The sequence below is a fragment of the Mesoplodon densirostris genome, chromosome 9, assembly GCF_025265405.1.
Source record: "Mesoplodon densirostris isolate mMesDen1 chromosome 9, mMesDen1 primary haplotype, whole genome shotgun sequence".
Classification (NCBI taxonomy): domain Eukaryota; kingdom Metazoa; phylum Chordata; class Mammalia; order Artiodactyla; family Ziphiidae; genus Mesoplodon; species Mesoplodon densirostris.
This window is the reverse complement of record NC_082669.1, coordinates 96,618,887-96,690,975: the sequence shown is the minus strand read 5'-3', so window position 1 is coordinate 96,690,975 and position 72,089 is coordinate 96,618,887. Positions and strand designations below refer to the sequence as shown.

The 72,089-nt window shown below is 44.2% G+C and overlaps 1 protein-coding gene across 1 annotated transcript; it reads left to right on the top strand.

Moving 5' to 3' along the window:
• Positions 1–57,492: 57,492 nt before the first annotated feature.
• FAM180A (family with sequence similarity 180 member A) lies at positions 57,493–71,227 on the top strand. Its single transcript, XM_060108547.1, has 4 exons — positions 57,493–57,595; positions 57,700–57,775; positions 68,499–68,599; positions 70,144–71,227. The coding sequence occupies exons 2-4, from the start codon at positions 57,700–57,702 to the stop codon at positions 70,486–70,488; spliced, it is 522 nt and encodes a 173-aa protein (XP_059964530.1). The 5' UTR covers positions 57,493–57,595; the 3' UTR covers positions 70,489–71,227.
• The last annotated feature ends 862 nt before the right edge of the window (positions 71,228–72,089 follow it).

Sequence of the window (72,089 nt, the reverse complement as noted above, 5' to 3'; positions counted from 1 at the left end):
TCGTGTCCTGGAGCAAGCATTGACACAGCATTTGACCTTCGTTAGCCAAGAAGCCACTTCAGGACATATACTCAGAGACCCTTCTCCCCACCTCACCAGCTGGATGTCACCCTGCCCCATTCCTGTGGAGAAGGTCAGGTGCGAGAGGGAGAGAAAGGCAGGCTCCTCTCTGGTCCTTCAGAAAGTGTGGAAGAGCTCAGGGGGAAACATGGGGTGGACAGTTGAGAGAGATTGTCCCCCGCTCTAAAAGGAAGCCTGGCAGGGTATGTTTGCCCTTAATCAAATGACTTCTACATATGCAGAGGGCTAGAGGGCTGTTTATTTTACCATTTGCAAATAATTGGACATTTTCTTTATTTAAATTTTGAAGGCTCGGGAATTGAGAATGTATCCCCATGCTATTGGAAATCTGACGATTTTGGCAATGTCCACATGTAAGTACTTTAAGACACCCCTCTGCCTAAGGCTAATAAAATCATTGTGGTATAACTAACACTGGATCCATTCATTCGGAAATGCAACTCCAACCAGTTGGCTGTGTGCAAGGATAGCACATGGTTGGCACACACCAAATATTTGTGGAAAGAAGGAGGGAGTCCCCGTGAGCTGAGGTAGACAGCAATCATGAACTTGGAACCGTGAAAGAAAAGTCAAGGGTTTTGAATGCAGAGGTCACTGTACCCTAGGAGATGGAAGATGACACTTGAACAGAGAGCATCTCTACTTTGCTGAAACTGCCAAAGCAGGACTAAAGGGCTCAGACCCAAGCCTTCCTAGGCAACCCAGATCTTCCCAGCCCGCACAATGGGTTTCTTTGGATCCCTTGTTTGCTTCCTTTTGATTCTGCTCTTCAAAGGAAATAGGATGTGTTGATGTTTTGGATAAAGAGTGTGCCTTCTGGGTGATCTAATTCATCTTGCAGAAGAATGAAAAGGAAACAAAAGGGCAGAAGGAAGCAAGACTCAAGGAATATCTCAATAGAATGAAAACATTGTACTGAGATGAATGAATTTTTTATATACTGTGAACACAGAACAGTTTATGTTCTGTGAACAGAGACAGGTCATGCTGCTGTGCTGTGTTCTCCATCTTTTACCCCTAAACCATGGACAACAAGATACAACTGGTGTGAAGACTAACTTTTACATGGGGTCGGGATGAGTGGTGGGCGCATGGGGAACTAACGTGCTTGACACAGAAAAGAACTATCTACACACCCTATCTCATTTAATCCTCACAACAGCCCAAAGGTAACTGGTATATAAGCAAATAAAAACAAAACATACCAAAACAGGCTCATGAAGAAAAGTCACACAACTGGGAAGTGTTAGGCTCAAGACTTGGGGATCAATTCGGTCTAATGCCAAAGTCCCTTCTCTTTCCACCGCCTCCCAAAGACAAGGAGGACTCTGAAAATTACAAAGAGCACTGCTGCGTGTGGAAGCCCTTTGTCTATTCCAAAAGTACTTACTCCTGGAAATCACCAGCGCAATAGGGGTCTCAGTTTTTTAGAAGATGCGGTATGGATGAGATATTTTCAGCTAGCTACTTCTATCAATCTATCAGGCTATATTCTTTCCAGTTTAGTGATGGACGGGGTGAGTCACGGGATTTTGTTTTTAAGAAGTTAAATTTCCACATCTAAGTAGCTGTGGTATGTCGGGATAAGGGAATTATTTTACCCTCTTAACGCCAGAGCTGAGAAAGCCGGTTACCGAGGCTGTGCAAGTCAGGACATGCCCCTGAGTCCAGAAGCTGGAAGCAGTGGCCAGAGAAGTGCGCCCGACAAGCAGGTGTTGGACTCTGCCCCGTTCCCCACCCACCCCATTCTCATTTCATTCAACCTGGATTGGTCTTTAGTCAGAGTCTGCATTGATACAAGAAATAAAGAGGGTCTGTACTCTACCAAGCCTAAAACAGCTTGAAGAAGTCAGCCAGTCCACTTTCTATCTGCAGATGCCTGTGGTCTCTGTATTTGCTGAGTTTTTCATCTTCGTCTAACTGTCTGCACCTCTGTATGTTTAATGCACACAGGTGCTAGGGTTCCCTTAGGGCCAAACATTTGGATCGTAAACCACTGAGGGCATACACACAGTTGGCTTTTCATTCAGATATTTGGCATCGTGGAAAGACAGTTAAGCGTGTTCCAGTCTTCTTAGTGTAAGAAGGGAACTGCTCCACTCAAAAGTGCTAGAAGTTTCCTCAAAAAGCTAAACATAGAATTACCATGTCACCCAGCAATTCCATACCTACGTATATACCCAAAAGAATTGAAAACTGGTATACAAACAAATACTTGTACACAAACGTCCATAGCAGCACTATTCACAACAGCCAAGTAGCCACTAGCAAAGGAATGCATAAAGAAAATATGGTGTCTCCACACAATGGAATATGATTCAGCCATAAAAAGGAATGAAGTGCTGATACGTGCTACAACATAGATGAGCTTTGAAAACAGGCTAAGTGACAGAAGCCAGACACAAAAGGCCATGTATTGTATGATCTGATTTATATGAGATGTCCAAAATAGGCAAATCTATAGAGACAGAAAGCAGATCAGTGGCTGCCAGGGACTGGGGGGCCAGGGAAAGGGAAGTGATTGCTTAATAAATACAGGGTGTCTTTTGGGGGTGATGAAAATGTTCTGGGACTAAATAGAGGTGATGGTTGCACAACACTGTGAATATACCAAGTGCCACTGAATTGTACACATTAAAATGGTTATCTATTTATTTTTGGCTGAGTCGGGTCTTAGTTGCTGCACGTGGGATCTTTCATTGTGGCGCACACGCTCCAGAGAGCGTGGGCTTTGTAGTTGCAGCACTCAGTCTCTCTAGTTGTGGCGTGCAGGCTTAGTAGTTGCAGCGCATGGGTTTAGTTGCCCCGTGGCATGTGGGATCTTAGTTCCCCGACCAGGGGCCAAACCTGCGTCGCCTGCATTGGAAGGCGGATTCTTAACCACTAGACCACCAGTGGTGGTGGTGACGGGAAGTCCCGTCAAAATGGTTAATTTTATGTTATGTGCATTTTGCCTCAATTTTTCTTCTAAGTGCTGGGAGCATGGAGTAGGGAATAAAGAATAAATGGGCAGAAGGCATCTGAGGAAGCAGCACAGTGGTGAGAGGAGCAAGAGACCAAGATACAGAGGATGTAACTCTGCTACGAGCTGTGTGACAGCAGGTGAATCACCCACCCTCTCAGGGCCTCCATTCTCTCCTCTGTGAGATGGAAGAGACTCAGAACAGCCAGCTCTGAGTACATATTGTGTCGATGTCAGCTGTGGTTGCAAATGTATTGTTGTTAATTTTATAGATACATACGTTCTTCTCTAACGACCTTCTGGATGCATCCTGGTTTTTAAATCAGTTCACTAGTTCAATCTTCGCCAACTTCCAAGAGAAAACTCAGTATTCAGGAAGCCAGAAGAGCCTGCTGTTCTGATAAATAGTCTGTGTTGAACAAGGGGAAGTGAAAGGCAGAGCAGAACCTGCAAGTAGCGAGTTAAGGGAGCGGATGACATCAGTGCTTCTGGCCAAGGCTGTCAAAGAAATATGCGTTTTCACTTCACCACCCTGCAAAGCTAATAAACAACCCACTGTGTGTGATTTAATATGACACTGTATGTAAACTCGGAGGCTGTCTATGCCAAGGGAAGATCTGACTTGTAACCAGGGGAGCATCACGGCTGAGCACATTGGCCGTCCGGTGCCCCACCCTTACTGGGTGCACCCAAGGTGACGGCCACGCTGGCCAGAAGGCTGTGGGGCTGTTTTCTCCATGGCTGCTGTCCAGACAAGAAGGGCTGCAGGCAGTGGGGGGCCCCACAGGACGCAGCCCCAGACACATCTGCAAGGCTGTAATCTCCAGGGCATCTAGAGCGGTGGCGTCACACCCTGCTCCACCTTCCAGAGAACAAAGCACCAGTCTCCCCTCCTGCTTCTCTGGACCACCCAGCAAGGAAGGACTCCAGCTGCCCTGAGCAACGCTGGAGTCAGCAATCCTTCAGGGTAGGGCAGACCATCACTGAATGCGAGGCTCCCCTGCAATGACGGATTCTGCTCCAGGGTTTCACCCTCTCTTGCCTGCCAACAGCTGACTAGCTCTGGGACCTCTGTGCACAGGGAAGAGAAATGCACAGATTCATCTAGGTGTATTCTCCTAGACGCGCTGCATTCTGATGCTGCCTACACAGGCTTTGCCTTGACCACAAAACTCTCCTATAAGGAAAAAAACTCAAGCATTGTCGCCTGGGGTCCACAATTCATTCAGCCTTCTCAATATGCCAACTCCTATACTAACAAAAATGATCCACACGTGTCTATTTCACACTCAAACACTTATTAGTATCAACTGTGTTAGCACACTTCTGCTTGGCACAGTGAGAGGTTCATAGTAAACAGAAGGCCTGTTCTCTGCCTTAGGGACTTAATTTGTTCATTCCTTGATTCATTCTGTTTTTGAGCCATCTATCATGTGCCAGACACTGATGCCAGCAGTTCAAAGTCAACAGGGAGGAAAAGTCCTCACACCTAAAACAGCTAGAGAATAATCTGAAACAGACATAGTATGGAGGAAAACCATGACAACTGCTGACACTATAAGTTTAGCCATTTGAATTTATCGTTATATATGTATTCAGGCACTTACGAGCTAGAAGGAGCCCAAGTCATCCCTGAGTCCAATGGAATGGTGCCTACCCAGGGACTGACTACAACAGGACCTCCTGGACAGCTTCTTAAGCATACAGAGTGTCACACCCATCAGGATTGGCAAGGATGTGGAGAATCTGGGACCCTAAGGCACTGTTGGTGGGAATGTAAAACACTGCAGCTGCTGGAGAAAACCGTATGATGGTTCCTCAGAAAATTAAAATAAATTACATATGATCCAGCAGTTTCACTTCTGAGTGTATGTCCAAAAGAATTGAAAGTAGGGTCTCAGAGATATGTGTACACCCATCTTCATAGCAGCACTATTCACAATAACCAAAAGGTAGAAGCAACCCAAGTACCCACCAACAGATGAATGAATAAACAAAATGTGTTCTATACACATAGAGGAATATTACTGAGCCTTAAAAAGGAAGGAAATTCTGATACCTGCTACAACATGGAAAAACCTTGAAGACATTATGCCAAGTGAAATAAGCCCATCACAAAATGACAAATACTGTATGATTCCAGTTATTATGAGAGTAGTCAAATTCACAGAGACAGGAAGCAGAATGGTGGTTGTCAGGCGCTGGGGAGGAAAGAATGGGGAACTGTTGTTTAACAGATACAGAGTTTCAGTTTTGCAAGATGAAAAAGTTCTGGGGATTGGTTGCACAACAATATGAATATACTTAACATGACTGAACTGAGCTATTAAAAATAGTCAAGATGGTAAAATGTGTTGTGTGTATTTTACCACAATTTTTTTTAACCTCTCTATTGGAGTATAATTGCTTTACAATGGTGTGTTAGTTTCTGCTGTATAACAAAGTGAATCAGCTATACATATACATATATCCCCATATCTCCTCCCTCTTGCGTCTCCCTCCTACCCTCCCTATCCCACCCCTCCAGGCGGTCACAAAGCACCGAGCTGATCTCCCTGTGCTATGTGGCTGCTTCCCACTAGCTATCTATTTGACATTTGGTAGTGTATATATGTCCATGACACTCTCTCACTTCATCCCAGCTTACCCTTCCTCCTCCCCATGTCCTCAAGTTCATTCTCTATGTCTACGTCTTTATCCCTGTCCTGCCCTTAGGTTCTTCAGCACGATTTTTTTTTAGATTCCATGTATAAGTGTTAGCATACAGTCCTTGTTTTTCTCTTTCTGACTTACTTCACTCTGTATGACAGATTCTAGGTCCATCCACCTCACTACAAATAACTCAGTTTCATTCCTTTTTATGGCTGAGTAACGTTCCATTGTGTATATGTGCCACATCTTCTTTATCCATTCATCTGTTGATGGACACTTAGGTGGCTTCCATGTCCTGGCTATTGTAAATAGAGCTGCAATGGACATTATGGTACATGACTCTTTTTGAATTATGGTTTTCTCAGGGTATATGCCCAGTAGTGGCATTGCTGGGTCGTATTGTAGTTCTACTTTTAGTTTTTTAAGGAACCTCCATACTGTTCTCCATAGTGGCTGTATCCATTTACATTCCCACCAACAGGGCTAGAGGGTTCCCTTTTCTCCACACCTTCTCCAGCATTTATTGTTTGTAGATTTTTTGATGATGGCCATCCTGACTGCTATGAGGTGATGATACCTCATTGTAGTTTTGATTTGCATTTCCCTAATGATTAGTGATGTTGAGCATTCTTTCATATGTTTGTTGGCAATCTGTGTAACTTCTTTGGAGAGATGTCTGTTTAGATCTTCTGCCCATTTTTGGATTGGGTTGTTTGTTTTTTTGATATTGAGCTGCATGAGCTGCTTGTAAATTTTGGAAATTAATCCTTTGTCAGTTTCTTCATTTGTAAATATTTTCTCCCATTTTGAGGGTTGTCTTTTTGTCTTGTTTATGTTTTCCTTTGCTGTGCAAAAGCTTTTAAGTTTCAGTAGGTCCTACTTGTTTATTTTTGTTTTTATTTCCATTTCTCTAGGAGGTGGTTTAACACAATTTTTTAAAATACAGGTTCCTGGGCCCTGGTCCCAAAGATTCAGACTCAGTAGGTCTGGTGCAGGACTCTGGAATCTGTGTTTCTAAAGCTTCCTGGGAGTTGCTGATTTGCAGCCAGTTTGGACACTTCCAATCCAAGTACTTAGTTTAGAGAGAAGGAAACTAAAGTCCAGGGAAGTAAAGTGATTTGTCAAAGGTCACTCAGCTCCCTAGTGACTGCATTTGGACAAGCCTAGACTGGTGGTTTCTAACCCTGGCTGGACATCCGAGTCACTCACTGGGCCCTAACCCAGACCCACTGAATGAGGATTTCTGGGAGAAGAGGCCTGAGCAACTTGAATTTGTAAACACTCCTTGAACTCTTAGAAGTCTGATGTGTGGCCAGAATTGAAGACTCCTAACCAAGTCTTCTGGTTCTTTTCACTCTTAAATGCTGGATACCAGATTTTGGCTGGGAAGTTGGGATCATGTGTCTGCTGTTTGAGTGGGCTGTTACCAGCAGAGCTTCCAGCCAAATTTGGTGGTTTAGCAACAGTAGTTCCTTACTACTGCATATTTTGCATATTTCAGGGTCTAGTACACTGCCTCTGTTTCCTCAGTGCAAAGGAGAAAACAGCCCTCGGAGAAATGCACATTGAAGAAAGGGCACAATGTAACCACTATGCTCCACTTCACTAGCCAGGGATGCAAAAGAAAATCACATTTCTTTTTTTTTTTTTTTTTTAAGGAAACAGTAAAATTGTATTTATTCTCAGAGAGTATAGAAATGGAGCCAGGCAGTACATACTTTTTTTTTTTAATAGATCCTTACTGGAGTATAATTGCTTCACAATACTGTGTTAGTTTCTGTTGAACAACAAAGCGAATCAGCTATATGCATACATATGTCCCCATATCCCCTCCCTCTTGAGCTTCCCTCTCATCCTCCCTATCCCACCCCTCTAGGTCATTGCAAAGCACTGAGCCGATCTCCCTGTGCTATGCTGCTGCTTCCCACCATCCAACTATTTTACATTCGGTGGTGTATATATGTCCATGCCACTCTCACTTTGCCCCAGCTTCCCCCTCCCACCCCGTGTCCTCAAGTCCATTCTCTATGTCTACTTCTTTATTCCTGCCCTGCAACTAGGTTCATCAGTACCATTTAAAATTGTTTTTAGATTCCATTAGATTAATTTTTAAAATTAAAAAAATAATTTTAAAAAAAATAATTTTTAAAATTAAAAAAAATTAAAAATTTTTTTAGATTCCATGCATTAGCATATGGTATTTGTTTTTCTCTTTCTGACTTACTTCACTCTGTATGACAGGCTCTAGGTCCATCCACCTCACTACAAATAACTCAATTTCATTTCATTTTATGGCTGGGTAATATTCCACTGGGTATATGCACCACATCTTCTTTATCCATTCATCTGTCGATAGACATTTAGGTTGCTTCCATGTCCTGGCTATTGTAAATAGAGCTGCAATTGAACACTGTGGTATATGTCTCTTTTTGAATTATGGCTTTTCTCAGGTACATGCCCAGTAGTGTGATTGCTGGGTCATATGGTAGTTCTATTTTTAGTTTTTTAAGGAAACTCCATACTGTTCTCCATAGTGGTTGTATCAATTTACATTCTCACCAACAGTACAGGAGGGTTCCCTTTTCACTACACCCTTTTCAGCATTTATTGTTTCTAGGTTTTTTGATAATGGCCATTCTGACCAGTGTGAGGTGATAATTCATTGTAGTTTTGATTTGCATTTCTCTAATAATTAGTGATGTTGAGCATTTTTTCATGTGCCTCTTTGCCATTTGTATGTCTTCCTTGGTGAAATGTCTATTTAGATCTCCACCCATTTTTTAACTGGATTGTTTATTTTTTTGATATTGAGCTGCATGAGCTGTTTGTATATTTTGGAGATTAATCCTTTGTCTGTTGTTTCATTTGCAAATATTTTCTCCCATTCTGAGGGTTGTCTTTTTGTCTTTTTAATGATTTCCTTTGCTCTGCAAAAGCTTTTAAGTTTAATTAAGTCCCATTTGTTTATTTTTGTTTTTATTTTCGTTACTCTAGGAGGTGGGTCAAAAAAGATCTTGCTGTGGTTTATGTCAAAGAGTGTTTTTGCTATGTTTTCCTCTAAGAGTTTTATAGTGTCTGGTCTTACATTTAAATCTTTCATCCATTTTGAGTTTATTTTTGTGTATGGTGTTACGTAGTGTTCTAATTTCATTCTTTTACATGTAGTTGTCCAGTTTTCCCAGCACCACTTATTTAAGAGGCTGTCTTTTCTCTATTGTATTTTCTTGCCTCCTTTGTTGTAAATTAGGTGCCCATATGTGTGTGGGTTTATCTCTGGGCATTCTATCTTGTACCATTGATCTATATTTCTGTTTTTGTGCCAGTACCATACTGTCTTGATTACTGTAGCTTTGTGGTATAGTTTGAAGTCAGGGAGCCTGATTCCTCCAACTCCGTTTTTCTTTCTCAAGATTGTTTTGGCTATTCGGGGTCTTCTGTGTTCCCATATGAATTGTATAATTTGGGGTTCTAATTCTGTGAAGAATGCCATTGGTAGTTTGATAGGGATTGCACTGAATCTGTAGATTGCTTTGGGTAGTATAGTCATTTTCACAATATTCATTCTTCCAATCTAAGAACATGGTATATTTCTCCATCTGTTTATGTCATCTTTGATTTCTTTCATCAGTGTTTTATAGTATTCTGAGTACAAGTCTTTCACCTCCTTAGGCAGGTTTATTCCTAGGCATTTTATTCTTTTTGTTGCAATGGTAAATGGGAGTGTTTCCTTAATTTCTCTTTGTGATTTTTTGTTGCTGGTGTATAGGAATGCCAGATATTTCTGTGCGTTAATTTTGTATCCTGCAACCTTACCAAATTCATTGATTAGTTCTAGTAGTTTTCTGGTGGTGTCTTTAGGATTTTCTATGTATAGTATCATGTCATCTGCAACCAGTGACAGTTTTACTTCTTCTTTTCCAATTTGTATTCCTTTTATTTCTTTTTCTTCTCTGATTGCCATGGCTAGGACTTCCAAAACTATGTTGATAAGAGTGGTGAGAGTGGGCATCCTTGTCTTGTTCCTGATCTTAGTGGAAATGCTTTCAGATTTTCACCATTCAGTATGATGCTTTCTGTGGTTTTGTCATATATGACCTTTATTACATTGAGGTAGGTTCCCTCTTTGACCATTTTCTGGAGAGTTTTTATCATAAATGGGTGTTGAATTTTGTCAAAAGATTTTTCTGCATCTATTGAGATGATCATATGGTTTTATTCCTTAATTTGTTAATGTGGTGTATCACATTGATTGATTTGCATATATTGAAGAATTCTTCCATCCCTGGGATAAACCCCACTTGATCATGCTATATGATCCTTTTAATGTGCTGTTGGATTCCATTTGCTAGTATTTTGTTCAGGATTTTTGCATCTATGTTCATCAGTGATATCGGTCTATAATTTTCTTTGTGATATCTTTTTCTGGTTTTGGTATCAGGGTGATGGTGGCTTCATAGAATGAATTTGGGGGTGTTTCTCCCTCTGTAATTTTTTGGAAGAGTTTGAGAAGGATCAGTGTTAGCTCTTCTCTAAATGTTTGATAGAATTCACCTGTGAAGCCAGCTGGTCTTGGACTTTCGTTTGTTGGAAGATTTTTTATTACGGTTTCAATTTCATTATTTGTGATATGTCTGTTTATATTTTCTAATTCTTCATAGTTCAGTCTTGGAAAATTGTACCTTTCCAAGAATTTGTCCATTTCTTCATGGTTGTCCATGTTATTGGCATATAGTTGTTTGTAATAGTCTCTTATAACCCTTTGTATTTCTGCAGTATCTGTTGTGATTTCTCCTTTTTCATTTCTAATTTTATTGATTTGCGTCTTCTCGCTTTTTTTCTTGATGAGTCTGGCTAAGGGTTTATCAATTTTGTTTATCTTCTCAAAGAGCCAGCTTTTAGTTTTATTGATCTTTGCTATTGTTTTCTTCATTTCTATTTCATTTATTTCTGCTCTGATCTTTATGATTTCTTTCCTTCTACTGACTTTGGGTTTTCTTTGTTCTTCTTTCTCTAGTTGTTTTAAGTGTAGGGTTAGATTTTTCATTTGAGATTTTTCTTGTTTCTTGAGGTAGGATTGTATTGCTATAAACTTCCCTCTTAGAACTGCTTTTGCTGCGTCTCATAAGTTTTGGATCATTGTTTTCATTGTCATTTGTTTTATGTATTTTTTAATTTCTTCTTTGAGTTCTTCAGTGATCTCTTGGTTATTTAGTAGCATACTGTTTAGCCTCCATGTATTTGTGTGTTTACAGTTTTTTCCTGTAATTGATTTCCAATCTCATAGCGTTGGGGTCAGAAAAGATGTTTGATACGATTTCAATTTTCTTAAATTTTCCAAGCCTTGATTTGTGACCCAAAATGTGATCTATCCTGGAAAATGTTCCATGTGCACTTGAGAAGAAAGCGTATTCTGCCACTTTTGGGTGGAATGTTCTATAAATATCAATTAGATCTATCTGGTCTATTTTGTTATTTAAAGCTTGTGTTTCCTTATTTATTTTCTGTTTGGATGATCTGTCCATTGGTGTAAGTGGGGTGTTAAAGTCCCTTATTATTATTGTGTTACTGTCAATTTCTCCTTTCATGGTTGTTAGCATTTGCCTTATGTTTTGAGTTGCTCCTATATTGGGTGCATAGACATTTATAATTGTTATATCTTCTTCTTGGATTGATCCTTTGATCATTATGTAGTATCCCACCTTATCTCTTGTAACAGCCTTTATTTTAAAGTCTATTTTATCTGATACGAGTATTGCTACTCCAGCTTTCTTTTGATTTCCATTTGCATGGAATATCTTTTTCCATGCCTTCACTTTCAGTCTGTACATGTCCCTAGGTCTGAAGTGGGTCTCTTATAGACAGCATATATATGGGTCTTGTTTTTGTATCCATTCAGCCAGTCTGTGTCTTTTGGTTGGGGCATTTAATCCATTTACATTCAAGTTATTATCGATATATATGTTCCTATTACCGTTTTCTTAATTGTTTTGGGTTTGTTTTTGTGGGTCTTTTTCTTCTCTTGTGTTTCCCACTTAGAGAAGTTTCCTTGGCATTTGTTGTAAAGCTGGTTTGGTGGTGCTGAATTCTCTTAGCCTTTGCTTCCCTGAAAAGCTTTTGACTTCTCCGTTGAATCTGAATGAGATCCTTGCTGGGTAGAGTAATCTTGGTTGTAGGTTTTTCTCTTTCATCACTTTAAGTATAACCTGCCACTCCCTTCTGGCCTGCATTTTCTGCTGAAAAATCAGCTAATAAACTTATGGGGATTTCTTTGTATGTTATTTTTTTCCCTTGCTGCTTTTAATATATTTTCTTTGAATATAATTTTTGTTAGTTTGATTAATATGTGTCTTGGTGTGTTCTTCCTAGGGTTTATCCTGTATGGGACTCTCTGTGCTTCCTGGACTTGGGTGGCTATTTCCTTTCCCATGTTAGGGAAGTTTTCAACTATAATATCTTCAAATATTTTCTCAGACCCTTTCTTTTTCTCTCCTTCTTCTGGGACCCCTATAATTCGAATGTTGGTGCATTTAGTGTTGTCCCAGAGGTCTCTGAGATTGTCTTCAATTCTTTTCATTCTTTTTTCTTAATTCTGCTCCTCGGCAGTTATTTTCACCATTTTGTCTTCCAGCTCACTTACTCATTCTTCTGCCTCAGTTATTCTCTTATTGATTCCTTCCAGTGTATTTTTCATTTCAGTTATTGTGTTGTTCATCTCTGTTTGTTTGTTCTTTGGTTCTTCTAGATCTTTGTTAAACATTTCTTGTATTTTCTCAATCCGTGCCTCCGTTCTAGTTCCGAGATTCTGGATCATCTTTAGTATCATTACTCTGAATTGTTTTTCAGGTAGATTGCCTACTTCCTCTTCATTTATTTGGTCTTGTAGGTTTTTACCTTGCTCCTTCATCTGTGACATATTTTTCTGCCATCTCATTTTTTTCTTTTTTTTTTTTTTAATGAATGGGATTGTGTTCCTGTCTTACTGGTTGTTTGGCCTGAGGCTTCTAACACTGGGGTTTGTAGGTTATTGGGTAGAGTTGGGTCTTGGTGCTGAGATAAGGAACTCCATGATACCTCACTCTGATGAATATTCCCTGGGGTCTGCCTGGGCTCGTGAACCAAGATCCTGTAAGCCACCTGGAGTGGCAAAAACAAAACAAAATACAACAATAACAAAGTAAAAAATAAAATTAGACTAGGAAACTAACAGATATGTTAGGAAGAATATAAAAATAAAAATATAGATGAATCAACAACCAGAAGGTACATCAGTATCACAATAGTAAAAAGAGGGGGAGGGAAAAGAAAAAACAAAGGGTGGGAAAAGGCCTTGGCTGTGGAGGGTGGGGCCTAAGCAAGGTTTGGGTGGTGGGTGGGGCCAATGCTTGGGACCCACAGGGCTGGAAAAGGCCCTGGGGGCTGTCGGGGGTGGAGCTTAGGCTCAAGGAACAGAAGGGGCCCAGGCGTCCCCCCCACCCCTGGTCTCAGAGGGCAGGGGACCTCACCTGGGAGCCCAGCAGCCTTCCTGGACTCAAGTGGGTGGGGCAAATACCCTCCTGTCCTCTCCTGCTCCTCCAGTCTGGGAGGGCCCCTCCCAGGAGGACCCCTCCCGCCCCTCTCTCCTGATCTCCCAGCTTCCCTCCTATGCCCCCAAGGACCCATGTGGCCTGGAGGGGGCTTTGGAGGGCAGGGGACTGGCCTGGGAGCTCAGCAGGCTCCCCAGGCCCGAGTGGGCAAGGCAATCGCCCTCCACTCCTCTCCCGCTCCTCCTGGAGAGTCCCTCCCACCTGCCTCTCCTGATCTCCCCAGCCTCAGGGCCACTGATCCTGTCTGACCTCCACTTTTCCTGCCCCCTCAGCCCCCACTATGTCCTACTGGTTCACTTTGGGGTTCCTTCCGTCTCCTTGGGCATCAGAGTCCTCCACCAGCTGCTGGCAGATGCCCTAGTTGTGGGGAGATGCTAACTCTACACGGCCATCTTGACCCCCAACTCCCACATTTCTTATAAAGCCTCTAAGCCCCTAGCTGCCTAATTTAGTAAGAAATCAAGACATACTTCCAGAACTTCCTTCCAAAAACCATTCCAAAACATCCCAGGCTTGCCTATGCACACCAAAGGGCAGTCCCCCCTACTCTCAGCACATAGCAGCTAAGGACACAGCTTTCCTACTTAAAGCAGATCTGGTTCCAAAGGGTTATTAGTCTAAAGTTAAGAAGCCACCTCTGGATTCACTGCCATCAATAGGACTGTGATTCAACCACGTGAAGCTTTCACACCACTTGTGGATGTTATGTGTCCTTTGGGGCAGTCTTCTCTAGAAGAAGCCAATGTGGTCATCATCAAAAAGACAAGAGGTAACAAGTGTTGGGGAGACTGTGGAGAAAAGGGAACCCTCGTGCACCTCTGGTAGGAATGTAAATGGTGCAGCCACCATGGAAAACAGTATGGAGTTTCCTCAAAAAATTAAAAATAGAACTACCATACAATCCAGCAATCTCACTTCTGGGTATATATCTAAAGGGAGTGAAAATAGGATCTCAAAGAGATCTGTACTCCTATGTTCACTACAGCATTATGTACAATAACCAATACATGAAATCAACCTAAATGTCCATCAGCAGATGAATAGATAAAGAAGATGTGGTACATATACATAATGGAATATTGTTAGGCCATGGAAACAAAGAAATCCTGCTGTATGCTACAACTTGGATGAAACTTGAGGGCATTATGCTAAGTGAAATAAGTCAGGCAGAGAAAGACAAATACTATATGATCTCACTTATCTGTAGAATCTAAAAAAGTTGAACTTAGAGAAACAGAAAGAGGAATGGTGGTTACCAGAGGTTGGGGTATTTGGGGGAAATGGGAAGGTATTGGTCAAAGAGCACAAACTTCCAGTTATATAAGTAACAAATTCTAGGGATCTAATGCACAGCATGGTGATTATACTAATAATACTGTAACATATATTGAATATTGCTGAGAGAGTAGATTTAACTTCTTCTTATTATTATTATTGGCTGCATTGGGTCTTCATTGCTGCATGAGGGCTTTCTCTAGTTGTGGCGAGCAGGGGCTACTCTTCGTTGCGGTGCACAGGCTTCTCATTGCAGTGGCTTCTCTTGTTGCAGAACACAGGCTCTAGGTGCGTGGGGTTCAGTAGTTGTGGCATGCGGGTTCAGTAGTTGTGGCTCACGGGCTCTAGAGCACAGGCTCAGTAGTTGTGGTGCACGGGCTTAGTTGCTCTGCAGCATGTGGGATCTTCCCAGACCAGGGCTTGAACCTGTGTCCCCTGCATTGGCAGGCAGATTCTTAACCACTGCGCCACCAGGTAAGCCCAAGAGTAGATTTAAATGTTCTCATCACTAAAAAGAAATATTAATTTTGTGGGATGGAAGTGTTAGGTAATACTATCATGGTAATGATTTTGCAATATCTATGTATACCAAATGAATACGGTGTGCATTTTATTTTTTTAAACTTTGAAAGAAACAAAGTTTATCACTTACAGGTCCTGGAAATTACACGGCACACAGAGGGGCCACACAGCAAGGTTGCAGGTAGAGAGAGAAAGAGCCGTTGTGCGTGTTAAACTTACACAATGTTATATGTCAATTACATCTCAATAAATCTAGAAAATAAATAAATAAATAGGCCAATATCACCTACACTGAACACCTGTTGCGGCAGGTAATCCCTTCCCCACCCCCCGCCCCCGGATGATCTCTGCAAGTATCCTAAGAAAGTCCTTAGTATCTGTGATCTCCAGGCCAGTGTGTCTGCAGTCAGCCCCTCAAATTCACTCTTTGACGTGGAGCAGATTTGAACAGACCTTGAACCTTTGGGCCACGTGTGGCTTGTGATGGTTCAGGAGAAGCATTTTACCACCTATTGGCTTTAAGGTTCTGAACAAACTCCTAGCTCTCATCTGAACCAACATTAAGCCAAGACTTCCGACAATGGTGTTCGGCCTCTCATCACAGAGGCAAATGTCTCTGATCTCATCAGTTGCTCTTCTTGCTCTCCTGTGACTTGACAAATACCTCACGTGTTGCTTGATCTACGCTTTGCTCTTCTAACCATGCCTACTGTCTCGTAATAATTCACTATACATATGCAAAACACACTAAACTAAAAAACAGTATGGCTGCTATGAAAGGACATGGTGTGACCTCCCCTCCTGCCATCTGTTGGGGGCAGGCGGAGCTGGTGCACTTCAGCTCTAAAGCAGGGTTCTGCAGGTGGAGATTTGAAGGTGGAGAAGCTTCCGTGCTCTACTCAGTACCCCCAGAGTTCCATTCTCCATCCTTGATGCTTCTGCTCCTAAAACCTGATATCATCTCCAATACAAGAGGCCCAACAGCCCAGGACCAGCCCATTCACCTAAGGAGTCATGAGGGCAACGTAGCCGAGCCTGCAATCCACAGGGATAAAGCCGCCCCAAGGCACAGTGCTCCCTGCAACTGCAACCATGCAAGGGCTCCTCATCCCCCAGCATTGCACCCAGCATCCCATGGTGCCTCCTATGAAAGGGGGTGGGAACCTGGACTTCAAATGTTACAGGTCCAATAACCCACTCTTCCCATCTGTCCATGCAGGAAGACACACACATACACACACACACACACACACACACACACACACACACACACACACACACAGAGTTATTTTTTCCCTAAAATCATATTCATGGTTCCAAGATAGTTAGATCTAGAGTAGTTCCTGAAAAGGCCAAATACTGTGGCCAAAATTAGCCCTCTCCGAGTCCTAGGCCAGACTCCCCAGCCCTCTGGTGAGCTTTCTCTCAGAGCCTTCTGTTATCCTTTCTTGCCATCTAACCTGTTGAGCAATTCAATTTACAACTTGTTATAACAACATTAAATTTCCTAAAGAGGGAATAAGGGTCTCAAACGATTCCCTCTCTGGAGACACCTGTGCTCCATATGTAACTATGCCCAAACTCTCTCCATTACAGTGAACTTGCTCTGCACATGTATTACTGAAGAACAATTCCATTAACTTTCCTAGCACAAGACAAAAGAAAGTAGTTAGAGATATTAAAAAAATTGGAAAGGAAGAAGTAAAACATCACTATTTACAGATTCTATGATGATACACTAGACAACCCAAAAAAATTGACAGAAAAACTATCTCAAACAATAAGAATATTTAGTAAGGTAGCAGGCTCCAGAACCAATAAACAAACAATAACCCTCTGAAGAAATAATGGGGAAAACAGGTGCCATTTACAAGAGGAACTAGAGAGAAAAAAGAAAAAATTAACCAAAAAAGTTCAAGGCCTATAGGAAAAAAGTTTGAAAACGGTTCTGAAAAGAAACAAAAAAGGATTTGAAGAAACAGAAAGGCATACTATGTCATGATATGTCAATATTTTATAAAGGAATTAATACATTTAATATATCAATATAAATACCAACAAAGTTTTTTTTCCTGGAGCTAGACAAGATGATGCTAAAATCCTCAGAGAAAAATAAAGTAGGAAAATTCTGAAAAGAACAATGAGAAGTATTCACATTAGTATTATTAATGATCACAGTAGTATTACCAAAATTTTAATTTAGTATTACTAGTGTATAAATAAGCAGACAGACTAATGTAACAGTAGAAAATCCAGAAATAGTCTCAAATACATGAAGGAATTTGGTATATAATAAATCTGGAAAATCTGTGGGGAAAACAAGGACTTTTCAATAAACGGTAGTATTACAACTAGTTAGGCCATCTGGAAATAGTTTGTAAGCCATACCTTATGCCATAAACGAAGAAAATTTTCAAATGGATCAAGAATTTAAATCTAATGATAAAAAAATCAGAAAACAGAGAATTCTTTTAAGGTTATAACCTTAGAATGGTTAAGACATTTCTAAAATGATTCAAAATCCAGATGTCATGAAAGAAAAGATTAAAATTTTTTACTTTATAAAAATTGAAACTTCTGCATGAATAAAAACAAATAGCCAAATGAACTATTAAAAGCAAAGTCCAATGACAAACAGAAAAATATTTGCAACTCACATTCCATAAATACAAAAGGCTCTCACAAAATGACAAGTAAAAAGATCAATGGCTTCAAGTCACATGGGTGAAGGATAACCCATAAAAAGGAAATACAAATGCTCTACCACACTCATAGTAAAAGATGTACATTAAAGCCACTGAGATACCATTTTCTTAATTAACAAATTGGCAAGAATCCAAATGTTTAATAAGGCAGAAGCCTGCAGAGGAAACAGGTCCGCTCACTTATGGCTGGTGGGAGTATAAATGGATACAATCCGTTTGGAAGCAATTTGGCAATATCTATTAAATCACAAAGGTATGTTCCCTTTGACCCAACAATTCCACCTTCAGGGATTCATCCCACAGTCGTTCTTTTACACATGCAAAATGACCTGTGTACAAAGTTACTCACTGAGGCATTGTATGCAATAGCAAAAGATTAGAATCAACTTAGATGTACATCAATAAGAACCTGATTAAATAAATTATGGCACAGCTTAGATAGGCTGGGACCTGGGACCCTTTACTGGAATGCTTGCACTTGTGCCTGTCTCCATGGGCAACAGAATACAAAGAAACTATAGGAACTAAAAATACACACATGCGCAGTTGGGGCAATCATGAACAATAAGAGACAAAAAGGCCACAAACCAATTGCCATTTCAGAGGTGCTGGGAGCAAAAGTAGGGTACTGCCCAAGATCCCTGCACACAGCACCACCAAGGCAGTGGGCAGACCACCTAAGCCGCCCCTCCAGCCTGACCCACCCCTACCCTCACCACATTTAAGGAACGAGGCTGCCCTCCTCCTCAGAGAGTGAGCAAGGGCACCTGTTACTTGTTTTAGCTCTTTTGTGCTAGAGCATGAGTCCCAATAAAGCTTTGCCTGAATTTCTCACTTTGCCTCTTATCAATTTCTACTAATTAAAGAGTCCAAGGACCCAAGTCAGTAACACAGCCACAAAATGGAATATTATGCAACTCTAACAAGGAATAGGAAAACTCTTAAGGAACTGATATGGAAAAGTCTCCAAGATAAGATGGTAAGAGGAAAAAGTAAGGTACAAAATGTAGGGAACACTGTTAGTTGATTTTTAAAAGTTGGGAGAGGAAAGGCTGTATATTCATATTTGTTTGTACCTGCTTTAATAATACCTCTTAAAGGATGCCCCAAGAAACAAATAATATGAGATAGCTGCTGGAGGAAGAGAAGCTGGCAGGACAAGGGAGAGAATTGCAAAGGAGCCATTTTACCATATCTGTTTATAGTTTTCATTTTTGAACTATGCAAATGTACCACCTATTTAAAAAAAGAAAATGGTAATTTTTTAAAGAATATGCTGAACAAGGGGGATTAAATGGTATTTCCTTTGATTAACACAGGTTGTTAAAGCCACTCTCACAAACATAAAATTAGGCTACTCTCTACATATTGCCTAGGGGGCCACTGTGCTGGCATTCCACTCCCAGCCCGTGGGTCTCAGCCCCCAAGGTGGGGACAATGAACTGTCAGCTCACATTCCCTGTTTTGGAGCCAAACCCTAACCATCCCTGGATTAGTGGGGGGGGAAATGCAAAAATAGATAGCCTGGCCCAAGAAAGTCTTTCTTTGAGAAACTAAAGCTTATTTCCCAAACCATACAGTAAATTTTTAATGAGTTTATGCAAACTCAATACTCATTATGGAGCTACAACTAAATAATCTGCAATTATATTTTAAGATAGAAATTGCTTTTAGGCAAGAACACAAAAGAATAAAAAGCCTAAATGCACCTGATACTTCCCACTGGTTCTCCATAATTGTACTTTTTTTGTGTGTGTGGTACGCGGGCCTCTCACTGTTGTGGCCTCTCCTGTTGCGGAGCACAGGCTCCGGACGCGCAGGCTCAGCGGCCATGGCTCACGGGCCCAGCCACTCCGCAGCATGTGGGATCTTCCCGGACTGGGGCACAAACCCGTGTCCCCTGCATCGGCAGGCAGACTCTCAACCACTGCGCCACCAGGGAAGCCCTATAATTGTACTTTTATACATGACGGTGGTGGTCTACAATTCTCTCAGAAGCAACATTTCATGCTCCACTTGTGCACTTACTATTTGATGTGTTACGGTCAGTTCTTTTTTTTTTCTTTTTAAAATTAATTAATTAATTAATTAATTTTTGGCTGCATTGGGTCTTCGTTGCTGCGTGCACGCTTTCTCTAGTTGTGGCGAGCGGGGGCTACTCTTTGTGGTGCGCGGGCTTCTCGTTGCAATGGCTTCTCTTGTTACTGCTCTTGTTGCAACAAGAGAAGAGTAGCGCAGGCTTCTCATTGCTTCTCTTGTTGCGGAGCACAGGCTCTAGGCGCGTGGGCTTCAGTAGTTGTGGCACGCAGGCTCAGTAGTTGTGGCACACAGGCTTAGTTACTCCATGGCACGTGGGATCTTCCTGGACCAGGGCTCGAACCCATGTCCCCTGCATTGGTAAGCGGATTCTTAACCACTGTGCCATCAGGGAAGTCTCAAAGGTCAGTTCTTATCTCTTAGATACCACAACATAGGCAGATTTTTGAATTATTTTCTTTCCATTAGAACTGTGGCTATTTAAGCAACAATGTCACTCTCTGAGTTAAAATGGGGGAAGTGGAGGCCCTTCATGACAGCCCACTGTTGACATATCTATTCCCTTGACTTGTGCGCAAAGCAAGAACATGTTTGGAAGTTCTCTGGGGCCAGAAGCTGTGCCTTCTTCTTCTGAATCCTCAAAGACTGAAATGTATCACCTGGCACACAGTAGTGCTCAGCAAAGGTTTGATAAATGAATGATGAGATCAGAGAGAGGAAACTGACCTACCAATGGTTAGGAAACAGCAGAGTCTGATTTTTCTTCTACCATCAGACAGCAAATACAGGAGGATTATTTAGGAAGCCTGAGAACTGCCCAGGGACATGGGTGGTCCATACAATTCAATCTCTGGTGGCAAATCTTTAAGTGGATCATTAGCTTTCCATGGACAGTGGACATGACCAGTAGGAGAACAATGGCACCAGCATGTTTCCCCATAGAGCTCCTGAGTCATAGAAGCTGTACCCACAGGGGTTGAAGAAGCTCAGAAGACTGGGGAGGAAGGTGTTACTAATAGCAAAGGCCCCGATGGGAAGCTGAGTCTCAAAGAAAGGAAGTTCAAGACCTGGATTGTTGGAGAAGACGGGGAAAGGGTGGACAGAGGCAAACGGCAGGGTGGGTAGGACGGCCAGTCACAGAGGTGGACATGAGCCTCTCTTTCCCTGCCACCTTCCTTCTCTTTCCCCTACTCCTCCCTTGAAAAGCTGGGCTATGACCTAGAGGGGGAACCTAAAGTTGAAGAATAAAGCCCACACAATGGGTAACCACAAAAAAATTAATTTGAACAGGTAGAGCAAGAGCCAACCAAAGAAGAGCAGGTGGAGGTGGTAATCGGGAGCTTTTGTGAGTTCTTGGGTAAGGAGATGCAAAAGCAATGTGTTGATAAGATCAATCTGTCAGAGATGTGCAAGACCTATTGGGGAGTTGCTAGACCGATCAAGGGCGCTCGGTGAAGTGCTGTTAGAATGATGGGAGTTGGAGTGAGAGTCAAGGCAACTATTTCATTTCTAAGGAAGAAAATAATTGCTGCCTGGAGGACCGATTAAGGACCAGGTGTGAAGCGCAGGGAAGTTATCATAGAAGATTCTGAGAAACAGACAATGAGTTCCCCTGGTAGGAACTGGGTAATTGGGAAAGGAAGCTGGGATTTGGGATGCGAGGACGATTAATGAGGGTAACTAACGAGATGAGTAAGATTGTGGGCAGTAGCCCATTGAGGTGATGGCAGAATCGTCTGTACTAAATACCCTCATGTGGATCTTCATCTGGAGGAAAGACCCCGGCCTGTCCTTATGCTCCATGGTACTGGACTTTCCCACATCAGAACGTGTTTTCATATTTCAACTCAGGGACAACTATGATATATGATTTTTAAGTCCATTGCCTATAAGCTCAGAAAAGGCATAAAGGTTGTCATTTGGGGGCTCACTCTTTTTGCACTCAGTGTCATCAAGTTCAATGAACATCAGATTTACAAGTCCTGAATGGGCTGCTCTCAGGCGGCTCTGCTCACCAATCTGCTGATGGGCCCATTTTACATTTTGGCTTTCCCGTAATTACGTGTGTGTGTTTGCCTGGCTCACTTCACACCACTGACGGGACCCTAGCCTTTGATTGAGTTTGTGAGCTCAAACTTGGTAGAACTCACAAATCTTTTCCTACTGAATGTCTCATTGAAGATAAGTGTTTTCAGGGTGCCTTACTTGGAAGGAAAAAGCAGCTCAGAATAGAAATCTCCTTCTTGCAGAGAAATCTACTGCCCCCCCCCCCAAACGAAGTCAATATGGAGACGGAGTCCCTGGAAAGAGTAGGGCCCAGAGTGGGAGTGCGTGAGGCGGAGGCTATTTTTAGGCCCTGATGTCGCCGCCTGATGGCCACTGGCGTCAGTGGACAAAGGAGGTCCGGCCTATTGGACTGTGTTCCTTGGCCGACATTCCAGGAGCTGCTGGCTGAGGAAGGTTATTTTCTGCAAGGAAAAACACACTGTCCAGATGAATGGTGGGTCTGTCTGAGGACTTGCTGAAAGGTCTTGGTGTATTTCAAAAGCAATCCTGGCTTCAGTGAATCAAAACTGAAGAGCTTCACTTCCAGGCCCGCCTGGGCCTCCTCCCCCCACATTTCCCTCTCCTCCCTTCTTCCCTGTCCTCCTTTGCCTTCCATTGTCACCTGCCCTCCTCCCTTCCTCATCCCACCAGACAGCTGCCTTGGCAAGGACGGAAGTGGGGACAGAGACAGGAGCCCTTCAACAGGAGTCAGGAGCAGCTGCAGCCCACAAGTCACAGCATCCCTGGCCGGACACGTGGCCGGAAACTGGGTCTTTCAGGACAGGCAGGACCAAGTTTACTGCCTTTCACGCTGCTTGAACCTAATGTGACCTGGTACACCTCTCAGATCACGTCCTAGTTTTTGGAATAAAAAGTAGTATGTTGGTATGATGTAGTTGCAAAATTACAAAAGAAACAAAACAAACCTGGAAACAGGGGGATTGATTTGAACAAGACTAAATTCATATCAAGCCATCTAATTTGAGATTTTGAAGTCCCACACTTCCTTGCCTCAAATAGGGTCTGGCTCAACTCCAGAGCCCAGCAGCAGATTGAGAATGGAGATGGAGCCTATCAACTGGCCCCCTCTGTTGGGATGGCAGCTCATTCAGGGCTTGTAAATCTGATGTTCATTGAACTTGATGACACTGAGTTCAAAGAGTGAGCAGAATTCGGATGGTCAGGAGTTCTTTGTGATGACTATCCAGGACGTGGGCAGGCCTGAGGATACCTGTGCTCCTGACTCAGGGTCCCCTCATCTCTCAGAAAAGCAGGTAAGAGTCCTCTTGCCAAAAATGGTAGGCAGCCAGGAGCCTAGGCTATAGAATGTGTCTATTGTGAGGCTCGCCTGCAAAATATCTCAGCACATAAATACATCCCTGAATGAGTGTTTGTTTGGTTTTCGCATTTTTGGAAACGTTATAGAAATGGAGTCATGTGTTCATTCATGAATGGTTCCTTTCACTCAACATTGTTGCTGAGATTCCTTCCCCAAGTTAATGCATGAGCTGTCTTGCATTCATTTTTCAGTGTATATAGCAAAATTTATGCATTCATTTTCTCCTGGGTGGATATTTGTGTTGTTTCCAGTTTTTTTCTTTTGTTTTTAACAACAGTTCTGTTACAAAGATTCTTGTGTTCCTCTCCTGGAGTTCATATGGAAGAATTTCTCTAAGGGGTACATAGTGGAATTTCTGGGCCATGTGGCATCTTGAGCTTTTCTAGATAAAGCCAATTTCTTCCCCAAAGTACTAATTTACACATCCGCCAGTAGTGTTTTGCTCACATCCATGGTATTGTCTGAGTTATTAATTTTTGCCAGTCTGGTGGCATAAAATAGTATTTCCTCCTTGTTCTAATTTACAGTCCATGTTTAATCATGAAATTGAGCATTTTTTCATATGTTGTTATCCGTGTTTCCTTTCCTATAATGTTCCTGCTCTCATATTTTCTCTATTTGTATAGTGTGGTTTACCTGTTTCTTAGTGATTTTTAGGAGTTATTTATATATTCTGGATAATAATCTCTTTTGTTTATATGTGTTACAAATACTTTCTCCCTGCTTGGAGCTTTTATTTTCACTCTTTTTATAGTCTTATAGCAGTTCTTAAGGTGGTAGAATTATCAGTCTTTTCCTCGCTGCCTTGCACTTTTGTGTAACATTTAAGAAATCCTCCCCTACCCTGAAGCCTTAAAGATGTTCTGTGTTTTTTCTAAAAGGGCTTAGAATTTTGTCTTTTACCTTTGAGCCCTTAATCATTCTGAACTGATTTTTGTACGTGGAGTGATACAGAGTTCCAATTTCATTTATTTTCCATATGAATAATTACTGAATAGTGTAGCACTTCCCCACTTTTCTGTAATGCCACTTTTTCCATTTATCAAATTTCCAAATATGCTTAGGTCTGTGTCTAGGCTGTTTCGTGCCAGGGGTCTTTCTGTCTATCCCTGCACTAATATCTCACTCTCTTTATTATTATTTTATAATGAGGCTTGATAGCTAAGAAGGCAAATCCCTCCTCTCTGTTCTTTTTTCTTGTAGACTGTGTTGGCTAGTCTCGTCTCGGACTTTTGCCCTGCCACATAAATATTAGAGCCAGCTTGCCAACTTCCATGAAAAACCATGTTGGTATTTTTACTGGAAATGCATTAAATCTCGAGCTCAAATTTGGAAAAATGGACATACTTTCCTTACATTTTTATTGCTATTGTAAATGATAACTTTATCAAATTAAATTTTCCAAATGTTACTGGTGTGTAAAAATGCAATTGCCTTGTTTAAAGCGTGTTTATAATTGGCAACCTTGCCAAACTCTTATTATTCTAACAAATTGTCTATGACTCTATGCAAACAATCTTATCATCTGTGAATAATGATAGTGTGGTGTCTTCCTTCTAATCCTTATACCTTATAAATCTTTCTCTTTTTCCTTACTGTACTGGCTAGGAAGTGGGAAAAGCAGGGATTCTTGTCTTGTTCCTGCTTGCTAAAGGATCTGCTTTCTCAATTTCATCATTAAGTGTGGCATTTGCTGTAAGTTTTCTTTGTACACTGATGTTCTTTATCCAGTTTAAAATATTCCATTCTATTCCTGATTTGTTAAGAGTCTTGATCATTAAGTTAATGTTGGATTTTATGAAACAGTTTTTCTGCCTTTACTGAGAGAATGCCATGTGAATATTCTCACTGGATCTGTGAACATGGTAAATTATATCAGTCCATTTCAAATGTTGAACCAGTCTTGGATTTCTGGGTTAAGCCCTTATTCCAATTTAGTCATGATTTGTTGTCGCCTTATATATTGTTCATTCAGTTTGCTGATATTTTGTTTAGAATATTTGTATCTATATTCATTGAGTAAAATCAGCCTACAATTTTCCTTTCTCATATTGTCCTCATCTGCTTTGGGTATGAAGGATTTTTACTAGCGTCAAATAGAGTGTTCTTTCTTTTTCTATTCTAAGAGTTTGTGTAATATTTTAATAATCTGTTTCTTTAAGTCTAGTGAAACCTACTTATAGGGCTGGCATTTTCCTAATGGGAAGAGTCCCTATTAATAATTCAATTTATTTGATTCAATGATTATAGAACTATTTAATTTTTCTATTACTTTTAATTCAATTTCAATACTGACTTATAATACTGACTTCAATACTGAGTTATATTTTCCCACTAATTTGTCCATTTCACCTAAGTTCTCTTATTATGTTTAATCTCTGCTGTATCTGCTGTGTGGTCCCTTTTTTATTCCTCATATCTGTTTCTGTCGTCCTTCTTTGTCTCATCAATTTTTCTGGAAGTTTGTCAATTTAATTAGTCATATCAAAGAACAAAATCTTGGGGCTTCCCCGGTGGCGCAGTGGTTAAGAGTCCGCCTGCCGATGCAGCGGACACGGGTTCGTGCCCCGGTCCGGGAAGATCCCACATGCTGCGGAGCGGCTGGGCCCGTGAGCCATGGCCGCTGAGCCTGCGCGTCCAGAGCCTGTGCTCCGCAACAGGAGAGGCCACAGCAGTGAGAGGCCCGCGTACCGCAAAAAAAAAAAAAATTAAAAAAAAAAAAAAAAGAACAAAATCTTTGTATTGATCATCATTTTATTCTATATTTTACTCTATTTGTTTACTACTTCATTAATTTCTTCTCAAATATTTATTATTTTCTTTATTCTACTTTCTTTTAACTATTTTAATGTCCTTTTACTAACTTCTTAAATTGAATGCTCAATTCCTTGATTTTTAGCCACTCTTATTTCATAACATATGCATTTAAAGCTATAAATTTCCCTCCAAATACCACCTTAGCTGCATCTCACAAATTTAGATATATAATATTTTCATTGTTTACAAGTCAAAGTGTGTATTTTATTTTTCACAAAGAAGCATATAGTTCAATGATTTTTTTACCAAATGAGCACTCAAGTAACCACCAACTAGGTCAAAAAATAGAATATTACATGTACCCCAGAAAACCCCTGAGCATCCCTTCCCATCTCTATACTATCCCCCCTCCCCAAAGCTAACCATTATCCTGACTTTTATGGTTATCTTTTCCTTTTTTCATAGTTTTAACTCCAAAGTGTTTGCCCCTAAATACAACAGTTTAGTTTTGCTTTTTTTTTTTTTTTTTGCAGTACATGGGCCTCTCACTGTTGTGGCCTCTCCCGTTGCAGAGCACAGGCTCTGGACGTGTAGGCTCAGCGGCCATGGCTCATGGGCCTAGCCGCTCTGCGGCATGTGGGATCTTCCCGGACTGGGGCACAAATCCATGTCCCCTGCATCGGCAGGCAGACTCTCAACCACTGAGCCACCAGAGAAGCCCTACAGCAGTTTAGTTTTGCCAAACTGTTTTGCTTTTCTGTTTGTTTTCTGTTTGTTTATAAATGGGTTCATACAGAGTACATTCTTTTGAATTTAGTTTCTTTCACTCAACATTAGGCTTGTGCAATGCATCCACATTATTGTTTATAACTAGAGTTTGTTATAATTGCTTATAATTCTCCATTGTATAAATATATCATGATTAATTACCATTCTACTCTTTTTTTTTTTTTTTTTTTTTTTTGCTGTACGCGGGCCTCTCACTGTTGTGGCCTCTCCCGTTGCGAAGCACAGGCTCCGGACGCGCAGGCTCCGCGGCCATGGCTCATGGGCCCAGCCACTCCGCGGCATGTGGGATCTTCCTGGACCGGGGCACGAACCCATGTCCCCTGCATCGGCAGGCGGACTCTCAACCACTGCGCCACCAGGGAAGCCCACCATTCTACTCTTAATGGACATCTGAGTTAACGCCAGTTTGGGGCCATTATGAATAATGTTGCTATGAATAATCTTGTAAGTCTCTTAGTGAATATGTGCCTGTATTTCTGTTAATTATACACTTATCAGTAGAATTACTAGCTCAAAGGGTATGAGGAGCGTCAACATGAGTAAATAATGACAATTGTTTTCTAAAAGGGTTGTACCCAATCACACTCTACCAGCAGTGTAACTACTGCTCTACATTCTTATCAACATTTGGAACTGTTTTTCTTTTCAATTTTAGCCATTCTGATGAGACGGTAATAATTCCAATCTGCATTTTCCTGCTTATAATGCTGTTGAATACCTTTTCATGTGTTATTCTCAAGAAGAAGAGAATATTAGCCACTGTTAAAGAAAGAATTAGTAAACTGGAAGATAGATTTGGAGAAACTATCCAGAATACAGCACAGAATAGGGGGAAAAGATGATTAAATAGAAGTTAAATGACATGAAAGATAAGGTAAGAAAATTTACCTTAAGGTAAGAATATTTAACATATAATTACTTGGAATTCTGAAATAATATAAATAATGTGAATATCTCCTCAATATTTGAGGAGCTATTAAATGAATTTTTCAAAGAATTGATGAAAATCACAAATCCTTAGAATCAGGAAGCTCTATGAATTTCAAGAGATGTAAAGTTTAAAAATCCACACTTTTTTTAGTCAAAGAATACCAAAGAAAAAAGATCTTAAAAGCAACCAGAGAGAAAAGAAAAATTACCTATGATAGAATAACAATTAGATTTACTTCTGACTTCTGAAAGCAACAAATAAAGCCAGAAGGCAGTAGAATAATATTTTCAAAAACCTAAGAGAGAGTCTTAGAATGTTGACTTAGAATGTACATCCAATGATAGTTCCTTTTAGGAACAAGGATAAAATAAATATATTTCAGACCAGCAAAGAGTGAAAAAGTATACTAACAGCAGACTCTCACTAAAGCAAAAGACCAGATCATTGGCTAAATGTTGTGGAAGCCATTAAAAAACAGGAAATTCATAGGAACCAAAATAGAAGCTATAGTAGATAACTTTGAGGTATCAATTCAATCCTCCTCCCCTTTTTTTCTGAAAACTAAAAAAAAAAATAATGTTCAAAAAGTTAACAACATGCTTCTCATACAAATACAAAATAAACATATGTCAAGATTTGCCCACTTCATTTCTGAGGAAATCAGCAGGATAGTGAGCCTTGTTCAAAGGAGAAGTACAAGTTAAAAGAATATACAGTCATTAAAGAAAGAAAATGTTGGAATAAGATTGCTAGGTTAGGTACAAAACTAGTTAACATGCTTATGGGCAATAAAACCAAAAACTTTGGTTATATTTTCTACCAGATAGAAATCATTTGAATGTCTACTGGGCAAAATCTATAAGTTATCATGTAATTTCAGAGTCTTGGCCTTTAATCAGTAGGAGAAAGTGAGTCATATAAAGATACATTCCTCTAGATAATTAAAGAACCCTAAGGTGGTTAAGCAACACTCCAGTATGACATTGAAAGGACAAGCTGTCTTTCTTTTGTCTTATTTCCAAATTTGAGATAATTTTTCTTAACAGAATAAATCCCCACCTAATGAACTAAACAATGGCAGTAATGCTGGTATCACATGACTCACAGCCTAGGTCACAACTGACCCAACCTGCACTGCTCAGCTTCTCTACCAGGTGTTGGGAGTTGGAACACCATCCTCAAGACTCCCTTTTGAACTAGGGAGCAAAGTGTGCCATTTTGTGGCAGCCATGTTTATCCATGCTCATGCCAAAGAAGTAAAAGCTGGTCTACAGACAAAAAGAAGCATGGATCATCCTTGAGAAAGAAGCAAAGAGTCCAGTTGGCCCCAAGTGAGAGAGAGAAAAGTGAGAGTGAAATAACTACTAGGTTCTTGATGGCTTTCCGCTCAGTTCCTAGTTCCAGGCTTTCATGAAGCTCAGGCTATAGTTCTTGGCCTTGATTCTTGAGATACTCCAGTATTCATCCAATAAATTCCCTTTTGTGCTTAAGGAGAGTTAAGTGACTTTAAAAACAAGAACAACAACAAAAGAGTAATCCATGATTTGAAAACCCAGAGAATCAGGACAGAGAGCAATGAGAGACTTTGTCCAGTCAATGCAGATCCACAGATCCTGGGGCAAGACCCCCTTCCTGTGTCAGAAGACATTGTTCTTATGTGTTTCCTGTTAACCCAAGGTAAGAGTTCTCTGCTATGCAGCTAAGTACCACATAGCAGACAATTAGCTAGGACTTATCATGAGCCAAGAGCTGCAATGGGCTAAGCCCATGAACTCATTTACATGACGTATGTGGCAGATCAAGGAAGACAGTCACATCTCTGTTCTTTCCAGCTCCTTACTGGCCATTCAGATAGCTTACAGCTGACATCTCACAGCATGTGGCATGTCCTGTCTTGCCAAATTGGTATAAAGAAAAGCATAAGAAAATCTCTGCAGCTCTTTAGTTTGATTTATCAGGGGGGTGCAATTATGAAATTAAAATACCGACATCTCCAGTGGAAATTCTCTTTTATATTGAATTTTGTTTTTATATGTTCAAGCTTCCAAGCTAATACTAGACACTAGGCCCTCTCTAGAAAGACGCAAAGAAAAAGGAAAGAGAGCCACGGGGAGGAGGGAGGGAAGGACAGTGATGAATGCATGGGAAGGTAGCTGGAGCAGGACAGGACCCTGTGAGAGAGAGAAAATAGGGCCGAAATGACATAAATTAAATCTGATCATCTATGGCAAACATGGGAAAACCAGATATCACTAATTGTTTGCCCTGTATAAACCTTTTTAAATTTACCCCGGTGTGTGTGACAGGAAATAAGAAACTGGAAAAGGGATTTTATGAAAAAGCTTTTCAGAATATGTTAAATAACAAAAGGTCCAGCTCTTTTGTGCAATCACATCAGATAGAAACTCAGCAGGCCCAAGGGCTACTGCTGCTTCTAATTAAGGCCTCAAGGTAAGGCAGCCCTTTAGGGGGTATCATCCCAGCAAAACATAAATTCCACCTCTGTCTCTAGCAGCAGAAAGCTGGCTGGGGCTCAGTATGCTGTGTTTGTTCTCAGCTTGCATTAAAAGTGGCAGGCCTCACCTGCCTTCCGGACACCCTGCAAGCAATTACTCTAACGCCGATGCTCTTGTTCCAAGGACTCAAAGCTGGGTAACAGATGTTAAATAGAGGAGGAATGAGAAGCAAAGCATTTTTCCTTTTTATGTGTATTTTTGTGTGCCTGTGTGTGTGGAGGAGGGGTTTTATACGTGAAAGAATTACTACTGCTTTCCTTTGCAAAAAGATGCCGCATCTGTCACACAGGTGTCAGCGCTGAAATTGTAGGTTCCGGTAGAGGACCTTATTTCAGCCATGGGTCTCAAGGAGAGGGGTTCTCAAAGTTTAGTGATCGTTAGAATCACCTGGACAGCTTGTCAAACAACAGATCACCAGCCTCGCCCCCAGAGTTTTTGATTCAGTAGGTCTGAGGTGGTGTCCAAGAATTTGCATTTCTAACAGTTTACCAGGTAAGGCTGATGCTGCCAGTTCAGGAACACCACCTGGAGAATCACTGTCCTAGGAGAGCAAAGAGAAAGTGAAAAGGCGAAGAATCACCCACTGTGGAAGCTCAGGCCCAGCCTGATTGATTTTTCGAGACACAGGTGGTAGACAAAGAAAAGACAGCTGTGTTTGGATCCGAGCAGGTATGTGAAAGGGCACGCTGACAGCAGGCAGAAGAGAGTTTTTTAATGATTGCCAAGTGTGGAACAGTTTGCATGAGGAGGGGGAACTTAGCCAGAGGGTGAGTGGGATTTACGTTTACGGCAGGAGGGGGTGTGGGTCTTCTTAACCCCTGCCCCAGCTTCCTAGGCCTCTGTCAAGGCCTTGGGTGGGACCTAGCTCTTCATTTCTTCCCTCTCTTAGACACTGTGGGTGTCCGGGCCCCCCAGGCCCAGCCCTGCCCCAGTTATTGCCACGCCTCTTGCCCCTCACTGCCTGTGTCTCCCTTTGTAGGAAAACTGGGCTGGTGAGAAAGGCCCTTCCTCCCCTTGACTCCTCGTGAAGGAGGACTGAGAAAGCAGCCGGGTTTGGGCCTGAGCTGCAGGGCACTGTCTGCCTCCAGACTCATTCCCAGCCAAGCACCCCTCACATGCAGTCAGTCCTGCCCGGGGTGGATCATTTTGTCAGCTGTGGGCGCGGGGAAGGGGCTCTGTCTTACAGAGGGTGTTAAAGTAATCAAACAAGGAGGCCATTTGACAAGGCTCTAATGCCACGGCAGCCTGCTCAAACCAAAGTCTAATCCTATAAATGCCTCAAAGTCACAAAATCAAGATGCTAAGGACAACCAATCACAAACACCCAGCCAGGCTTTACGCTATAGCCAATCCAATAATTTCCTTACTTTGCTTCCCCACTTTCTCTCTATGAGTCTCTCCCCAGCTCCTGCCTTTCAGAGAGCTCCTAACCATACTTCCAGTTTGGTGCTGCCTGATTCCAATCGATTTTTTTCTCAAATAAACTCTTAAAATTTTTAATATGCCTCAGTTTATCTTTTCATATGGGAAACAGGAATACAGCATTCATTTTTCCACATGGTTTTCCCTTCCTCACTGACCACCCCTCCACCAGTTCTCAGTGAGATAGAACAGGCTGTACTAAGGAAACAGCCATGGCGCCTGATCTCAACCACAGGTGGTATGAGTCATGGCAGGACTACCTGCATAATTTTCATGGTCAGTGTAAAATGAAAGTGCAGAGCCCCTTTTTCAAAAGTATTAAGAATTTCAAGATGGCGCCCACAGAGCATTAAAGCAAGCTTGGGGCTCCTCTCTGTATTGGGCTCTGAGCAACCATGCTGGTCGCATGTCCATGGGGCTGGACCTGGTCATGGATCATCTATGGAAGACTTAGCATTCAGGTAAGAAGCTCTAAACTCTCCCTAAGTGTGGCTGCTGCCCACACTGAGCTGGAGGGAGCCTATCCTGTGGAAGGAATAGGAAGGAAGTCAGACAAACAGGAAATGGAGTCCCTGACCTCAGAGACTCTCTGGGGCCCTGGGAAGGCAGACACCAACTGCTGAAGAACAGATTCTTGGAACAACTTCCCATGGCCAAGATGATGTGGCTGACTGTATATATCTAACTCGGCTTGCTGGTGCTTTTCCAGCAAGTTTATCCAGGAAAGGTAAACACAGGAGACCCCTCACTTTCAAGGGCAGGAAAGGTAAAGCTGAAATTAGGAGGCTCAGGCACTTCTGTATGATCAAGGCATTTTGATGTCAGTTTCTGGAAGCCTCTGTCAGTATTCAGAATTCTCATGTGCACATCAGAGAGCTGAACTACCTGATCTCTAGTCTCTCCCAGCTCTATGACTACATGCCCAGCCTTCTTTAAAAAAAGTTCCAGATATCTATTACATACCAAACTGCCCCCAAAATTGGTGGCTTAAAACAACCACCATTTTACTATCTCACAATTTTGTGGGCTAGAAATTCAGAGAGGGCTCAGCCATTCAGTTTTTCTGTTCCACATGGTATCAGTGAAGGAGACCCAAGACAGCTGCACTCACACGTCTTGTGGCTTCATGGGGATGCCTGGAAAGCTGAGCCCAGCTGGGACTGTCCTCTGGAGCACCCATATGTGGCCTTCCAAACCAGGGGAACTCAAGGTAGTGAATTCTTAGATGGCAGCTCCCATGAGCTTCCCAAAGCTCAGGGCTCCCAGAAGAGCATTCCAAGGAGCCCAGCAGGGAGTTTAAAGTCTAGACATGGAATTCCCAGAACGTCACTTCCACTGCATTCTGTAGGACAAGAAAATCACGAAGGTAAGCTCAAAACAAGTAGAGGAGTACTGGATTCCACCCCTCAATGGAAGGAGTAGCAAAGGATTTGGGGCCATTATTGATTCATTAAGAATGCTGTTTATATAAGAAAGAAAATAGAGAACTACAATCAGCATCCCCATGGTCAGAGAAAAAGCCTAGGCTGAATATCAAAATGTTAGGGAATGTACATTTTATGTTTTAAATTAAAATGCTTAAGATACATAGGTCCTATTTTTATATTGATTTGTCAACTTTTTTTTCTTTATTTTGACCAATTGTATGGAATAAGAATCTCTCTATTGTAAGTTTTTAAAAATTCAAGAACTTAGATCCATCAAAATTTCTTATTTGTCCTTAAGGATTGAAAGCACCAAGTACAGTGTGTGCTTGCTAATTCAGTGCAAAAACAAAACAATGGGTGGCCACTGTTTTTTGCCGCAGAGCTTCCTGCTATAGCCTCCGTGGTTCATATTGTGAGGCTCCATTTCCTAGAGCTAAACTGCCTTTGTTGTTGGCCATCTGCACGCCTTTCCACTTCATCTTGGCTGAACTTGCCATTTTCCAGAGCACATCTCAACCCCATTCCTCTCAAACACATAGACTCTCTTCCTCTGACTGCTTCTAACTTAAGCTGGGTAACGCTCCTCCCTCCAGAATTCCAACGAAAACCAATGTTTTCCTAACTCCGATTTTGAAATACCCACCATCTACCAACCCCTCTCTGAAGTTATTGCTGCTCAGTTTCACTAACAATCCAACCCCAGGGGCCATCACATCCTCAGCTCCTACAGACCCAATCAGTGGCCCATCAGACCCTGCACACCTCAGAGTCCTCTCATCCTTTTTTGCCCTCTCATCCTCTTAACGATCTCTGGGCTTCCCCGCACATCTCCCCACACCTAGGGTGCCTCCTACAATAGTCTCTGGCAAAACAGTACCTACACTTTCAGACTATCCTTCCCCATTAAGCCTTTTCCAGTTAACCTCACCCATGGCTGTCCTTGCCTCACTTTAAATCCCAACAACCCTTCGGCCTGTGCTCCACACCACCTCTCTCCCTGTGGCCTGTGCATCACATGCAGACTGCTTCTAGCTTGTGACACGTCTCTTGTCATTCCCTCCAAAATGCAAACACACTGAGAGCAGAGACTATGGTTTATGGGCGGGGGGTGGGTAGTAATTCCTGTTATTCAGTGTAGAGAACAGAGTTGGGTTTCACAATATATACTCTAAAGATGCATATTAAAATTAAATGTCTAAAAATGTACATATTTTATTTTTTACTGAAGTATCTGATTTATACAATATTGTGTTAGTTTCTGCTGTAGAGCAGTGATTCCGTTTATACATATTTTAAATGTATATAAATTGTGCCAGGCACTGGACTAAGCACTATACGTTATCTAATTCATACATTTAATTCTCATCCTATACCACTATTACTCCCTCTCAGGTCTAATTTTAACAAAATTCCACCAAAAGGAAAGAATTTGGATGCCCCACATAGTTCAGTAGAATGGGATTTGGCATCTGGGACAAGCACGGCTCAGGATGCCAGATAAGGGCATGATCATCATCAGCTGGGGTCAACGGCAGTGATTTCCTGGCAGGTAAGCTGCAGCTGCATTAGGAGAGACATGGCTCTGACTGCAGGCAGCGAAGGAAACAGAAAAGCCTGAGCCATAGGAAGCAAGCATTTGTGAGCAGCAGGTAAGAAGTGGGTTTACTGTTCTGGAAGACAGGAGTCATGGAGGAGTTGTGAAGAATGAAGTTGTGGAAGTGGTCAGTGGACCTCTAATCCCACACCCTCCAAAAAGTCAGATTTTGTTTTATTATATATTTTACCAAAATTGGAACCAGGGAGAAAAAGAACAAGCCACAGAAATTCATTCTTGGCTCTTCTCAGAAAATTGAGCCGCAAACTACAATCCTAAAGTCTGTTTGCTATTGAACATGCAATTCAAGGACCAAAAGGCACTGGCACATCTAGTGGGCTTGCTGGCTCAGTTGCCAAGTTGGACGGTTGGGGATATCTGTCAGCAGCCTGCTCTGGTACACTCTGTTCCTGCCCAAATCTACTGCAGTAATTAGCTTTACTCATTAGTTTCAAGTAAATAATCTCCTTGTCACAGCTGGGATCCTTTATCAGAACAGTGGACATTAGGGTTTGCAGAAGCAAATTATTCTTTTTCCCCCTGGAGTTCCCTGGAACACGAAGTCATGACCCAGAGATCTGAATGAGGCAAGGAAACTCCCAAAGGTGTCTAAAATTCTGAGGAACAGCTCTGCCTAAAAGGTGGAAGCATCAGATATTAAAAACAAATGAAAGACAACAACAACAAAAACCTTTGAAATGGATATTGATCTTTTCTTCAACTCAGTTTAGGTTCAGATCAACAAACATGCAGAAGAATCTACTACATGCCAGGAAACGTAGTCTGGTCCTCAAGGAGCCGAGGAGACTGATAAGGAAACTGGTAATAAATGCACTCATAGCGTTAATGCGCTAATGATGCACAATGATAGCAGGATGCACAGAGAGAGGGCGCCCTAACCCAGCCTGGGTCTTCAGGGGAGACTTCCTGGACGTGTGACTCCAGCACTGATTTCAGATGAGAAGTAGCAGCCAGGAGCACCTCTGCAAGACTTGCACAGGAGGGAGGTATGGGGTTGATTCTGAGCCTTTTAAAACAATTGGCAAAACACATGTTCTCAACATTTCATCCCTTGGTATCCCATCACTATGCTCATTTCAAAGGAGAAAGTGAAAAGAGAGACTTCAGCTCTGTCCTCGGATTGCCTGTGGTGTTGGGGTTAGGACAGTGCCGGCAGGACACCCGCCTGCTTCAGGTAGTGCGCCCCCTGGTGGCAGAATATCCTGTCCCTGAAACTTTAAGCCCTGCCCCCCCACCAAGCATTGCCAGGGGCCTCTGCAGCACCCTTAGTGCAAGGGGCATGGTCATTGCCAAAGAGGGGGCCAGACTGCTTATAGCTTCAAAGCCTGCCTGGGCCAGAGCTCAACACCAAAGGCCATTCTCCTTTCAGCAGAGGCTCACTGTGGAATTCAACCCAGAGCTGCCCGACAGAAGAAAGGAGACATGGGTAGTTAGAGGGCAAAAGAGATGTGTTTTCTCTTAGGTTGATTGGAAATCACAAGTTGGGGATAAAAGGCAAAGAGGTAAATAACTGCATGGTGGTTAAGAGATGGGCTTGGCAATCAGACAGTTCTGGGTTTAGGCCCCAGCCCTGCTACTTCCTAGCTGTATGGGTACATTCCCTGATCTCCCTGCACCTCAGTTTCCTCATCTGTAAAGTGGTACAGTAGTAGTTACCCCAGTGGGTTGATGTGAGAATTAAATGTTTACATGTAAATAATACATGTAAACATGTCATGCAGTGTCTGGCACATAGTAGCTACTCAATAAATATTAGCCATTGTTTCTTCTGTCCATTTGCATTCCCCATGTCCATGCACAGGATGCCTGGATCCACTAAGGTTTTTACTGGAATCATCTGGATGATTGCCTTCATTTAATCATTTTGGAGATAGCCAATGATTTTTTACACTGGTGTATTTTTTTGTAACCAGAAAATGAAAAAAATACTTTCTAGTAGCAAAGAAGAGTTCCTGGGGAAGACCAGAGCTAGAACAAACAAGGGCGTCCATCAGGAAGAAGTTCTCATGTCCTTTCAGGCAGAAGGGATTCATTCAATGGTACTTTGCCTTACTGGTGGTCAGCCCTGGCTCACGGGCACATTTAGTGATGTGTGGTGTCTCAGAATGGACAATCCCTTTGAATCCACAGTGGTCCTAGTCCTGGGGTGAGATGAAACGGAGAAGAAAGGGCCTCTGACATTTGTTCATCTGAACTAATTCATGTCACTTTTACTTTGATTAGCAGCTACTTCATTCAAGGCACTGCTTTAGAAATCACTGTCTTGGTCAGAGACAATCAGGGGCCAAACAGACTGTCCCTTGATTATGAAATTAACACTCTCCATCCACAATTGTGATCACAGTCATCAAACTGTACTTACTTAAAGCTGTGTACTAGCTCAGCATTTGAAATTCACATTGATATCCATGACCTTCCCATGAGAGCAGCAATCCAGGATTTTTATCCCTATTTTACAGAGGAGGAAACAATCTGTCTGAGAGCTGAAGTACTTGTACGGCTCCATTCAACTAGAGAGGGGAAGAAACCAGGGCTTCCCTCCTGACCTCCTGATTCCAAAGCTCTTATTGTTGCTAAATCAGGCAGCTTTTGCCGCATGGAGAGGACATGCTACACATTCTTTATCCTTTGGAACCTAGAGGACACATTTCTAGGACAGCTGGCTCCAGTCAGAGTGCAGGCTGTGCTCCTGGAACCACTAACCCCCATTTGTGTCATGATCTATCCATCCATGGAGAGAAGTTTGCAACCAGCTTCATCACACTCCGAATTCTGCTGTTGTCAGAATTAGAAATGGTATTCAGTCAGCTGGCCAAGACTGGGCAGAAGGCAACCTCGGGGACTTACAGACATTTTAGGGGGAGCAGAAAAGTTCACTCTCAATGGAAAGTTGCAGGCATTGCTCCAGCTAGCCCACCTCTCTGACCTTCAAGTCATCCACTGTATCTTTTCTCAGGCTTTAGTCTTCAGGAAAAAAAATGGTACTGAATTGACTGTGGCGAAAGAATTCTTTGGGTAGGGGAAGCAAGGGTTGTGACCACTGCTCTCCTGGAAAGTAGGTTTTGGATGGAGGGCTCAGGAAAAAGTAATCCTGTGTCCAGAGAGTCTACTGAGATCCAGGCACCAAACTGGACCCTGCAGTGTTCTTGGTACCCTGCCCAATAGAGGGGAAGACAGAAGTGGCACCTAGATGGGCTCAGATATCTGTGGAGGAAATGAAACATTCAACCACTTCAAGAGGAATGGTGCTGGAAAGCACAATGTCAGGATGGTGGACTTTTCTCCAGGTGGCAAAGAGAAAGGCCCAGAATGCCAGAGCTATCTTGAATATGTTCCAGTGATTTTCTTCTGGGCCACTGCAGCTTACTGAACACCAAGCCCCTTGACCTCCTCTACTGCAGGCTAACAGACATTGCCCATATCCCAGATGACACGCTCAAGCACTAAGTCAGCCCATACTGACTACTCTGGACTTGCTGTCACGTGAGGAAAAGAAACCCCATAAGGTTCAAGCCACTGGGTGTGAGTTTTCCCTTCCCTGCAGCCTAATACACTCCTCCCAGCTATAGCCAGGCAGAGCCTTCCTTCTCTGTGCTCTCATTTGTCTCCTGGCACTTGGGAGGAGAGTCAAGAAAACTAAGTGGAGCTGAGTGGCTCCCCGACTCACACAGAGGAGCAGGCCAGGAACTCAGTGCCCTGACCTCAGCAATGCCCAGCCCAAATTTGTCTGGAAAGTGGAGGATGCTTCTGTCCACAGAGCCCCGGCAGGGATGGTAGCAAATAAGGTAGGTAGTTTCACCCCCTCCCCTCCCCTCTGTCTCTCCTCTCCCCTTGTTCCTCCCCCTCTCCCCCTTCCCTTGTCCTCCTGAACTGCCCAGACCCTTAATTTCTAGGCTTTTGTCCTATTCTTCCTCTGTGGGTCAACCTCTCTATCTCTCTGTCCCCCAAAGAATTGTCTGGCCTAGGATCCAACAACCCTAAGACCCTGCTCTCAGCCAAATGTGCGGTTAGGAAGACTCTAAGGAACTAATTCAATGAGAAATAAGTTTCCATTGTTTATAAGTTTATTTTTTTTAAAAAAAGGAACCAATTCATTCCAAAAAGATAATCACTTAATATGTTTTGGTTCTCAGGGAAATATGCATTTTTTTAAGGTGATGGTCATCAACCTTAAGACTTATGGCAGACGTTTGGGCATTAAGACAGGCATTGGGGAAATATTTCGCAGCAGGGGCTGTATCACCACATGGGACTCCCTGGTGTGGTAAATCTCCACTCCCCCTCTGTCCAAAATGGCCAGCCCTAGGTCACCCAATTTCCTCTGAAATCAGAATCCCCTCATCCAGCTGCCGGGAAGAGAGAACAAAGCTGCCAAATGATTATTATTCAAGAACAAAGCAGACCATTTATTTTAGTAGGTTCAGAGCCATTATCTCCCCAGGACACATGCTCCAGTCAGTGTGTGCTAGCTTTATCCAGCCACGTTTCCTCCTGTCCCCAAATCCTTAAAGACCGAGTTGTTCCTCTTGCTAGAGCAAGACAAAAGGGAACTGGAGAAAGAAATTTGTGGTAGCAATGACCTACAAACGCTGTTCTATCCTTCCTTTACTGCCTGGACATCTACAAGGCAATAGGATTTCCTGTCTCTTCTAGAAACCCCAGGCGAATGAGAGAAGTTACGAGAGAAGAGGACCGGGGCAGCCATCTTCCATCTGATACAGGAGCAGCACGATGCCCTCAGCATCACTACCATTAACAAAGATCCAGACTTCTTTGCTGCTGAGGGTCCCAAGAAAGGATGCTAGATAAAACACAGGAAGCCTGGTTAGATTTGAATTTCAAATAAACAGAGAATAATTTTTTTAGTATGTAAGTATATCCCATGCAATACGGGGGACAAACTTATACCAAAAAAAAAAATCATTCATTCTTCATCTAAAATTCAAATTTAACTGGGCGTCCTGTATTTTTGTGTGCTAAATCTGGCAAACTGATCACAACATCCCTCCCCACCCCCATCTCCTGTAGCCTCCCCCACAGCTGGCTCTGGTCTCCACACAGTCCTGGACTGGTCACCGCAGATGAGGATTTATGTGCGTACACACCAAAAGCATATAAAATGATATGCATGCAGGTTCAGCATTGAGGAGCATCGGAGGTAAATCTCACTGGGAGATGTTTCATGTCTGGCTGCTTCACACTTGCTTGCCTAAGGTCATCTAAAAAACCAATAAATATGTTCTATGCTCTCAGAGAAAACAGGGACCATTTCTCTAGAGGAAATGGTGAAATTTTTGAGGGAGGACTCCTGCTTGCATATGTCAATCTCCCTGCGCCCAATCTAAAAATTGTGAGGTTTCAGCTAGATTCCTAAGACTTTTCCAATTCGAAATTCTGTGAGTCTGTGCACCCCTGGTGGGCTGGAAAGCCCTGTCTCCCTCCCTGATGTGCTGCTCAGACCTGCTCAAGTCCCAGGACACCCAGGGGGCCAGCTCCTGCCCCAACTCCTCTCTCAATGGCAGTCCCAGAACAAATTGCTCCCCAGCTCTTCCTGAAACCTCTGACACTTCTCCACCTTCCCAACCTCTCCCTCCCATCTCAGTTATGGGTCCCATTCAGAGGTCCTCTTTTGAGTTGGGACCTCAAGCCTTCTGGCTCTCTCACAGGTCTATCTCACAGGTTTATCTCCTGCGTCCCCAAGAGCAACTGGTCAAAAATAAGCAACAGTCATTATCCCTTAAAGAAGATGTGGAACATATATACAATGGAATATTACTCAGCCATTAAAAAGAATGAAATAATGCCATTTGCAGCAACATGGATGGACCTAGAGATTATCATACTAAGCAAAGCAAGTCAGAAAGAGAAAGACAAGTATCATATGATATCACTTATATGTGGAATCTAAAATATGACACAAATGATCATATCTACAAGACAATAACAGACTCACAGACATAGATAACAGACTTGTAATTGCCAAGGGGGAGGCGGATGGGGGAGGGATGGATTGGAAATTTGGGATTAGCAGATGCAAACTATTGCATATAGGATGGATAAACAATAAGGTCCTACTGTATAGCACAGGGAACTCTATTCAATATCCTATGATAAACCATAATGGAAAAGAAATACATATATATAATATATATATATATATAATATATATATAACTGAATCATTTTGCTCTACAGCAGAAATTAAACACAAGATTGTAAATCAACTATACTTCAATAAAATTTTTAAAAAACAGTCATTATCCCTGATAGTGACCTACTAAAATTTAGGCTGAAGAGCAATCATATAAATTCCAACACTGTGAGGCCAGACATGAGGGCTCTATGATAGGGTCCTGGATGCACTTCAGCAGCTTAGCAAAACTCACCTATAAAAAATCACATTAGGCCAATAGTAGCCAATCATTCTTCCCTCTCACTGCCATTTCTTTATTCCCCTTTCTGTCCTTATTTCTGTTTGTGTCCTCTTTCACCATTTACATTCAAGTCAATTTGTCCATTTGAATTAATTGGCCAGTAAGGTCTTTGGAAAGGTCTGTCCATCTTTTTTTTTAAATTAATTCCCCTATAAGATCCATGTAACCAACAGCTTATGTTTTCTCTCTGTTCCTTCCATTTTTATTCTGCCCAAAGTAAACCATAAAGTTCCAGTGAATTTCAAGAATCCAGAATCTTAAAATTCATTGGAACTTATATTTTATAACTTTACATATAAGGTCCTCGGAAATCTTTTTTTTTCTTTTTTTGGGGGGTCTTACCAAAAAGAACTCTACCTTCTCATGCACTTAATTGTTTGGAAAACAGATACACAAGAGTCTAGTCACCTGCCCAAAGACAACATTTGTGAAAATTTCTGGGATTAAGAAAAACAGTAAGATAGGATTTTGTGGTAGAAATGTTTCCTTTCATACTTTACGTATGACTTTTCCCAATGCCAAAATTTTATGACTCCATCACAAAAATCCTCCCGTGGCTCTCATGGCTGCTAATGGCAGTATTTAGGGGCTTCTGGCTTCTAACTATGAGAATCTCGGGCTTAACATTCCAGAATGCTGGCTTAACCCCTGGTGAGAAAAATCTCTTTGGTGTAGTGTCTATTTCTATTGTTTTGCAAGAAGGAAAAGAAGCCACATAATTAAGCCTGGAGCATGAGGAAAGGAGCTCAAGGAGAAGATGCCTCTGTGGAGCCAGGACAGTGGATGACAAAGCAGGTGAAGAGGAGACCCCCCCGCCTTCCCTCTGATAGAAGGTCATGAAGGTCAGTCTCCTGCCCCTCCACCAGCCACTGCCCAGGTGATGTTTAATATAATACAGGTTTCCAGGGAGTGGAAGTTTAAATTTCAGTGTCTCCCAGGGAGTTGGTTCATTTGTTCATTCAAAACCCTTTATTGCATATCTGTCACCTGCCAGATACTTTGCAAGGCACAGGAAACATAAAGGGGAATCGGACCCTGTCGGTGCCCTCAAAAAACTCACAGACTAATACCTGAACAGCTCTACAAAGAGTAAGTGCATCACAGTGCATCTTTGCGTGTTGAACTGAAAGCACAGGCTCTGCATTGCAGTGGTTCTCAACCACGGACTATTCCATCCCCCAGGAGATATTTGGCAATGTCTGAGGGCATTTTTGGTTGTCACAACTGGGTTAAGGGGTGCTACTGGCATCTAGTGGGTAGAAGCCAGGAATGCTGCTAAACATCCTACAATGCATAGAACAGTGCCCCTCAACAAGGAAGTATCCAGCCCGAAATGTGAGTAGCGCTGAGGTTGAGAAGCCTGGTCTAGTGGGACAAATATGCTGTGGTCAATTCTATCCAGTTGGCTCAGGAATTTGAGTCCACATGGCCACTTGTGTTCTTTTCCTGGTTCAACCATTGATTGGCTTTTACCCCTAAGCAAGTTACTCCACGCTTGTTTCCTCATCTATTAAATGACACTGGAGTCTCTGACCTCCACATCCCTTCCTGCATAAGAATCTATGGTCTCACAGGGTCAGTATTTGTACTTTCACTGAACCCTGCTCCTGTGAGAAGCATGCCTTGGCCAAGGGCTGTTGACTCTGCTCCAAGTCAAGGAGCTAAGCTGGCTTCCTGTGTGGATCATGAATGTAAATCGGGGAGGGCAAGTGTGCCCTCTGCCCGAGGACTGCCATTAGGAGGTCTTTATCTCAGAGCCTAAGTTTCCCCATCAGCAAACAAGAGACACAACTTGTCTGCCTCCCTGTGTCCAGAAGAAAGGATGGAGTAAATGAAGCAAGATGGAAAACTACCCAGGTGCTGCTCTGGTGACCAGGTCCAAACCATACACCCCACTCTTCCCCCTTTTGGGGGGCTCTGAGGAAGTGAAGTGGTAGGAGAGACCATGCTTAGAGCTAGCTCAGCGGCCTGGGCTGCTGAGGGCAGGAGAGGCATCAGGACCTCTTTACAGGTCTTTGGAACTGCCTGAAGGAGGACCTTTGTCATTCGTCTCCCTACAAGGTAGTTAGACTTGGATTCTTAGCCACATATTTTAGGCACTGGGGCTGGGTGTGAGTCAAGTACCCTCAGATTCATTCTCTCCCTCTCTCCCTCCCTCCCTCCCTGGCTTCAAACTCATTCACCAAACAGAAAGAGCCTTTCAGGGCTGTTGGGCTGGAGAAGCCCAAGAGCAGCTCTGGAGCACAGGGGGAGCAAGCCCCTTGGAGGAAGGAGACAGGCTCGCATCTGGCCCTAAACACAGGCCTTTTCACAGCTCCCACAGTGCTGGCTGTAACCAGAAAGGCAGGAAAGGGAGACAGGGCAGGGCTGTCTTTGGCAGCTACTCTGATTTCTGTGTTACTGGGCTCCCTGTACTGGCAGAATACAATCAGGTCTGCAATTGGAGTCTTTGTGTCCTCCCCTTGCTAGACCAGTGCTATCTGACGTGGCAGGTTCTGTGTGCAAGGAACAAATGAAACCTTTTTTTTTTTTTTTTTTAAATAAAAGAAAAACTAAAATTCAGAGATATTAAGGAACAGGCCCAAGTTACTTAAACTGCTAGGTCAGGGGACTTCTATTAGTGTTGCTCACTATTCAGTTTGCTTCCTTGAGCTTATTAACAGTAAATGTTCCTTAGTCAGTTAACCACATATTTCCCATTCTGTATTGTTCATTGTTTGGGTTTTGGTTTTTTGTTGTTTTTTTTTTCTGGTATAATTTACATTCAGTAAAATGTACGAACCTTAAGTATACAGCTCAATGACACACACACATACACACACACACATGCAGCATGCATCTGGATAAAAATATAAAACCCTTCCATCATTCCAGAAAGTTCTTTCATGCCTGATTACAGTCAATAGCCACCATGACCCCAAGAAGTAAACGCCTTTTTTTTTTCTTCTGTCACCATAATATAGTTTGCCTATTCTTGAGCCTCTTATCAACCTCGTATTCTTTTGCTCAATATGGTAATGTTTTTTAGGTTCACCCATGATGTATCAGTAATTTGTTCTTTTTATTTCTGGATAGTATTCCATTGTATGAACATACCACATTTTGTTTATCCATTCTCCTATTGATGGATATTTGCACTGTTTTCAGTTTGGGGCTACTATGTTCATGTGATTTTTATTAATTAATTAGTCTCATGTGCCTATTTTAATTCTCTATTCAAATGAACTTTAACGAGAGTCACCCTCCATGGGTCACAGCATGATGAGAGAGGAAGAGGTACCAGCTGACCTTGACAGTCTTTTCAGCCCTGAGGTCCTCTAACTCAGACTCTTCTCTAAGAGCTGCTATGGAGCACCTACCTTCACATGGGTTATGACAGTGTTTTCTCTGAATTGCAGAGCAGAGAGTGGTTGTTTCCTCATAAACAGAGATATGACTCCTGCACCTACGAGTTCACCAACAAAGACAACAGGTCTTATTCAAGTACAAGAAATACACCCATTTCTCTTCACCAGGTGACATTTATTCACAAAGGAAAGATGCTCTCCTGTTCTACCCACTGGAGGCTAGTTGAGAGGGACCAGCTGCCATGGTGAGATGTAAGTAGGTGTCTACTTCAGCCAGCTCTCTTGTCCTCCACGGAAAACTACAGCAGTTTCTCCCTTGAGGTATGTGGGAAAGAGCAAGGCTCACAGCGGGAATGTGAACTGGGTCTCCAAGCATTTCTGGCAGTTGGAGCTGCTGGACCCTTCAGTGAATTCCCACCACTCATTCTTCTTCCTTCTGCTGTTTATTTTGTCTAACACTAGCTTTAAACATGTCCATACTACACCTTGTGAGTCTAACTGCAGTGCACACTGAAACTCCAGCACAAAGTCAGGCATCCATTTAACCACAGAAAGGGTCTTTCTTGCCCATACAAAGAAAAGATTGGGTGTGGGGGGATTTCTCTGGCAGTCCAGGGGTTAGGACTTGGTGCTCTCACTACCGTGGCCCTGGGGTTTAATCCCTGGTCGGGAACTAAGATCCCGCAAGCCACGTAGCGTGGGCAAAAAAAAAAAGAAAAAAAGAGAGAGAGAAAGAAAAGAAGATTGGGAACAATCATTTGGATGATACACATAAGAAATAATCAATTTGCCTTAAGGTTTATTCAACAAATATTGATTGAACCACAGAGACGAGAACTCCTAATGGTCTGAATCATTATTACTGTGCTAACATCCAGCCTGGGTACTGACCAGTGAAGTCCTCCCCTCCTCACACATTCCTGGGACAGAACATACCACAGAAAGGGTGGTGGGAGGTGGTGGGGCGGGGTGGGGCAGGGGGAGGAGACACAAATTCCATCTCATTCCCTCTTGGGCTTCTCTCATCCCTCCTAGCTCAGCCCTTGATCTCTCCTTTCTTCCACACCTCTCTTCTCTTGCTAATTAGTTCCATTTCTCTACTGATCGCCACTCTTCAGGGGTTTACAAGAAAAGGGAAGAGGACAACCAGGTGTAGATGTCACAACTAAATAGCCTTTAGGCAAGCAAGCTTTCAGATCCCCCATCTCCCCTTTAAGCACTGCTTGTCCCTCAAATTACCCCACATGTACCTCAGGAATACTTCATCTGCACCAGCTGACCTAATACATCACTGTTTTCCCAGCTCCTTCAAATCAAGACACATACCTCTCACCTCCCACGTACTTTGCTTTTCTAAGATAGGAGGAAAAACAGTTCCCTGGGATCCTAATGATCGGGTCCAGGCCCCTGAGCTCACATGTCTCTCATCCTCAAAACAAGCAGGGGTGGTGCTTGTCTGTTACTTGACTCCTCCTTCCTTTCCCTAGACTGGCCTCCCCCTTTTCTTAAAGTGACAATACTGTGTATAATCGGCTGCCGACAGCCTCATCCCACCCCAATCAGCCTTATCCTAGCCCCTGGCCGGCTCTAGCCCTGACGGCACCATCCAGAAACCAAGGTAGTTTTCTAACCTCTCCCCGCCCTCCACCTACCTCTTATTCTTTCAAGAACAAATTCTCCCCCCACCCCAGAATTTCCAAATAAAGAAGAAAAGATAAAAGAGTTTCTTCCATTTTGATAGCTGATGAAATAAACTAATTGTCAGGTTTTGTTGTTGTTGTTGTTTTTTACCAAAATCTGATTCAGAAATGAACCAGTCCTGAACTGGGTTTGGATTTTAAGGACAAACCTAAAAGAGCTTCTGAGGTATTTTTTGAAAATTCCCAAAAGTAGCCAGGAGGTGAATTTGCTAAGCTGTGGTTATTGGCATGAAGGACTTCGAAGGCAGGAAATTCCCTGCATAACTAGCCTCTCTTCCTGAAGCCTGCTGAGATCTGGAAACTAGACTCCTCCCTGGCTATTTCTCCTGGCTTCCTGGCCACCCACTGGCTCTGACGGGCTGGTCCGATGGGCCACTTACTGTAAGTTACAGCTTCATAATGTATTTTCACATCCACTTCATCAAATCCGTTCCAGGTGAGAGTTTAGGGGAGAAGATGGGATTTAACTTGCAGAGACACTGACCACTTCTTCCATAAAGTCTCAGCACTATCTTCTCCTTCTGTGGAATCGAGTCAAAGAGCAGCCAAAATGCACACCCCAGAGAACTTTCCATTCTGAGAAACTCCTTCTGGATCTCTGACGTCTATTCCCACCTCTCCACAACACACACACACACACACACACACACGCACACACGCGCGTGCACACACACACACACACACACACTACATTAGTCATGTTACAGTCTAGCTATAACATTCCCAACATCTCAGTGGATTAGCATACTAAGGCTTATTTGCCTCTCACATTTAATACCTGTTGTTCTTAGCAAATATTGCCTTAATTGTGAGTTTTTTTCTAAATTCTATGTCTTGCCTTCTAGGTCATAATTCTTGGAGGAATTGTGACTTATACATTTTTATGTAACTGAGATGTCCCTCTTCACAGTTTGTAGTACAAATAGCCTTAACCAGGTTCCGGAGTTGGTAGTAGCTAGAAATCCAGTCTGTATTTTTCAAAACCCCAACTCCTTTGCCTCTTTATATCCAAAGATATCTGACTTCTGATTAGTATGTAGGTAGGGGATAGAGGGAGAAAATGCAAAGGAACTGAGAAGCCTTGGGAAGGGGTCAAATCTTATTTAGTCTTCTCTAGCTGTGCCAACAGCAGTGGCAGGCTGGTGGCTGGAGAAAAGTTTTACTTCCCTGGGTGTAGAGTCAGGATAAGCAAAGTGCCCCTTGGAAGCCACCCTCTGGCCTATGCTCAGTCAAGAAACTACACCAGGGAGAGGGAGAGTTGGAGGAAGGTGGTCAGAAGATACAAAGTATCAGTTATAAAATAAGTACTAGGGATGGAATGTACAACATGACGACTATGGTTAACACTGCTGTATGTTATATAGAAAAGTTGGTAAGAGAGTAGATCCTAAGAGTTCTCATCACAAGGAGAATTCTTTTTTTTATTGTATCTGTATGAGATGATGAATGTTAACTAAACCTACTGTGGTAATCATTTCACAATATATATAAGTCAAACAATCATGCTGTACACCTTAAACTTATACAGTGATATATGGCAATTATTTCTCAATAAAACTGTGGGAAAAAAGAAAACTACACCAAAAATCTGAGCTCCTCTCCCAAGGATTCCTTTAGCTGTTTCTCAGGGTGAGCCAAACCCTGGAGAACTGGGTCAGGATGGGTTCCAGCAAGCACCTCGTGGACCCAGAACCATTACCCCCTTCTCTCCAGCCTCACTCAGGTGGACCCATCAGATTTTTTTTTTTTTTCTCTCTCTCTCTCTCTAACTTCCTGGTAACTTCATTTTGGGAATCCACTTGCCCATCTCTGCAACTGGCCATGATCAGAGCTGCCTGATGCCAACAATAATCGATCTCCCTAATTCTGCAGTCGCACGCTCTTCCCCTGAGCTATATCCCCATCTCCCTAATTATGAACCTCAGGAGGAAGGTGCAAATATATATGGCAGATTGTATTAATGTTCACCACATATTCCATTTTTCCATCCTATGGGAGAATTATACATCCCTGCCCTGCTGAACTCAGGAGTTGCCCCCTGACTTGTTTTAGCCATTTACTGATAAATGTGGGAGGAATTGAAATATGGGACATGTGTCACTTTGGAGCAGAAACTGTAAGAACCAGAGTGTGGTTTACATGAATCTTTTCCCCTCTGCTATGAAGACCAAACAGTGCTTCATATAGAAGCTGCTCCACTATCCAGGATCCCAGGACAAAGAAACATGGAGTAAAGCCATGGCCAACTCAGGATGCATATGTCGCATGAGTGAGAAACAAACCTGTATTATTGTTGTTGTGAGCCACTGAAAGTTTGGGGTTATCTGTTAAAGCAGCATAACCTTGCAAACCCTGACTAATAAAGTTAATATCCAGTCCTTCCCTCCCTGAATACCCTGGGACTCCTTGTACAAATTAGACCACCTTCTCCCCAGAGCATTTCACACCAAAAGAGGCTTCTCAAAGAACTCATTTTGCCTCTCCTCTCAAGGTCTCCTGCCTGCCTTATATCTGTTTAGTAAGTGAGGAGTCTCGACATCTGCCCTGAGGTGCCCTTCTGGTTCAGCTTCTACAGAAACTGTTTGGCAGTTCCATTTGCTAAAAAAGGAAAAAGTAGAAATCTCTCAGAGGGCAGAGCCACTGCTTATGTTTTCCCCAGAGTGGCTTGAACATGGTGGACACCAGTGAATGCTTGTCATCTGGGATAATTCTGAGAGGAATTCACAGCATTCTTAGCATAGTCAGAAAACCTGAGCAATGGATGGGAACACCGAGAATTTGTTCCATTCAAATCTCTACTCGTGCCATGTTTCTGTTTTAGCAACCTCCCTCAAAAACAAACAAACCAAAAAAACCCTAGAAGCAAAGGGTTCTTTTTGGTTATTTTTAATCTGAGAAAGAAAAAGACCCTGGGCTGGGCAAGTCAAGCTACCTGATGGAGAATGGAGATGAGGCAGTCATCGGGTCTATACAAAGCCAAGTAGCTGACCTGATCACGCTGCAGATGTTTTAGTGACATGTAAACCCAGCTTCAGAGGCTGTGCCAGTACAGCCTGGTCTTGATGGTATTTCCACCAGAGGAGAGGTCTGGCCCATTTTGTTCAATTGGCCCATGAGTCGGTGGGCCACCTTGGCTCCCCTGTATCACTGCTCCAGCTGGCAGAGCTGGCAGCACCTGGCTATTGAGGGCCCAGGTCAACACAGGAGCTGAATGACCCCAGTGTTCCTTTTGCTCGGTGCACGTTGCAGGGGGACGGCCTGGCCTGCCTGGCACAAGCCTGCATGTACGACTGAGCCACTCATGTTGGCAACCCTTGAGGGCCGACGACATTTCTGCTTCGGAGGCTGGCACTTCATAATTATAGCTGTGTTTCTGTTGTCGTACCAAATTACCTCACTTAAAGCCTTAAAATAGAATCCAGCCTAAAGGTGCTGACTGAACAAAGAGGGAGGCTTCTCAAGACTCAAAACCTGGGTGCTAAGCCAGAGGGCAGGGCTGCAAGCTCGACCCCAAAAGTCCTAACTATGAAAATCCTATGACGCCTCTCTTCTCGCCTAGTGATGGAGACAGGGCAGTGCCACAAGGTCAGCCGCCCCCGAACTAGAAATGCAGATTAACTTTCAGTTCTGTCTCCATCATGCTCCCACTCAGTCATTCACTCATTCATTCATTCATTCAATAGTTTATTTACTTCCTCTATGAGACCTACTCTCGCTGCCCTCCAGATCACTCTCCCCAGCCTCTCTGCTCTGTGTCTAGGACGCTGACTTCTACAGACCACATCATCAAGCTCCCTTTCCCTCTGGCTGCCAGATGGGTTTGGCTGACGGGAGCAAGACATGCAAATTAGAAAGTGGGAGAGGTGAGAAGTCAAGGCCTTTACTCCCCTGTTCCCTCCCTGCTTGGCCAGGGTTTGCAGTAGTTGCGTTCTTCTACCTGGGCCATAGCTCCTGGAAGGTGGCCCCTCTGCTACAGATCACTGCAAATGGTTCATTTCTTCCCCTTGTCCCTTCAGGCCCAGAAGTGGTGTATAAATTTTCTAGAGCTGCTGTAACAAAGTACCACAAACTAGGTGGCTGAAAACAACAGAAATGTATCGCTTCACAGTCCTGGAAGCTAGAAGTCTGAAATCAAGGTGTTAGCAAGCCCATGCTCCCTCTGAAACATGTAGGGGAAACTTCCTTGCCTCTTCTAGCTTCTGATGATTGCCAACCATCTTTGGTGTTCCCTGGCTTATAGGTGCATCACTCCAATCTCTGTCTCCATCACCACACAGCTGTCTTCTCCCTGTGTGTCTCTGCCTATGTCTCCTCTTATAATGACACCAGTCAGATTGGATGAAGACCCACCCTAATGACCTCATCTTACCTTGAATACATCTGCAAAGACCCTATTTCCAAATAAGATCACATTCACAAAAACGGAGTTAGGACTTCAAAACATCTCCTTGGAGACTTCCCTGGTGGTCCAGTGGGTAAAACTCCATGCTGCCAATGCCAGGGGGCTCAGGTTCGATCTCTGGTTGGGGAACTAGATCCCACATGCTGCAACTAAGAAGCTCGCATGCTGCAACTAAAGATCCCACATGCCACAATGAAGATCCCATGTGCTGCGACGAAGACCCGGTGCAGCCTAAATTAATTAATTAATTAAGAAATATAGGGACTTCCCTGATGGTTCAGTGGTAAAGAATCCACCTTCCAATGCAGGGACGTGGGTTCACTCCCTGGTCGGGGAGCTAAGATCCCACATGCCCCAGGGCAACTAAGCCCTCATGCCACAACTACTGAGCTCGCTTGCTTCAACGAGAGAGCCCACGTGCCACAAACTACAGAGCCCACGTGCCCTGGAGCCCGTGCGCCACAACTAGAGAGAGAAAATCCCGTACGTCACAACTAGAGAAGCCTGAGCACCACAACAAAGAGACCATGTGCTGCAACAAAAGATCCCGCATGCCTCAACAATTCGACGCAACCAAAAAAAAAAAAAAAAAAGAAATATATATATATCTCCTTGGAGGACATACTTCAATGCCTAACAAGTGGTAACAGCCTCCCACCATGGCTAGTCCCTGGACTGCTCCCTTAATCCTATCACTCCTTTATAAATAGTCCCTTCACTAGAGTCTTTTCAATTCCTTTTTAGAAAGTGCCACCTGTTTCCTGCCAGGACCTTGACTGAGACCCCTATTGCCTGGCTGCCCTAGAGCACCTTGTAAGTGCCAGAAGTTACTGGGAATACAATGGTGAGCAAACATTAGCACAGTTGGGCTTCCCTGGTGGCGCAGTGGTTGAGAGGACATGGGTTCGTGCCCCGGTCTGGGAGGATCCCACGTGCCGTGGAGCGGCTGGGCCCGTGAGCCATGGCCGCTGAGCCTGCGTGTCCAGAGCCTGTGCTCCGCAACGGGAGAGGCCACAACAGTGAGAGGCCCGCATAACGCAAAAAACAAAAAAACAAAAAAACAAAAAAACAAAACATTAGCACAGTCCCTGCCTTCATAGGGCTTACCATCTGCCATTTAATTGGCTGAATCAAAATATCACAAAGTAAAATTACAACTGGGATGCGATACAAAGGAGAGGTTCACAGAGCCCTGAACATGCTTAATCGGGGAGTCACTCTAGTCAGGGAGGGCTTCCCAGGGAGAGGACACCGGAGCCAGAATGTGGAGGATGAATGGAGTCAACCAGATAAAGAGGGGATCTTTTTTTTTTTTTTTTTTTTTTTTTTCTTTTTGCGGTATGCGGGCCTCTCACTGTTGTGGCCTCTCCCGTTGCGGAGCACAGGCTCCGGATGCGCAGGCCCAGCGGCCATGGCTCACGGGCCCAGCCGCTCCGCGGCATGTGGGATCCTCCCAGACCGGGGCACGAACCCGTATCCCCTGCATCGGCAGGCGGACTCTTAACCACTGCGCCACCAGGGAGGCCCCAAAGAGGGGATCTTAAGGTACCCCCGCCCCCAGCTAAGGGAGAAGACCCAGAAGAAGGAAGCCAGTGTCCCTATTTCCCCCCAAAGGCAGATCTACCTTCATTCATATCCTAATCCATCCACTGGTGACTCTTCTCTCCAGGAAGAATTTACACTGTCTCCTGTCCTCACAGCTGCAGACCACAGCAGAGAACCCCAGTGCAGAAGAGAGCACCCAAATCAGAGAGCAAGAGGCCATCCCCAGGGCTACAGGCAAAGAGCAGCAGCACGTCACAGAGGGCACGGCAGGGAGCAAGCGCCCTGGAAACCCAGGAACAGAGACAGCCAGCGCACACGTGAGCCTCAACACACCCAACACCGAAATCACAGCGCCTGTGAAAGCAGCGCCTCCCGCTCTGTGTTCCCAGACTCACCGGGGACACCCCAGCATGTCTCACCTGCTCCCCCTCTCCCTCGCTCAGCTCCTCCTCTGAGAAATCATTGTGTGTTTCTGACTTTACCTCCTCAAGCTTTCTCCAACCCATGCCTTCCTCTCCTTCACCGCTGGCTCCTGCCCGGTTTCAGGTCCTTCCGTCTCTCCCTAGAATTTTGCATCCTCTCCTTCCCTGACTGGTCTCTACCCTGGCAAATCCACCCTCAACAGCACAGCCACGAGAAAGCCAACCACCTCACTCCCCTGCGGGCGACCCTGCCTGACCACCTACTCCCAGGAGGGTAGAGTCCAGGTGTGACCGGGCCCTGCCTTCCCGCCAGCCTGTCTCCCACTGCCCATCCCTGATCTTCCAGCAAAAGGCCAAACGCCTTAACTCCTCATACACATCAAGTCATCTCTCCCCTTCTGTGCCATTTTTCAGGTTGTCCCAGCTTTCACTGTACCCTCTCCCACAATCTAGTTAAATCCAGCTCATGCCTAAAATCTTGATTCAGGTGTCAACCCCTCCAAGAAGCTTTCCCTGACGCCCCTCCTCTCTCATTTCCCACCATAGGATCCTTCATTAAATCTAATATCACGTGCTCTAAATCTCTGTGGAGCTATTTCCCACAGTAGAATGAAGATCCCTGATGGCAGGAACCATATCTTATTTGGTTTCCTATACCTATTGCTCCAAAAGCACATGAATGAATGAGTGGAATGACAATCAAATGGGGGTTGACTGGGCCACTTCTGTGCTAAAGACAGACGCCCTCAAAATGAACAGAATTCCCCCCCCCCCACTCACACACAACTATCCCTATTACATGGGTCCCTGCTCAGCTCTCCCTCTACTGATCATTCTTCCAACCTATAGAAGCTGCTTTATTGGTATTTGTTTCATCTCAGTCCCTAATAGGCAGTATATGGAAGTTTCTACCATACAGTAGTTGTGCGACCTTCGTTATTTATCCTTTCTAAGCTTCAGTTTTCTGTAAAATGGACTCTATTACAGCATCCACTGAACAGATTTGCTGTGAACATTGAATGAAATAAGGTGCATGGTCAGAACTCAGTAAACGGTAGATGTCACTAAGCTGGAAAATGGTGCTGACAAGAGATACACAGGTAGGCGCAGTGGGAGTTCAGAGGTGAAAACGGACTTGACAACTGTTGCCTTAAGTAGAACATCCCTCCCCCCAAAAAAGTATTTTACACATAATCAGTAGCTGTGGGAAACGCCACTGTTGTGGGTTTACTGGGCTGTTACAAAAGGCAGTGCTTGCATTCACTTGCCAGTCTTAACCAGCATGCATGGAATTGCAGCAAGACCCAGAAAAACATAGAGAGAGAAAAAAAATCAGTGTGTTAGGCCAAGGTTTCCCAAGACTTCCATCAGGCTCCTAGAGAAACTGTACACGTTCGCCTCCTGCTGCTGGGGTGAAGTGGTGGGAGAGAGGGCCTGCCTTATCAAATGAAATGAGTAGCAAACACATTTGTTCCCAGCCCAGATCCAAAGCTAATCCGCATCCTAGTTTAGTAATTAGTAGGTGACAGTTTGATGATTTGCATTTGAAGATGAGAAAGTCCAGGACTGGAGGCCAAGACTGTGCTTTCTGGTCCTGGTTTCCAGGACCAGTGGCCAGGCCAGTCATGTCCATCTTCCCTCCCCAGCAACCTCCTCGCTCATGGGAGTTCTCCTGGCAAGAGAACAGGGGGAGTGGAAGCCTTCTCAGCTTCAGCATCAATCAACAGATATTCAAGGGGCAACTGCAAAGCACCCAGTCCTGTGCCAGGTCCTTTGGGCAAGCTCAGCAGATTTAAAAAGGAAGTACACTGAAGAGCAAAGGAAACCATCAACAAAATGAAAAGGCAACCTACGGAATGGGAGAAGGTATTTGCAAATAATGTATCTGACAAGGGGTCAATATCCACAACATATAAAGAATCCATACAACTCAATAGCAAAAAAACAAACTGATTTTAAAATGGGCAGAGGAACCGAATAAATGTTTTTCCAAAGAAGTACAAATGACTAACAGATACATGAAAAGATGCTCAACATCACTAATCATGAGGGAAATGCAAATCAAAACCACGAGATATCACTTCACACCTGTCAACAATGGCCATCATCAAAGAGACAAGTGATAACAAGTATTGGTGAGGATGTCAAGAAAAGGGCAGCCTAAGCGCTGTTAGTAAGAATACAAATTGGTGTAGCCGCTATGGAAAACAGCATGGAGGTTCCTCAAAAAATTAAAAATAGAACTTCCGTATGATCCAGCAATCCCACTTCTGGGGATATATCCAAAGAAATGAAATCACCATCTCAAAAAGATATCTGCACCCCCATGCTCATTGCAGCATTATTTACAATAACCAAAACCTGGAAACAACCTAAGTGTCCATCAACAAATGGATAAAGAAAATGTGGTATGTAAAAATACAGTGGAATATTATTCACCCATAAAAAAAGAAGGAAATTATGCCATTTGCAACAACATGGATGGACCTTGAGGGCATTATGCTAAGTGAAATAAGTCAAAGAAAGCCAAATACTATATGATCTCACTTATACATGGAATCTTTTTTTTATTATTAATTAATTAATTTAATTATTTATTTTTGGCTGCATTGGGTCTTCGCTGCAGTGCACAGGCTCCTCATTGCGGTGGCTTCTCTTGTTGTGGAGCACGGGCTCTAGGCACACGGACTTCAGTAGTTGTGGCACGTGGGCTCAGTAGTTGTGGCTCGCAGGCTCTAGAGCACAGGCTCGGTAGTTGTGGCGCACGGGCTTAGTTGCTCCGTGGCATGTGGGATCTTCCCGGACCAGGGCTCGAACCCGTGTCCCCTGCATTGGCAGGTGGATTCTTAACCACTGTGCTACCAGGGAAGCCCCTATACATGGAATCTTAAAAAAACAAACTCACAGAAACAGAAAACACTTTGGTGGTTACCAGAGCTGGGGGAGGGGGGAGAAATGGGTGCAGGTGGTCAAAAGGTACAAACTTCCAGTTATAAGATAAATAAGTTCTGGGGGTATAACATATATCATGGTAACTATAGTTAATAACATTGTATTGTATATTTGAAAGTTACTAAAAGAGTAGATCTTAAAAGTTCTCAACACAGGGGAAAAAATGTGTGACTATGTGAGGTGATGGACGTTAATTAAACCTACTGTGGTCCTCCGGCTGCAGAACCTGTCCTCTTACCTTCTAGCCCAGCGCTGCCCAATGCAGTAGCCACTGGCCACATGCGGCCATTACTTGAAATGCGGCTGGTCTGAATTGAAATGTGCTAAATGTGTGAAATACACATTGGATTTCAAAGACTTGGTATGAAAAAGTAATAAAAATATCTTCTCCAAGTTGTATTGATTACATGTAGAAATTATAATATTGTAGATATACTGGGTTAAATAAAATGTATTACTACAACTGATTTTCCTGTTCCTTTTTACTTTCTTGACATGGCTGCTAGAACATTTTGAATTATATTTGTTTCTCGAATTATATTTCCATTGGAGAGGGTTGTTCTATATTGACCTCATAGTTTGCTTCAAGCATTAAATCAGTGAATACAATGAGCGCACCTAGCACAATTCCTGGAACGAAGTAAGCACCCAACAGCTATTCCTAATATTAGAAAGATCAGTGTTTTGCAAATGTTGTAGCCAAGTTTTCTTTTTCAAGCAACTTCCTCTAACAGATAAAAAAGCACATCTGATTGAAGCAAAGAGGTGTCCTTTCCAGCAGCTCATTCACCCTGGCACCACCTCCACAGCTTGGAAACCCACAGAGTGAAATCAACTTTAAATATCCTGCAAGCTTTAGCATTGTACGTCTATAATTTCAGAGAAGGCGAGGAAGTGGTATTGAACAAAATCAAGGTGTCTATGGCAGAACTTTAAAAATGGTCATGCATCGGGCTTCCCTGGTGGCGCAGTGGTTGAGAATCTGCCTGCTAATGCAAGGGGACACTGGTTCGAGCCCCGGTCTGGGAGGATCCCACATGCCGCGGAGCAACTAGGCCCGTGAGCCACAACTACTGAGCCTGCGTGTCTGGAGCCTGTGCTCCACAACAAGAGAGGCCACGATAGTGAGAGGCCCGCGCACCGCGATGAAGAGTGGTCCCTGCTTGCCACAACTAGAGAAAGCCCTCGCACAGAAACGAAGACCCAACACAGCAAAAATAAATAAATTAATTAATAAACTCCTACCCCCAACCAAAAAAAAAAAAAATGGTCATGGATCTTAAAAGTTCTCACCACAAAAAAGAATAATTAAGTGATGCAATGAAGTAGGTTGCTCAAGCCATGGTGGTGATCATCTTGCAACAGAGAAGTATATCAAATCAACACGCTGTACACCTCAAACTTACACAATGTTATATGTCAAGTATATCTCAATAAAAATTAATTAATGCCAAAAGAATGATCTTGGAAAAACACTACCATTTTGCTTGAGAGGATCAAAGTGATTTGGTACCAGATCTAGACAGTCCAGAAATCGGGGTGTCACGAATGTGAATGGAGTCACCTGTGGGCCCCTGGATCATCACCTGCCTGCACAATACCCAGGCACCACGGCAGCTCTCTCCTGCTCCTCACTAGGGCTAGCTGCAGGGAAGGGAACAAGTGACACTCAGCCCAGACACCACAATGACTTTGCTGTCCTGAAGGCAACTCTGGGCTCAGTCAGCCCCCGCGTCTGCCAGGCAAGCCACCTGGCTCTTGCTGCAGCCCTCGCCCCTGGAGCTGTGTGTGTGTGTTTGTGTGTGTACGGGGACCGCGGCCAGGTCTTTGCCGGGCTCTCTAACAAGTTCCGCAAGTCTGTTTGTTAAAGAAAAATTCCAGTGGGTGCATCCAACACATGGAACTCAAGTACAGAAATTATATTTATCCACCCCACTGCCAAGGAGATCACATGCCCCGTGAGTCACTCCAGATGTGCTCAAAAACAGAGTCTCTCTGTGGAAGCCCAGTCCCCCAATCCCAGAGAGAGTAGGATTAACAGAGGTCCCGCTCCTGTCCTCCCCAGTTGGCAGCCCTTGCCTCTACCCTTCTGAGGCAGGAGAGGGCACCCCTGCAGGTCTGAAAAGGAAGGGGAGGTAAGAGCGATATTGTCATACTGGGAGGACCAGTACGGGCATACCTGTAGCTCCTGGGGTCCCAGTGGGTCTGAGGGTGACTTTTCACCTTTTCGGAGGAAAAGATGTGTTGGAAGACGTTGCTGCTTCTGCTGTTGTATTATGATGCTCAGGCCACTCTGTCGCGCAGGTGGAGCAGGGGTGAGTTGCTTTTACTTTATTTGTTTGCTTGATGCTCATTCTTTCTTCAGTACAATTAGGAATTTGGGGGGAAGAATGGAGAGAGCAGGAGAAAATTAGAAGCCCTGCACCCTCCTTTTATCTCATCCCTGCCAATTGCTTTATGCTTCTCGACATGCTAGAAGGTATTAGAAGGTGATGGGGGAAATGACACCAAAAAATCAAAGTCGCTGAGGGAACTGGGTCGAGGGGGAGAATGCAGAGAGCATCCCTTTCTGACAGGCCAGAGGGAAGTCATCTTTGCTTCCTAGAATGTGAACAGACTCCCTTGAGTTCCCCCCAGGCTGCTGCAGCTGGGCAGGGCATGCGGAGAGCAGGTGCTCGGGACTGATACTGACATGAAGGGACTGGGGGTGCTGACTGGCAAGAGGCCTGCTACCTGGAGGGAGTGGGGTGTCCACATGGAGGGCTCCACACTGCTTCCTGAGCAGGAGTGGACGCATCTTTCCAGCTGGAGAGAGCTGGTCCAGCAGCAGGAGAGGACGAGTAGCCCCTCAGCACCCTCATGTCTGCCTGGCTGCTACCGCCCTGGCCAGCCCCCTGGGAAAGGAAGGAGCCCAGCAAGGCTGCTCCCCACGGCCGACTTCCTTGCTCTTGGGACACAGCGTCTCAGAGCCGGCCTGGCATCTTTTATGGCTCCCGTGGGCAGACACTGGTAGCACCTCCAGTCAATGAGGGTCTATCACTTAGGAAGCAAGGGACCAATAGTGCTGACTGCTCCACACCGATCTGAACTGAGATCTCTCCACTGCCTAAAGTCAACTGAGGTCTCTCTCCTGGAAAGAACTGGAAAAAGAAGTCAGGCTCACTGGTGTTTCCAGAGATCCAAAATAGGGTGACGACTGCACAGCAGCAAGAGGATGAGCCCCCTGGTTCTCAATGCAAGTGTCAGGGAAGGAAAGGATGGCCAGCTGGGGGCGCAGAGCAGATGTGAAACGGGGGAAAGAAAAAGCCAATGCACTTATTAGGGTTTTTATTCCCTCACACACACATCTCCCTGCTCATCATGTGCACACACTCTGGGGGCAACACTCGGAAGCACAGAGCAAAGAGACCTTGGCGCTGTGTTCTGCCACTTACCCCTGTGTGACCCTGGGGGCCTTCCTTAACCTGCCTATTAAAAAAGGATGATAATATCCACTCTTTAACGCACAGGCTGTTAGAAAGCCAAATGAGATGATTTGATTTGTTACAAGGCTTGTAAACACAATAGCCACATGATGAGCTATCCTGCAAGGAACTAATTGGCTCTAATTGGCTGTGTGATGTCTGGGAAGATCTAACCTCTCTGAGCTTTAGTTCATGAACAGATAACATATTAACAGTAACAAAAACTGACCCTCACTGTGTTGTCATATTGAAAAATGTAAATAAAACGCTTTGTAAGTGATGAGGAGCTATATAAATGTCAGCTATTACCTACCACTTAAAAAATGAAAAAATTTCATTAAAGAAAATCTGAGGTTCTCAGCAGAAAACCTATCGGTTCTATAGCAATGTCCTGAGAGCAGCTGCTCTGGCTGCACCCCTCCTCACCGGGGTGGGTCTGCCCCCCAACAGTGATAACAATCTGTATAAAGACACAAGGCCAACACAGCTGAACTAGAGGCCATGGTGAGGCAGCTGATGTTAAGTGCTGGAATAGCCGTTCATATCAGTGTTCAGGGCCAACAAATGATGCGGAGCCCTTCCAACCATCATCAGAAGTCTTCCACGTAGTTGATTTTTTTTTTTTCCATTTTCAACATTTTTTTCTAATCATAAAAGGAATACACAATTGCCCTTTTTTTATGACGGACTGGGAGTCACACCCAGAGAAAAAACAATTTTTCCAAATGTATTAACTGTTCCTTTTGCCTGCATCCTTACCCCAACCCTGCCCCCCACCCCAGTGCTAGGCCTAATTTAGAAGAATTCCCTCTGGAAACAGTCAGAGGTCGACTTCTCCCTACAAAACCCACCTCCTCCATCCCCCCCAACACCACCCCCTGCCTCCACGGGTAGAAGTGTGGAAATAAACCCAAAAGGAATACAGCCTGCCATCAGGACATCTTTTTTTCTTACCATTCTCCCAGCCTCTCCCTCGGACGCAGACGCGCTCTCTAGGATTCCGCCCTGGGAGGCAGCTCCCTGCGCCAGGATGGCTGCTCCAGCCCCACCTCCTTGATTAAGACAAAGGGACCCACCTGTGGTTATCGAGGCTGCTGGGAAGTGGACACACCTGGCCCAAGTCCCAGCCCCACCCAGGTCCTGCCGGCACACCGCCTGGGGGGCTTCAGGGAAGTAGCCAGTCTTTAAAAACAAAAATACATGTATTAATTCCCATAAGTATCTGATTTTTATTAAATACATATGTTATTTCTTTGAAAAGCAGTTTCATAAGGAAGGGTGGCCCTGCAGTGGTGGAATGTATGTCATCTTCAGGTGTCCAGTTTAGTGCTGTGTGTGTTTTCAGTCGTGAATATTCCGTGAAGGGAAGGGCCCCGGGTGGGTGTTTTCAGTAAGTGTCAACTGACTCACTGGGCCAGGATGACTAAGCGGCCACCTCATTCACTCCATGGTCACTGCCTTAGGAGGCGTTATTCCGACCACTATCAGGTAAGAAAGCTGGAGGATGGGGGAGAACTTAGCACGCCCCAGATCCCTCAGCTGGAAGCTTAGAGCTGAATCTCACTCCCCCAACCCAGTCTGCAGAGGCAGAGTCTCAATGTCCTCACTCATGCTCCTGCATCCCTTCCAGTGCTCCCCCTGGGAGGTGGCACATTCTGGCCAAGGGGAGCCAACACACAGCAGCCCTTTCAGAAGCACTCCAGGGGACCCCAAGACACGGGGCCAAGGTCCTGTCTCCCTCAGAACATCACTGTGTTTCTGAAGGGCTGGCCCAGGAGCAAAAAAGTAAATGGCATCAGTAGGATCTGGCAAAAGACTTTTTATAAATGAGAGCTTTTCCTTTCCACACCCACAGTCATTTCCATAGAGTTGCTTCAACTGATTCATTAAAAATATGGTTGTATTGGGGCTTCCCTGGTGGCGCAGTGGTTGAGAGTCCGCCTGCCAATGCAGGGGACGCGGGTTTATGCCCCGGTCCGGGAAGATCCCACATGCCGCGGAGCGGCTGGGCCCGTGAACCATGGCCGCTGGGCCTGTGCGTCCGGAGCCTGTGCTCTGCAACGGGAGAGGCCACAACAGTGAGAGGCCTGCGTACTGCAAAAAAAAAAAAAAAAAGTAAATGACATCAGTAGGATCTGGCAAAAGACTTTTTATAAATGAGAGCTTCTCCTTTCCACACCCACAGTCATTTCCATAGAGTTGCTTCAACTGATTCATTAAAAATATGGTTGCATTTTGGTATGATATGGTCTACAGTGTGAATCCTTTCCAATAAGCTCTTTGGTACAGATGCTGTGCACAGTTACATGGAAACCATGGTCAGCCTTAATATTGTTCTGGTTTTTTTTAACCTATTTGGGAGATGGAGGGAAGAAGAGATTTTTATCCCAGGTTATAAAAAGTCAAAGAGAAGATCAGGCTCAAAGCAAAAATAGGCTCTTCCATTTAGGGAGGCTTCTGCCTATACGTCTGGGCAAGAAAGCTTGAAGGAGGTAAGGCTTGGGGAGCAAGACAGGTGCAGGTGCAAGCCTTGACTGAGATAATTAAAAGTAGCTTCTCTGGGTATGAAGGGAACCCTTCTTTACTGTTGATGGGAATGTAAACTGGTGCAGGCACTATGGAGAACAGTATGGAGGTTCCCTAAGGAACTAAAAATAGACTTACCGTATGATCCAGCAATCCCACTCCTGGGCATATATCGGAGGAAAACCATAATTTGAAAAGTTACATGCACTTCAATGTTCACAGCAGCACTATTCACAATAACCAAGACATGGAAGCAACCTAAATGTCCATTGACAGATGATGGATAAAGATGTGGTACATATATACACAACGGACTACTACTCAGCCATAAAAAAGAATGAAATAACACCATTTGCAGCAACATGGATGGACCTAGAGATTATCATACTAAGTGAAGTAAGTCAGAGAAAAACAAACATCATACGATATCATTTATACGTGGAATCTAAAATATGATACAGATGAACTTATTTACAAAACAGAAACAGACTCACAGACAGAGAAAACAAACTTATGGTTACCAAAGGGGGAAAGGGGTGGGAGAAGGATAAATTAGGAGTTTGGGATTAGCAGATACAAGCTACCATATATAAACTAGATAAACAACAAGGACCTACTGTACAGCACAGGGAACTATATTCAGTATCTTGTAATAACCTATAATGAAAAAGAATATATATGTATAACTAAATATATATGTGTGTGTGTATATATATATACATATGTCTGGATCACTTTACTGTACACCAGAAACTAACATAACATTGTAAATCAACTATACTTCAATTAAAAAAAAATAATCAGTTTCTCCTAGACCCAAACAGGGGTTCCTCATAGATAAAGGGAGGGTGTGATGGAGACAGGAGACAACATCTACTTTCTGATAATTATCCAGGACCTGTAACTGCAAATAAGTTCCAGAATCACCCTGTTAAAAAGAGAAGGGCTTCCCTGGTGGCACAGTGGTTGAGAGTCCGCCTGCCGATGCAGGGGACACGGGTTCGTGCCCCCGTCCGGGAGGATCCCACATGCCGCAGAGCGGCTGGGCTCGTTAGCCATGGCCGCTGAGCCTGCGTGTCCGGAGCCTGTGCTCCACAACGGGAGAGGCCACAACAGTGAGAGGCCCGCGTACTGCGGAAAAAAAAAAAAAAAAAAAAGAGAAGGATTTGGTGAGGCACTCTGAAAACAATGGAGTTGAGTAACAAGGAGAGTGAATGTGTTTCTATGGGATTGTTTATTCATTTAACAGTCATCGGCAGGACTTTAGGCGCTGGGAATACAGCAGTGAACAAAACAGACAAAATCCCACGCCCTTGTGAGCTGACGTCCTAGTGAAAGGAAACAGACAATAAGCACATATAGAAGTAAAACATCTGGTTCATTGGATGGCAATAAAGTTGGGACAGATTAGAGGGTATAAAGGACCACAAGTTTAAATAGGAGAGTCAGGGAGGGCCTCACTGAGGAGGTGACTTGAGACCTGAAGGAAACACAGGAGTGAGCTTTCCCAGTCTCCAGGGAAAGAGTATTCCAGGCAGATGGAACAGAAGTGCAAAGGCCCTGTGGCAGAGGCATGCTTGGTGAGCTCAAGCAACAGTGAGGAGGCCTGCAGCTAGAGGGGCATGAGCCAGAGGATAATAGCAGATGAGTGCAGAGAGGTAGTAAGAAGTCAAGTCGCATAGTACCTGGTGGCCATCTGAAGATCTTTGGCTTCTGCTCTGAGGGAGATGGAGAGCCATAGAAGTTTCTGGGCAGAGAATTGACATCATCCAACCTATGTTTTCACAGAATCGCTTTACTTGCTGTGTTAAGAATACAATGAGGTGGACTTCCCTGGCAGGTCCAGTGGTTAAGACTCTGCGCTTCCACTGCTAGGGGCACGGGTTCAACCCCTGGCAGGGGAACTAAGATCCCGCATGCCACGTGGCGTGGTCAAAAAAAAAAAAAAAAAAAGAATACAATGAGGAGGATGAAGATGGCAGCCAAGGATGGAAACAGAGACACCATTAGGAAAAATGTTCAAGGTTTGGACCAAGAGGCTAGCTGGGATGTGGTAAGAAGTAGCCAGATTCCAGATATATTCTGAAGGTAGAGCCAACAAGATTTGCTGATTAGTGGGGTGTGAGATGTGAAAGAAAGAGAAAAGGCAAGGATGACTGACAACTCCCAGGTTTTGACCTGAGCAACTACGAGAGATGGGAAGACAGCAGACAAAGCAGGAGATGCGGAGCAGGTGTGATGGATGGCGGGGGTTGGGACTGGGATGGAGATCAGGAGAGACAGCTATTACGAATCCAAAAGGAGACTCTCCTGCAGGCAGCTGCATATCTAGAAGTCGGGCCCGGAAATACACAGCAGAACATCCGTACAAAGTCAGTGTGGCTAGTGAGAGGGGAGAGACCCAGGCTGAGGCCAGGAGTCTGCAATGCGAAGAGAAGGATGAGGAGGAAGAGCGGCCAGCAAGGGGGGATTTTCTTTTAAAGAAGCAGCAGCAACGTGCTTTCATGCTGGCTTGAAAGATCACTAGAGAGGGGGAAATTAATGATGTGGGAGAGAAAGGTGGAAAGGTGAGCGACAGCTTTATTGGAGATCTCGTGCACACTGGGAAAAGTTGGCTTGAGATAAGAGCAGGGACATAATAACAGAAGGGAAGTCAGAGGATCTGGGCAAGAGGTTTAAGGAGAAAGGAGGAGGTGTGAAATCATCATCCATTTCACGCTGAAATAGAGTGAGGGGAATCAGGAAATATGGGTAATGGTCAGGCAGCATTTCAGGCCCCTCCTGAGAATAACGATCACAAATTTCAAGTGAGACCACTTAACCCAGGTGCAGGTGTGGAACAGGTAAAGAGATGGGGTGTGTTTTTGCCTGGTGACTGCAAAGGAACTAAGAGGGAGCAAAGGAGATGAGGATTTGTGCAAGAGAAAGATCATAGGGCTGTAGAAATTTGACCTTGTATATCACATTATCAATCAAAGTCAGAGATTTGTTTAAATATGTGTGATTCATTTAAGAGTGTGTTTTATACCATATGCATTCATTCATTCCTAATTAACTACATGTATCCTTCCCATGGTTACACACAACTGAAGAACGCCCAGTCTTGGGGCAGATGCACCTACAAAAAGATAGCGTACTTCACCCTATTGGTGAGATTGGGGGTTTTTTGTTTGTTGTTTGTCTGTTGTTTTGTTTTTAATTTTTATTTTATATTGGAGTATAGTTGATTAACAATGTTGTGTTAGTTTCAGGTATACAGGAAAGTGATTCAGTTATACCTGTACATGTATCTATCTTTTTCAAATTCTTTCCCCATTTAGGTTATTACAGAGTGTTGAGCAGAGTTCCCTGGGCTATACAGTAGGTCCTTGTTGGTTATCTATTTTAAATACAGCAGTTGGGTTTTGAAGCCCTTGAGACCTGGATTTTAATCTCAGTCTTATTACAAACAAGTTGGGTGGCCAAGGGCAAGTTTCTTAGCCTCCAAGTATCTTCATCTATAAAATGAGATGTGAATGTTTACCTCACAAGGTACATAAGGAAAGCACCAAGCATGCTGACTGACACACAGTGAGCGCATAGGCTGTTAGGATATCTGGGCTCCACATGTGAACAACTTTGGCCTGAGGTCCAAATGTGTCTCTCAATAGAAGACACGGACAGAACATGCTAAGACACACGAATCCCTGGATCCAGTTCCTGAACTAACTTAGTGCATGTGGCGTGAACTTTAGCAAGGAAATTTTTTGTTCCATGCGGGTTGGTCCAGTGTATCACAGATACTCAACGTCCCCTGAAGGCTCATGAGTCCGGGGGGGTCGGGGAGGAGGGGCTGGCCCCCCTGCCCGAGGCTGGCCGGTGCAGCAGACCTTCATGCAAGGCCATGGGGGAGTCTCTGGAGTCCCCTGATCACACTGAGTGGTCCTTGTGGGCATATTCACAACCTGAAGAAATAGCCGGAGTGTGGGCTGGGTGTGGAGCATTAAGTCAAAAAGGAAGAAACAAATCGGCCTAGTTTTACACCAGGCAGAAGACACACAAAGTCAGTGATCTTAACAGCACTGTCCCAGCAGCCTTCCTGCCCAAGGCTCCACACTCAGCTGGTGCCCAAGAGGGAGTGGGATCCTTCTGCCGGTCTCTGGCCTCCCCACCCCACTCGCCTCTCTCCCTTCTGCCTCCGAGAGGGTGCAGCTGCTAACCGCCGTCCAGCGGGAGCATTCAGGCCTCAGAACTATCAGCCTCACGAAGACTGGGCTGCCCAAAGCCGCTTATAATCACTCACAGCGAGGAGGGAGCTGAACTTAAAATGACCATAATTTTGGGAGATGGAGCCGAAGGGAAAGGAAGGAAAACCAGCAAAGCCTGAATTGGAGAGTCTCCAGGGATGTTCTGTTTTGTTGTTGTTGTTGTTGTTTTAATACCTAGTTTATTTTTAAAATCATTCCAAAATGTATATATTGAGACTGCACTCAGTATATATATTGAGCTCTATGCAGACACTGAGGTCAAGCAGAAGCATAAAATTCATTCCCTCCCAGGAGCCAGCAATAGACAGCAAGATGTGAAATGTGTAGAAAGGATACAAGAAGAAGATAAAAAGAGAATTAAGGCGATGGAGAAGGAACACAGCAGTGTACGGTGGGGTCCCAGGGAAAAGCTTCCTAGGGGCACAGGGCTGTTTTTCTAACGACGTGGGAGCCGGTCTGGTTTAAAGGTCTGCATGCCTACCTCTCGGAGTTGGTCAGCTTTTGGTCGGGCCATTTGCATTCTGTCAGGGTCCTGGCCTCTGTCATTATGGACAAGGACATCTGGAGTGGTTAGTCGTTTAACTTCTTACCTGAATGTTTCAACGTGGGCCAGACACAGCTTATTTCTTGCCCAACACAGGCAGCATCTCCAGTGGAGATGAATTCAGGTCTCCAGACCTAGCCTCATGCACAGGAAGTAAGACACGAGCAGCTGCCGAGATGCCTGCCCCAGAGCTGGCTGCACGTCACAGCCCAGAGGGCCATAAAAGCCCCTGCCCCACACACACCATCAAAGCAGCCACAGCAACAAGAGGGGTACCCGTGGAAGGTGGGAAGAAAGGGGAAGGGGTTCGTCTGTGAGACTCCGGTGCTCCCCACATATACTTTCTGAAGCAATAATCAGCCCTAGTCCAGAGGCTGAATTGTTTTCTAACAATCTTCCCCAAACTGAGTTATTATTTTAAAAATTATGAGAACAAGGCCTCTTGGAAGCAACGTTTCCATTTTTAAGCCCAGCTTTGCATCAGGAAGTATTTTCTTCCCAACTCTTGAGAACTAGGGATCCACCAGGGGTGTGCATGTTAAAGGAAGTGGCTGTTCGCAGAGAAGCAATTGAGTGGAGAGCGTGTAGGTCTGGCCTTGAATAACTTCCCAGGAGGCAGCAGAAGGGGCCCCGTGCCAGGACCTTGTCCCCTCTTATCCCCTTCACCTGCTGCAGTGTGAATTTTTTTAAAGGGAACAATACCTTTCATTTCACAATAACAGAGAAGACATAAAGGAGTTGCTCTCAGATCCTACCTTGAAAAGGGGTTTCATGGTAAGAAGGAATAGGCCACATCCTGGTCCAGGACCACTTCTGGTCCTAGTGTCACCTGCCACCAAGGAGAAAGTAGGGTCAAAGCACACCCTTCCTGTGCCGCCACTCTCTTGTCTCCGAGAACATGAGGGCCTTGGTCTCTTCAGATGCCCCTGTAAATCCTCATCGGATGGGAGTGAGCTCTGAATTCTAGCCGGGCACCAGCTGCTTGGCAGTGGGTCCAGGGGTTATGGACACCGCCTGCCTGTTGTAACACCAGGGAGCTGTCAGAAGTCCCGATGCGTACATCCACCCCAGAGATGCCCATGAACTGGCCTGGGAGGCAGCCTTGGGCATGTAGGTTTATAAAGCTCCCAGGTGATTCTAATGCACAGTTAAGGCTGAGAAGCACTGGGCTAAATTGGGAGTGTCCACTCAGCAGGAACAGCTCCTTCTACACAGCCTTGGGTCAAGCACCTTCTGACTGTCAACCTAGGCTGCCGTTAGAAGTACCCAGGAAGCTTTCAAAAAGTTCACTGTCTCAATCACATCCTAGTCACTGAAATCAGAACTACTGGAGCTGGGACCCACACACCCTGGGTGACTCTAATGTATGGTCAAGGTTGTGAACCTGTAGAGTAGGAAGGAGATGCCTCGCCCTCCTGAGCTCCACCTGAGACCAGAGGCCGAGGCTGTGAGTGAGCAAAGGCTAAGGCCTTCTCAAGTCCTAAAATCTATGATTCTGTGGGAAATGGGCACTTTTCTGGCAAAGAGAACAAATTCTGCTAAAGTTCTGGGCCAGGAACTATTGCTCTGGAGTTTGTAGGCTCCATCCCCCAAGATGGTCTGCAGAAGCAGGGCTATCCCTCTGCCTATCAAGGCCCCCACCAATGCAGGGATGCGGTCTGCCAACAACTGCACCTTGTGTGCACCCTGGAAACCTGCCAGGCTACGCTGCACAGGCATAAACATGAAAGCACATTGATCCAAGCCCCTGAGGAACTTGTGGGCTAGATAATAAATGGATTATAGAGAAAGCAATATTACAGTAATATTACAGCCAACCAGCTTTTCCAGGAGGTGGGAGATTCCTACCAGTGTCCTTTACGTTGAAGGTGTTTCATTCTTATCACTTCTAATAGAAATCCTTGCCTATGCAGTTCCCTTCTTCAACACAGTACTCTGGACATCACTGGACACTATCTTGATGGCCCAAGGGCACCATTATCAAGAAGCAGAGCTGTCATGTATGGTCACGCAAATTGTGCTTTGCACAACTTCAGGGGCCCCTACTTACCTCGAGGCCTCACCAATTTTTACAGTTATTGCCCAGTTTTCTGGTAGATCACACCAAGTGTCTTGAAGAAGCTGCCCCTTTTTCTCGCAGCTCCACCACCACTTGGAGTCAGTCACTTTCAAGACTGGATGGCTAAGCTTGGGGTTCACCCACGGGAGAAGCCAGTGCATGCTGCAGCCCCGCGAACTCACTCTTTTTTTCTTTCAGCCGTGCTCTTCCCTGCCGCCCACCGGCCAAAGAGATCCTCATCAGTGCCCTTGAACCCCATCCTGCAGAGCTCCCTGGAGGAAGTAGAGCTGCTCTATGAGGTAGGCAGAGGGGAGAGTGGGCCACTCAAGTAACTCAAAAGGCATTGCTCCTTCTCTATGTTTTCTGGAGAAGTGACCTGAGCCCCTGAAAATGAGTGATCTCTGCTGCCCAGGGGACTGGCCTAGACTTGTGTGTGGAGGTTGTGGAATCCTGCCCATCCCAAAGGAAAGTGTTCCTCATACCCCCTTCTCCTTTCCCGCATGCCGTCCCAGGGAAGGATGGCATTAGGGGTTTAGTCGAGGCAAAATTAGAGATTTAGGCTTGGCCCAGAGGTGCCTCTACCTGCACCCAAGCAACAGAGCGGGGCAATATTCCCCAGCCAGAGCTTTAAGCCAGGACTCATCAGCAGTGCCCAGGCAATGCCAAACCTATTGTTTGAGGGGAGTTGTGTCTCAGTAACCTCTTACTGTGACAGCCCCATTTTTGAATCTGGGGCCGCCCCAAAGGCTCTCTCCCTCTGCCTCTCACACCTCTGGCACCAAGACCCCACTTCTCCTCCAAACCACAGGTAAATTTCCCAAGGCCGCTTGGTTTGGTTCAGTGATAAAATTCCAGGTTCGAGACCTGAGCTTTAGTTCTGGTTCTGCCGCCCCTCAGCTATGTAACCTTGCATAAGCCACCATTTCTCCCTGGGCCTGAATCTCCTCAGCTGTTAAATGAGGGACTCCAAAGATCGCCAAAGTTCCCCTCCTGTCTTGACGTCCTCTGACATCCTGCATGTACTAGAACTGTCTGACTAAGAAGGAGATAGCCTGCCATAGTCAAGCAGCTGAGCCAGGCAGTAGATTTCAAATCCTGCCTCGGGGAACAAACTGGAAAATGCATAGCCTCTGCCAGGTCATGAACATGGGAGTCAGAGCAAGAGACCTGTTTTAGGAAGATAACAGACAGCAGCATGCAGGATGGATTAGAGCCGGGGGAAGCCGGAGACAGAGGGGAGAGTTAGGACTCAGTCTAAATTGTACTGATTAGGTTCCTGATATGAGCGTGGCACTGAGCGGGGGGTGCCTAGGACAGACCTCACCCCCACTCTTGAAGAACAGTCAAGAAATGAGGACAAATCTCTGTAGCACACTTAATTCCTAGCACAATTCTCTGCATCCTTCTAATTCCCAGCTTCTGATTTTAAATTATCCAAAATAGTCAGTTTGCGCTTTAGAAGATCTTTGGTGGGTGGGAGGGAGGAAGGAGAGAAGGGGGGGATTCGGGACACTAGAAACAACAAAGAGTCACTTAATAGTGGCTTTGTACCAGGCACAGTGATAGATGTCGCCCATATTTGTCTTCTTTACTCCTCACAATATCCCAGTGAAGTATTGCTGTTATTAATCATTTCACAGAGGAAGAAAATGAGGCTGAGAGAAGTTAGGTGACTCATCCGAGGTTACACAGGTAGTGGGAAAGTCGGAACTGGGACCCAGGTCTCTTGATTCCAAAGCTCTTTGCAAGCCACCTCCCTACGCGAACGCACGTGATCATGAATCCAGTGATGTCCTCAACAACGAGTGCCTCACGCTTTTCCACACCCCATGTTTCTCCCCAGTTCCTGCTGGCTGAACTTGAGATCGGCCCTGACCTGAAGATCTCCATCAAGGACGAGGAGCTCGCCTCCCTGCGGAAGGCCTCGGACTTCCGCGCCATCTGCAATGATGTGATCCCCAAGAGCATCCCAGACATCCGGCGGCTGAGCGCCAGCCTCTCCAGCCACCCAGGCATCCTCAAGAAAGAGGACTTCGAAAGGACAGCGCTGACCCTGGCCTACACAGCCTACCGCACAGCCTCGTCCCAAGGGCATCAGAAGGATATCTGGGCCCAGTCCCTCCTTAGCCTCTTCCATGCCTTGAGGCATGACTTGATGCGGTCCTCATGTCCCAGAGCATCTCCCTGAGAGACTGGCTGGCACCAGGACCACGGAGCAGGGACCAGCACACAGTAATCCAGAAATTCTTCATTCTCTACTCCATTTACAGAGACCAGCCACAAAACACATACCACCAACTCAGAGCAGCAAAGATAACATAAGAAACACCGATGCTCTTTGCCCCCTGTAACTTCTTGACAAGCATAAGATTGTGATTCGTATCATAATGTGACCTGGGCTGGAAAAAAGGGCTGGAATGGTAATTCAAGATGCCTCCAGAGGCTGAATGGTTTGCCTGGTGAATTGCAGGAGTCTAAGATATGCTTGAACATTGAGTGACTGTAACACAAACACCCAAGAGTGAGGACAGAGCCAGGAGAGACATAACAGAAGTTTGGGCGTGGCGGGAAAGTGGGGGACAGGTTTCTTTGGTCCTAAGAGATCAGGGTGCTGGACTGAATGAACACCTTTCCAAAGTTCTGTAGTAAGATATAAAGAAACTAGAGCTATAGCCAAATAAATACATTGTGAACCAAGGATATACTTCTCAACTTTTCCAAGAGTCCCCAAAAAGAATCAGTCAGAAAATCAGTTAGGACCTATATATCTAGACTCTTCTTTCCTGAAGGCTGGTCTAATGTAGAGGAGAAACATGAAGGGGGCCAACAGAAATGCTACCGTCATGCTTTGCCTTTTGAACAGAGAAACCAAGCTAATGCAGAGAGGGTCAACCTAACGAGAGAGGTGGTGCCAGTGCCACGGCCTGCCGATCCTAATGCTAAAATTATTGAGCATCATCAGAGAATTAAGTGCTCCAAATAAAAATGGTTTTCAGATGACAGAGTTTTACCCTTTCAAATGCCAAAACTTTCATTTTAGCAATATTGACTGGATATATATGAAAGCCAGTAAGGTTGAATTTAGTATCTTGGAAACATTCTAATGAAGGAGTTAGATGAGATCATCTCTAAGATGCCTCTACTTCTGAAATTTTCACAAGCATTTAACTAACTGTGAGATGTTACAGGGAGGACACCTGGACCTGAGATGTCTCTGCTGGCCTGTTTGTATCAACCCTGAAAGGTCCCAGGTTTTCTTAACTCTGAATCTGATGTGAGTTTTTCTGTTGCCTTCCTCACTGTCAGGTGATAAAAGTAGCACTTTTCTTTGCCACCAACATAACTTGCCCTTTGCATTTTGTTCTTTCTTACTGGGCATCGCCTGAAAAATAGGATAGCAAGTCTTGTTATAATTCCACATTAAATAAGAGTTAATAGATGAAGGTCCCTGCTAGGAGTAAAGCACCTGGGTCGTAATAAAGATTCCCCACAAGCTCAGAGATGTTTCCAGCTTCTCCGAGGTTTACAGCTGGGTTCTGGAGGCTAAAGCGGCAAGAAGTCTTATCTTTGAATAAACAAGGATTCACTGGGCTAAATTTTTTATTCTGAAATGGGTATTTAACCATTGTCATTGAATGAAGATGAAAGCTGGTCTGGACCTCTTTAGAATATCTGAATAAGTGAGCCTTGCCTAGCAGCACAAGCTGCATGATCTTTTGAAGTAATACCAGGATGCAGGAACAAGCTGTTTATCATCAGAGAAAAATCCCACTTTGCATCCTGATGTTC

Excerpts from the sequence above, each read along its gene's own strand:
- FAM180A (XM_060108547.1), top strand. The coding sequence starts at position 57,700 with ATGTGTTGGAAGACGTTGCTGCTTCTGCTGTTGTATTATGATGCTCAG. Across the intron at positions 57,776-68,498 it reads GTCGCGCAGGTGGAGCAGGG|CCGTGCTCTTCCCTGCCGCC; the intron begins GTGAGTTGCTTT and ends TTTTTCTTTCAG. Across the intron at positions 68,600-70,143 it reads AAGTAGAGCTGCTCTATGAG|TTCCTGCTGGCTGAACTTGA; the intron begins GTAGGCAGAGGG and ends GTTTCTCCCCAG.